This window comes from Papaver somniferum, chromosome 3, assembly GCF_003573695.1.
Source record: "Papaver somniferum cultivar HN1 chromosome 3, ASM357369v1, whole genome shotgun sequence".
In the NCBI taxonomy this organism is placed as follows: domain Eukaryota; kingdom Viridiplantae; phylum Streptophyta; class Magnoliopsida; order Ranunculales; family Papaveraceae; genus Papaver; species Papaver somniferum.
In genome coordinates, this window is record NC_039360.1 from 107,943,677 (window position 1) to 108,015,765 (window position 72,089).

The window sequence follows — 72,089 nt, forward strand, 5'->3', positions numbered from 1 at the left end:
TTTTTCAGTATTCTTCTATCTTATGTTCCCTTTGAGGTGAATATTTAGGGATTGCATGATCCTTTAAAAGGAGAACCACTGAATAATTTTAAAGGTTTAAATCATCAAATATCAAATTATATTCATTAAATGGATACTAAGAAAATATATTATCTTGGCTATCAAGGTTAGGAAATAAAACTACTATGTGAGAGATAATTTCTTGCAACACCATTATCGTGATGTTGTTTCTTGAAAACTTTGAATTGATTTATTTTGTCACAATAATCTTGAAAGTTAGAACAACATAACCAAAATAATAATGATCAAACTGGCACAGAAACTCGCGCAATGTTTGCAAGAGTTTTCTTCTTTGAATAAATCCGTATGTGCATGACACAAATCTAATCCAAAGGGATAACACTTACGGATACAGATCCACATGGAATATTACACAATCCATATTGCTTAATTCTAGTAAAATTTATATGTTTTTATGCTATGCAAATTCAATAGATTCTTGATATTTCTACCGGCGATGCAATTCTTTTAGCGACCTTTACTAATTTATGTTGTTTCTTAGTCCTAATCATTCTGGTTAAAGTCAAAAACATTTGTCTTAATTTTTAACCTACTACTGCAAGTTTGCTGCTTGGATCGTTTTTTTAAGACTTTCAGATGGGGTGGTTTGCTTTAAAGTTAGATATGTCAGAGCCTTTTGACGTATTAGATTTGAGTTTTCTTATCAAAGTTCTAAAGTGAATTGGTTTCTGTGATGAATTGCGTGAACTAATTTTCCAATGCATTAGTATTACTACTCTCTCAATTATGCTCAATGGTTTACCATGTGATGAATTTCATCCAGTAAGTGGCATAATACAAGGTGATCCCTTGTATCCTTATTTATTATCTTAGTTATATGGAATTTCTTTCAAGAGGACTCTCTCTATGGCTCAAGAAGATAAATACATCAAAGGTATTAAAGTAGCTGCCACTGCTCCAACCATTAACCATCTGGTCTTCGCAGATGCCTGCTTGATTTTCATTCAACCAACTCTGTTATCTGCCAACAATCTAGCTACTTGATCGTATGAGTGAGTCTAGTTTTCAGTCTGGTTAAGCAATCAATTTTGGTAAGCCATCTGCTTATTTCAGTAAGAAAACTAAGATTGGAGTTGCTGAAACTCTAACTCATAAAGTTAGAGTTCATACTATATTTTTTTTTTTTTAAAAATACCTTTGATCTCCTATTATTTTGTACATTACAAGATAGTTCAATCAAATAGAATTTTGAGAAAAATTATCAAGTTGTTCTTTTAAAGCTCTCACTCAAGCGGGTAGATCAATTATGATCAAGTATGTGTTGAATAATGTCCCAGTGTATCAAATGGGAAATCTTAAATTACCTAAACAACTTATAGATAAACTTACCTCAACATGAAGGAAATTTTTCTGGGTTATACTTCTAACAGAGTTGTTACTCTTCTTGGTTGGCATAAATTATGTAAGCCTCAGTCTTTAGGTGGACTTGCATTTAGAGATTCAGAAAAACTTAACTTGGCGATGCTAGCTAAGCTAGCTTGAAGAATCTGGTCTGATTCTAGTCAGTTGTGGGCTCAAGTTATCATATCAAAATACTTCAGTAATGGTGATCCTCTTTATCGAATGTATTCTGCAGCTAATGCTTCACATTTATGAAATGGTATTACTAAAAGTCTCGAAATTGTTGAACATAATATTGAGGTAAATAATTGGGAAACAACCAAGATTTGGTTGAATAGATAGATTTCAAGTCAGCATCCACCAAATTCAAACTATCCTAATTACAACTCTTTTTAGTTTATTGATGATTACTTCAATCAAATTTTAACGGTTAGAATATTAAACTATTATCAACAGTTTGATAATGCCACTGTCATCAGAATCCAAAATATTTTCATGGACTTTACTAAAGATGATATCATGGTCTGGATGCCTGCCAAAGATGGTAAATTCTCTTGAATAGCACTTTCAACATGTTAACCAATACTAAAAGTATCATCCAAGTAAATGGCAGAAATATGCAAACAAAGATTTGGAAAAATCTTTGGAGGAAGAAATGTTGCTCATAGGATAAATTTTTTCTAATTGGAAATGTATAAGAGAAACTGTTCCAACAAGATGTAGGCTTGCAATTTTCAACAATGGTATTGAAACTCAAAGCAGCTCTTGTCACAAAAGCAGTGAAACTATAGAACACTTATTTTCTAAGTGCAGACATGTTAGATTTGTTTGGAGAATAATTAACATCAATATTAATGCAGTAAAAATAACTTCAATAATGTGTCTGAATAGGTGACCTCTTGGTTTGATGATAATAATGCGAAAACGGATGAAATATGGTCTCATTCACTAATGATAGGTGTTTGATAGAATTCCAATGATCATGATAATATTTAACCCACATAACTTTGAGAACAATGTTTCTTATTTTCTTGATAGAATTCCAGTGATCATAATAATAATATGTTAACAGGAATAACGGATACGCTGGATCTGACTGAAAACCTCCTTAAGCAGGTGTTCATTTAATTTTTCTTTTGATTCAGATACTAACCAAAACGGTACTAGTCTTGTGTTGCGTGATCATTAAGGTCATTGTGGAGGCATCGAAGAAACGTATGCAGTAAGATCTCAAGCTTCGAGTAAGGAAAATATATGACAACTCGGGAGACACTAAGTTAGGCCAAGTCAATGCAACTTTCGAAAATTCAAATGGATGCAGAAGCAAAGTTAGTCATTCAATCAATAAGAAGGTTTTCCCATGACTCGTAGAGAAAACATAAATATTATCAAGGAAATCGAATATCTTATGTTAGAGTTTCATTTCTTCAATTTCCTTTTGTTGAGCGTGAAGACAATCAAGTAGTTGATTCCATCGCTAAAGATATTAGGGAAACTGCAAGTAATTTGGGATTTATGATTGCTACTCTTTTCTAGTTTGTAATATGTTAGGCCAAGCACTATGTTTGAGCATTTCGCTTCACTATAACTTAATTTTAGCTAATCCAAATGAGCATGAAGGTGCATCTCACTATGAGTGAGGGGCATTGCTTAGATGAGTATAGTGCAAAAATGGGTCAGATTGTTGACCTTGACTTTCCATTTCTTGAGTATAAACTCCCAGGAGAATCGCAAGGTTGGCACTTCTTCTTATTTACTCACTCTTTTCTTTCTCTCTCAACCCTCACATACTTTTCTTACCCCTTTTTGATTTTGATGATGATTTAGCTTGATTCATTATTTGAAATTAAAAGGGTTTGTTCAATACTTATATGTGGTTCTATGTATTCTTCAATTTCGAATTCCATCCACAAAATTATCAAAGTTAAATTTTATTTTGATTATCATGAAAGTTTTGATATTAAGTTGATTAGGTATATTGTATACAAGTCACATGCAACATTATGACATAGATGTAGTTGAAAAACTATGATTATTGCTTGTTTTATGACGTATCTCTTGACTTATGTTGAATAAAATATTTATAAACTACTATTACGTTGATGTTTAATGTTGATTGACTTATATTCCGTGTATGGTATAGATAAATTGAAATTATAATTGTTGTTTGCAAAGGTACAATATAATGCGTGCTTATGTGAGACTTACATACGGAACCCATCTGGGTACTTCAAGTGATGAAGAGGATCAAAAGCTCTGCTAATGTTTACATAATTGTGTTTGGAAAAACGTTTGCATATTATTCGGCAACTGCTGCCTAAGGAAGTGCAGACACATAGTGCACTTACCCGAGATTGAGTGTGGCATGATGAGAAAACGATGAATGATTATTTCATACCTGGGACTGGTTATACTTCAAGATAATTCAAACAACGTCTAGGCATGAAGGAATATTTATTCGAGAAAATGTTAAGAAAATTACTTGAAGTGGATGAAAATGGCATCAACGTCTGGATGCATCTAGTGTTATGTGGTATTAATTCTCCTCATATGAAATTAGTTGTCGTGATGAAATGTTTGTGCAAAAGAGTTGATAGTGCCGATGACTACACTCATATGGGTGCCACAATAACATACAATTATCTAAAAATATTTTGCCACATAATTTGCATGACTTTAGGAGAAAGATACTTGCGCCAACCTACTTCTGAAGATGTTCAGAGGTTTCCAGGTGAGAATATCGAACGAGGGTTTCTTGAAGTGCTAGGTAGTATTGATTATATGCAGTGAGCATGGAATAATTATTCGATAACTTGGCAAGGAACTTATCAGGGTAAAGAGAAACACAATTCTATTGTATTAGAGGCCGTAGAATCATATGATTGATGGTTTGAGCATGTTTTCTTTAGAATATCTAGGTCAAATAACGATTTGAGTATGTTGGCACACTCTTCCTTTTTTGACAACATGCTTAAAGGTGTAGCATCTCCATGAAATTATGTCATCAACCGGTCACCAATATAAGATGGATTATTTTATAGCTGATGGTATTTATCCAAAGTTGGCTGCAATTGTACAAGCTTTCAGTCATACATCAGATGTTCCAGATATGGTAAGATTCAACAAGTATCAAATTGCTAAAAGAAATAATGTACAACATGCTTCTGGAATGCTTCAGAAGAAATTTAGAATTATTAGATCACCATATAAGTATTTGGTAACAATATGACTTAAACCTAATTAACAATGAATGTTGTCTGATTTCATGCAAGATGGTTATTGAGCATGAACATCGGGATAGAGATTTGTTTACAATTGTTCCTTTTCCGATTCCAGAGCCTACAGATGATCGTAGTGTTTTTATGTTAAGTCTAGAAAACTTTGAAATGCACCTCCAACTAAGAATTGATCTTGTTTAGCTCGTAGAGGAGGCCAAGCACATTCATTAAAACTCGTCCAATTTTGAATACGCGGTACAAGCATCATCAAATGGAGAATATGATGATACATACTTAGACGAAGAAGTTGTTCCTGGAAAAAATGAAGATGGTGCATTTGATTACTATGAAGAATACAATGTCAGATTCCAGATGATTGGGAGTATGCAGGTGAACATGTTTTTGAAGATGCATACGTAAAGGAAGAATATGAAGATGATGAAGATAAAGATGAACATGTGGATGAAGATGAAGATGAGGAAGGAGATGGAGATGAACGATAGTTTTCATTATGGTCGTTACACTTTAAAACCTGTTCAATGCTACATCTACAAGTTTGAATGGGTTTTAGTTCCTTTTCAGTTTCTTTGGCTTTGACAGTGAATGTGTTTTAATTTGATGGATATATGGTTTATAATTATGATATTTCTGTTGCTTATTTCAGTCTAATTGTACAGTAGTTGCAGTTGTATGGTCACTTCTTGCAATCTCATTATACAGTAGTTGCAGTTGTATGGTCACTTCTCTCCAAGAATGGCGAAGATGGAAAGGATCATATTTACGTTGTGAAACCCATTTCAATATCATTAAGGTGATGTAAAGATTCAACTGATTCGCGCCGAGAAATATTCGACGATGTTATGATGTTAGCGCAAGGCATTATACTACTTAATGAAGGTGTTGTCGGAAAATAACCCATTCATAATTTTGATTAAGAAAAGTATTTTGAAAACACATAAGTACAATGTGCAGTTGTAATTTCAATTTTTAGTTAATAAAACTAATAACAGTACATTAAACCACGACATAAAAGTCTTAAACACTTTAATATAGGAAATATTGAAAAGTGCTCACGGCAGGGATTTCAGTTCCAAACATTTCATTTGCTTCCAAATGGATGAACGGATACCATACTAGTTGGATAAATTCACTCATCACTGCGTCTCCGCCATTATTGTGATTATCTAGTGAAAAGACGAGGGTACCCAAATACACCACAATCTTTTATTTATCAACCTATAAGTCCTCTACCGAATGTGGTCGTCTATGGACAGAGACGAGACAATAATAATTCAGTTCACACTTCGTTTGATTATCTATGGATACGAGATCGAAACAATACAACAACAAGATAATGTGTGTGATTGAATAATACAAGATCGAGACAATACTACAACAAAGTGTGTTACTTGATAATAGGTTCGGTAATAACCAAATTTATAGGATCACTATCAAGTAATGCGAAGTTAACGTATATGTGTATTTTACTTTATTATTATAAAAAATTATAATGCGGAAATCAAAGTAGAAGACACAAAAAGATTTTGTTAACGAGGAAACCGCAAATGCAGAAAAACCCCGGGACCTAGTCCAGTTTTGAATACTCTCATAATTAAGCCTCTATACAAAATCTAATACCAACTTCATATAGTTGAGACCAAGCAGATTACCCCTAGCTACTTAGTTCCCTCAGTATTGTTGCACCTTCGACTTCTAGAGTCACGCACGTGAATAACAAGTCCTTTGGATCGTATTCCAAACAACAAAGAAAGAATTTGTTTGATAACCACTCTAATCAATCATGATACAAAATTTATATGAGTCGTTGACAAAGGATCTTATGTTTAATCTAATAAACTCCTTTGTCTGATTAGATCAATCTAAATATAACTACCGAAATAGTCAAGTATAGATTCACACTCAATCAATACAAATCCCAAAGAGAAATATAGAGAATTCCGATCTCACGCAACTAATCAATCAAATCTATCAAAGATAAATTGATTCTAGTTGGATCCAGCCGATCAAGGTTTGCGCACATAATTCACAAGATACGAAAAAATCAATAAAAAATATTTTTCGTCTTCAAATCTTATTTTGTCTTCAATAACCTTCACAACACCACTTTAATCTCTTGTGATCAATCATGCACAGAAAGGAGTCTGTTAACAATAGATTATTGTTTGTACCCTATTAAAATAGTGTACCTGCAAACTGCACAAGCTATTTGATATCGGTAAAATGTGGGTTTATTGAGGAAACCCACATGGCTTATTGAGGAAGCCCAACCGGGGTTTATTAAGGAAACCCAGTGCTTTATTAAGGAAACCAAAAATGGCTTATCAAAGAAGCCCGACTGGGTTTATTAAGGAAACCCAGTGGTTTATTAAGGAAACCAAAAATGGCTTATTAAAGAAGCCGACTGGGTTTATCAAGGAATCCCAGTGGTTTATCAGGGAAACCAAAAATGGCTTATTAAAGAAGCCCGACTGGGCTTATCAAGGAAACCCATTGGTTTATTAAGGAAACCAAAAAATGGCTTATTAAAGAAGTCCGACTGGGTTTATTAAGGAAACCCAGTAGTTTATTAAGGAAACCAAAAATGGCTTATTACGGAGGCTCAATGGTTTATTATGGAAACCATTAAAGATAAATACAAAGCTCAAGAGATAAATATGGTTATATTGAGATAACTATGAATCTGGAGAAGATAGCTTAAAATCTCTCAAGATATATCTGGATCTATAAAAATAAACATAAATCTTCTTGGATAAATGCAAATCTTGACAAGATAGACATGGATCTTTCAAGATGTGCACAAATATGATGAAGATAAACATGAATCTTCCAGGATATGTATAAATATTGGGGAGATAAGTACAAATCTAAGTGGTTATTTAAGATAACTACAAATCTCATAAGATAAAGATAAATCTTGGTGGTTATTTGAGATAACTACAAATCAAAACAATAAGATTTGTTTTCTACCTATAAATAGAGGCTGAAATCCAACTCAAAAGGTAGACAACACAATTACTTTTCTCCTCTGAAAAAACTTGTCTAGAACTCTCTCTGACTTAAGCATCAGAGTGTCTTTGCAGGTACCCCCTCATCTTTCATCTACAATTTGGAGAGATAAAGCAAAGGTGGAGATTCGATCGAAGATTGTTGGGGTAATTAATTTTTCACCAACATCTTTTGGCGCCGACTAAGGGGACCCGAGCAAAAGATCGTGCTCCCCCTTTAAGAAATTTTTTGCTTTACAAGTGTTTTTGAAAATTAAGGTTTCAAAAACGTTTGGAAAAAAAGAGTTCACAACGTTTTCCGAAAAGTTGCAGAAAGATGCAGAAAAGTTTTGATCCAGAAGTTGCTGAAGTTTACAACATTCTCAGAAAAAGTTTCAGAAAGTCCAAAAGGTTGTTGGATTATGTTAACAGAGAACGTTGTGACCCAGAGTTATAGAAAGATTCAGAAACGTAGTGAATCATAGTTGCAGAAAGTTTTTAGAAACTTTATGATCCAGAGATGTAGAAAGTTGCAGAAACGTCTCGGAACAAAGCAAAAAAAAAAGTTAGGGTACAGTAAACTGTTACGAAACAGTTGAAGAAACCGTTGCGAGGATGAAAAACCGTTACAAGGATGAAGAAACTGTTGCGAAACTGTTGAAGAAACTGTTACGAACTGTTGAAGAAACCGTTACAAGGTAGAAGAAACTGTTGCGAAACAGTTGAAGAAATTGTTACGAACTGTTGAAGAAACCGTTACAAGGATGAAGCAACTGTTGCGCAAGCAGCAGCAGAAAGTGATTCAAAATCTCACAAAACTGTAACAAATATATGTGTTGCAGAAAGCGTCTTTCTGTACATGCACAGACGTCCAACCTCGCGTGCTGCTTCATATCCAACCAATCTGATCCGTCAGATTCAGCAGATCTGACCCATAGATCCGTCCAGCCACAGGTCCAGCTTCCGGTTCAACAGCAGATCCGGCTCAGCCAGTTCGGTTAGGTTCTGATCCAACGTCCAGTCAACAACCACATAAGCCGCTCTGTACTGTCATCACGCCCACGTCAGTGAGTTTGATCACACGTCAACATAACAGCGGTGCCACGTCATCAAAATCTTCCACGTCAGCAAATATTCAGTTAACGGAAGCTCGACTGTGATGGGTTACGTCACGTCAGCATCTGGTGTTCCCACGTCAGCACCGCCATCCTAGTCAGCAGTGCCACGTCAGTTTTCTATCCAGTTAGTACTGCCACATATGCAACATCACGCTCGCTTCTTTAATATCTTGTTTCGTCAATAACTTCTTCGTTTTAAGTCCGAATTGAGTGATTTTTGGCTCGTTAGAATCGTCTTTCGATTCACTATAGCATGGAAGCAAAAATTTCTGTGTCCGAGAAACTTTTATGTGCACTTGGAGCAACAACATGATCGAGTTCGAGGTTCGTGGATAACGACATAATCGAGTTCGAGGTTCGTGGATAGCGACATAATCGATTTCGAGGTTCGTGATCAGCGACATGATCGAGTGCAAGATGAGGATTTCCTAGACCCTTCAATATTTAGCCTTGCATCACATCGCAAGCACCTAAAGCCTCACCTTGCACGTGAGCACATAAGTCTTGCTCTTATCGCAAGCATAAAATCTCGCCTTGCACGCGAGTATGAAAGACTTGCACCTTGGAAATCATAAAGTCTCGTCTCAACCACGATCCCAATGCCATATATTGGTCCAAAGACTCGTACTCAACACAAGCAACAGCCAGCCTTCCCGAGCAGCGAGCGCTTCAGCCTTGTTACGTTGCGAGCAAAAATCCTTGCCCTAGCCGCAAGCACACACCACATTCCTTTGAAGACTCGACTAGATCTCGAGCATCAGAAGTCCACCACGTGGAAAAAAGTTTCGTCTAGCACGTGAGCAAATTTTATTGCAAGTTATTACAGTTGGGGGCGTCTTTGTAATGTCTCTACTCACGCTTGAGGGAGATTCCAAAAGGAAAAATCAGGATGGAACCAGAAATAATATGGCAACGTATAAGATACTTGATCATAAGCCCAGAGCCATCTAGAAAGTGTGGAACAGATATAAAATATCTAGTTACTGTTTCACATGGGGGCGTCTTTTCTATTTGGGAATATCTCTACAAATTTTGGGGGCGGCTAAAGTGACCCCGAGCATGCAATCAAAAGCAACTTGTTTAAAGAAGTCGAACGATAGAACACATCTTTTCCAGTATCATGGCAAGTAATGGGGCGGCTAAGGTTGAAGGAACGAACGCCTGGGGAGGTAAGTCCTCACCCATTGTTACATTATAAATCGAGTTTATAGTCACAATTTAGGGCACTTTCGCATGTATTTATTAAAGAAATACTTGCATTGTTTTTCTATTAAAGAGAAAAACAAAAACGAAGTGTATTGCTTGTCAAGGAAATAGTTGCAATGTTTTTCTAGAAAAGAGAAAAACAAAGACGAAGTGTTTTGACAGAAGTACTTCAAGAATAAGAGTAACATGTTTCAATAAAAGATGAAGCAAAAGGAAATATACGACAAAAAGCTATAGCCGTTCAACCTGTACACCGGAGATTATCGTACATTCGTTATTCGCTGCCACAAGAGGTTTGAGTCAGCAAATTCTACGCCAGTACGAGAGCATGTAGGCAATTATTGTTCCTAACAAGTTATGAGACCAGCCTGCATTCGGGTGAGTTCTGGCAATATATTACCAAAGAGATGGAGCAAAAGGTGCCAAAGCAAGACCGAAGTAGTTGGGCAATTAACGTGCCTGGTTAGCTACTGGTGGTACCTGCATTCGAACAAGTGAAAAACAGATAAATAAAATGCTATTCTATAAAAGAGAAACAACAAAGTGGCTGGTCACTAACTCCAGGTCAAAACAAGAAAGTGCTAAAAGAGAGCACATTTACACGTCAAGCCTCACATGTCGGTACGTGCGTAAATTTGTATAAGAAATTTTTTAGTACATTATTGGTACTTTGAACGTGTTTCCAGTGTGCTAGGTACCTGCAGTATGAGGGTGCATGGAAATTTTAAGTATAATTGCTATACTTAGAAATATTGACATAAACCCGGGCGCACTCCGAAAAGTTGGCAAAGCTAAATTCACGGCAAGATGATCATAAAAGTAACGGGGTCATCTTAGGCAAGCTGCGACGGACAGTAGGGATTATACTCTTCTTAATTCTTCAACAAGTTGAGAATTAAGAGGGGGCGATGTTTGTACCCTATTAAAATAGTGTACGTGTGAACCGCACAAACTATTTGATATCGGTAAAATGTGGGTTTATTGAGGAAACTCACATGGCTTATTGAGGAAGCCCAACCGGGTTTATTAAGGAAACCCAGTGGTTTATTAAGGAAACCAAAAATGGCTTATTAAAGAAGCCCGACGGGGTTTATTAAGGAAACCCAGTGGTTTATTAAGGAAACCAAAAATGGCTTATTAAAGAAGCCCGGCTGGGTTTATCAAGGAAACTCAGTGGTTTATTAAGGAAACCAAAAATGGCTTATTACAGAAGCCCAACTGGGTTTATCAAGGAAACCCAGTGGTTTATTAAGAAAACCAAAAACGGCTTATTAAAGAAGTCTGACTGGGTTTATCAAGGAAACCCAGTGGTTTATTAAGAAAACCAAAAATGGCTTATTAAAGAAGTCCGATTTGGTTTATCAAGGAAACCCAGTGGTTTATTAAGGAAACCAAAAATGGCTTATTAAAGAATCCCGACTGGGTTTATCGAGGAAACCCAGTGGTTTATTAAGGAATTCAAAAAATGGCTTATTAAAGAAGCCCGACTGGGTTCATCAATGAAACCCAGTGGTTTATTAAGGAAACCAACAATGGCTTATTATGGAGGCCCAACGGTTTATTATGGAAACCATTAAAGATAAATACAAATCTCAAGAGATAAATATGGTTATATTGAGATAACTATGAATCTGGAGAAGATTGCTTAGAATCTCTCAAGATATATCCGGATCTATAAATATAAACATAGATCTTCTTGGATAAATGCAAATCTTGACAAGATAGACATGGATCTTTCAAGATGTGCACAAATATGATGAAGATAAACATGAATCTTCCAGGATATGTACAAATATTGGGGAGATAAGTACAAATCTAAGTGGTTATTTAAGATAACTACAAATCTCATAAGATAAAGGTACATCTTTGTGGTTATTTGAGATAACTACAAATAATAACAATAAGAATTGTTTTCTGCCTATAAATAGAGGCTGAAATCCAACTCAAAAGGTAGACAATAACAATTCCTTTTCTCCCCTGAAAAACTTTGTCTAGAACTCTCTCTGACTTAAGCATCGGAGTGTATTTGCAGGTACCCCCTTATCTTTCATCTACAATCTGGAGAGATAAAGCAAAGGTGGAGATTCGATCAACATACACAAATCTCGAAGATTGTTGGGGTAATTAATTTTGCACCAACAATTATTACAAGATGTCTTTAGATCTAACAACAGTTCTAAAGATCCTGTCGATACTCTAATCTAGTTTGAGTGAATCATATATCATAAGAGAAGATTTTCAAGCATAAACAAACTAGGTGCAATCAATGTTTCAACAACCGTTAGTCAATCAAATCAAATTGAAAACTAGTAACATTTCAATTATCTAGTTTCCCACCAACGGTACTCGTAGAGCTTCTTGATCCCACAGAAGTCTTTAAACGAGCTTTCGTAAGATATTTCACCTAATTAAGATACTTTCCTCTCCGAATAGACGGCTCCACCAGAAACAACAAGAAATGAAGTTTTCCTGGCTCTTAGGATAGTTTGCTAGAAATGCAAACTTAGGTATTTATAGACCAAGGATGTTTTGACACTAAGGAATTTCAAAAACCGAAGATATTCTCAAGATATGCAATGAATGAAAAAATTCGGTTTTCCTAATTCCAATAAATGCTTGTCCAATATTTCCAAAATCTCTCAATAGAAAATATCCAATTAGTAAATGCACATTACTAATTTTTATTCTCTAGAGATATGCATTAATTGCTGGTAATTAAAGAATATAAAACCAAAAACCTCAATTAAAAGATTCTTAATTTATTTCGGCACAAGATCACCTTGAGTACTAAGGAATATCTTTGAACTATAAATGATAAGAGTTACTCTTCGTGTTCAAAGTATGTTGACATCTTTTCACTGCAAATCCTTATTTCATATTTACATGGATTTGCATTCTTGGAATCGGTTATACCACACTTCCAAACAAGTTTAGAATTGGTTCGCCTGTTTTCCAAGACTACTATGTGATTGATCAAATACAAAATCACATACATGGGTTCAATCGGTTCTACCAATCACTAGGATCGGTTATTGTAAGGACCCTCAAGCTCGTCAATGCTATTTGACCAGTCAAGAGACGATTTGGCCAATAATGACTCGATTAGTTTAATACGAACGTTAATTAATAGGAATTAATCTAACAACGATCTAGATATGAAAGTATTATCCTTGAATAGGTCTCGAAAATTTATGCGGAATAGACTACTCGAACGTGTCAATCGGATACCGGACTAAGAAGATAACATCTGAGTTGTACGAGGGGCAAAATGACTATCTAAACCGCCAGGATGCCCTTATCCGTTTCTCGGGTGCTTTTAGCATTTTGGTCGGCCTTATCACCAAAACGTGTCGAGAGAAACTCATTTCTTCTCTTCGTTTCTTCTTTCTTCTTTCTTTTCCTTCTTATTCCTTCTTTTCTGTTCTTCCTATTCTTTTCTCTGTTAAATTCAAATCCATAATTTATATTTGTTTGTATGAACGATTCATCAGAATCTTGGCTAATTATTGATTGAAGACGAAGGTGATGGTGCTGAAGTTGTTTAGCCACGGGAAGAAGCAGAGAAAGGGGTAAGCTATTTAGGGTTTATGTTTTGAGTGATTACTCAATGAAATTGGGTATGTTTGGTGTTTATTTTTCATGAGTTCGTTGTTAATTAGAGTTTAAAGGGTTGTTTGAAGTTTAATTCCCAGTTTCTCAATTAATCGAATTATAGTTAGGGTTTTTCAGAGGATTAAATTGGGGTTCGATTCGAGTGACGATTAAGATGAATATGATGGTGATTGAAGTTAAATTATTAATTCAGGGTTTTGCTGTGGTAATGGATATGTGTATGAAGTTAGGGTTTGAGTTTGAGATAATATAAATTGAGTATAGAAATGAATTTGATAGAGAAGTTGAAGCTGGGAGTGCAAGTGGTGTTTGGTTATTAAGTAAATGACTTGGTGGTGCTATTAGATATAATTGGTTCTGCAGTTGCAGAGTGGGGAACTTGTTTTATGGTGAATTTTGAATAACAGGGGATTGTTGGTGGAGACAATAAATATCTGAACTTGGTGGTGGTGATTGACTGGAACTTGAGCCATTGGATATAGTGGTGCCGGTATATGGAAAGAGTTATGTGCAGTTAGAACTACAATGGTGATTTCAGGGTGTCAGAGTTGTTTGTTTGTTTGTAGAACGAAGAAGCATAGGCAGTTGTGAAGAATATGCTGGTTGAACATGTAATTAGTGATGCATGGTTATTATAGATGGGGTTTGAGATGAACTGTGGATGAAATTGGGCTCTAGATGAATCTTAGGATATCAGAGATGTTTGAATTGCAAGAGGAACAATGTTGTTCTGGTGCTGTTGGGATACAAGGGATTTGAAGTTTAATTTTGAACTGAAGGTGATGGCTTGAGCAGTTATGTTATTTTCGGTGATGAGATGGAGATGATCCTGTGAAAGAAGTGAAGATGCAGTTGCTGGTGGTTGTTTGCAGTTCAGATCAATTGGACTGGGCCTTAGCTTATTGTGCATGTTTAGTGAACTTGGGCTTATAGCCAGTTTCCCTAATGAACATGTATTGGACCTTTGTGGTCTGAATTAGCCTTTAGTTCCTTCTACAAAGTTTTAGATACTCTTTAGACTTATCAAATGAACTATAGAACCAATCCAATTGAGTTAGTAAACCTTTAGATATGCTAAAGATAGATAATGAAAAAGGTGTAGAACCATAAATGGACTTAGAACCATTAGATAGTTCACTTAGACTATAATTAGAGAATTGTATAAGACTATGTTATGAATCTTGTATGAGACTTTTGGTTAATTTCTTAGAATGCTTGTGTGATTAACAGTTAGTCTATATTAACAACGATCGATCAAGGATGAACCAGTGGATCGTGGATCTCGAGGTAGGCATGGCCTGTCATCAAATCAGGTGGGAACTTTGTAACCTTTTTGTAATCATTAAGTTATTTTATCTTCGAGCATGATGAGTCCTTATTTTCTGTGAGCATGTTGTTTGTAATTGAATAGGTATGTTGTGTGATATGCGTTGGGTGGTTCTCCGCGAAGATTGTCTGTGATTCCCCATAGCTCTTTGCTAAGTTTAGTAGGGAAATGCTACGTTGTTTGAATATTACTTAGTAGCCCGACTTTACCCCAGATAAATATTATTACATTTTATTTTCTTAAGATAGTAGTCCGGCTTTATCCCGGTTAAATAGTATATATACTACATTTTATTTGGGGATATCACTCTGTGCATATCATACTTGATTGTCCAGTCTTGGTAGTATGAATGGGTTACTATGACCTTGACTTAGGAAGAAATTCTAGGTTCATGACTGGATATGGTTATTATTTGGAGACTTCGGTCTACGAATAATGATTGGGACTTTTGTGAACCTGTTGTGCGGGGTCAGATCATAGTAATCAAAACTTTATTATATTCTAGACTTAGATGGTGGCATTGGGATTTATGAGGTGTACGCATTCCACGTTAATATTTTACGGTACCTGGATTCATGCTATCATTTGAGACTGAAGTTATTCCTAGCATCTTCTCCTCCATTGAGTGAGACGAGGTTGGGATAACATATGTTTATGTTGTTTAATTCGTTTCTCGTAGATCCATCCGGAGGTGGATATTTCACACTATCGACGTAATATATGGGGATTCGAATTGAAGCAATCTTCTGCTTTATGTTGCGTGTAAAAGATGTTTATCGTTTCTCTTTAGTAGAATTATGATGCATGTTAGTGATTACTTGAATGTTATAATGATAACCACTGATCCCCCATTTGGGATGACGTGCTCACTTGTTCCCACTTCAGTTTCAGTTTTTCAGAAGATATCGCGTACATGAAGATATTCGTTTCGTAGTTTAAAACTTTAGAAGATTAAGAACGTTTATGGATCTTTTATATATATGTATTCTTGGTTTATCTGTAAAACAACACGTTAATATATTCATATCATATGAGAGTTTTCATCTATTAAGTATCAGAGTGTTTGGGATTTAGTTTTGTTTTACTTTATGCGATTATGTTCCTTAAGTTCGAAGATCTAGATTCTGTTATTACAGGTTTAGGCTGTATCATTATCAGCTAAGCAGGTTTAGTATTTGGGGCGTGACAAGTTGGTATCAGAGATCACTATTAGATCTTACAAGGGAAACAATAGATAATAGTTTAGTACTAGATGATGAACTAGATTAGATTAGAACCGAGATTGGGTTGTGAGATAAATCTTAATCACTAAAAGCTATCAATAACTAAAAGATTTGTTTGATTGATTGTTGCGTTTCTTTGTTGTTTATATGTATGATGAGGTAAGATTGTAGGTTAAACTAACTATATTATAGTTTAGAAGCTGACTGAAATTGTAGACTAATTAGTTTGGAAATTAAGAAGACATAGACAAATACAATACTAGAAAAATAGTAAAAATTAATATAGTTGATAGAACCCGAAAGTCATATAGAAACTTATTGAATACTTCGACTTATACATAGAGCCATCAATTTATTTATGTTGCAAATTAGTGTGAAGAACTTAGATTTATTTATCTGCTAGTGTTTAAATAAGTATAACTGATGATGATAATTTTGATTTTAGATTACCGATTCGTATAACAACTTTTTTATAGGGTATCTTCTAATCTATTTAGAACCAGTAATTTGTGGAAATGTAAATTAGTCTAGTGAACCTAGAGCCACAAATATTAAATCTTGGTTGTAGAAATCCATATAGAATGTTGTTTCATTTCATGTTGCTTAAAACTCATTTGAAATGAGTTAATGTTCGCGCGTTTGTAAGTATGAGCAGTGCTTGCATTTAGTCGAGAGATAGTTTTGTTCTTTAAGGTGGGGAGTTTTGAACGTTTAGAATAATGGTTCGATTTTCGAGGACGAAAATGAATAAGGTAGGGAGAATGTAAGGACCCTCAAGCTCGTCAATGCTATTTGACCAGTCAAGAGATGATCAAGAGACGATTTGGCCAATAATGACTCGATTAGTTTAACACGAACGTTAATAAATAGGAATTAATATAACAACGATCTAGATAAGAAACTAGTATCATTGAATAGGTCTCGAAAGTTATGCGGAATACACTACTCGAACGTGTCAATCGGATACCGGACGAAGAAGATAACATCAGAGTTGTACGAGGTGCAAAATGACTATCTAAACCGCCAGGCTGCCCTTATCCGTTTCTCGGGTGCTTTTAGTATTTTGGTCGGCCTTATCACCAAAACGTGTCGAGAGAAACTCATTTCTTCTCATCGTTTCTTCTTTTTTCTTTCTTTTCCTTCTTATTCTTTCTTCTATGTTCTTCCTATTCTTTTCTCTGTTAAATTCAAATCCAGGGTTTTATATTTGTTTGCGTGAACGATTCATCAGAAGCTTGGCTAATTATTGATTGAGGACGAAGGTGATGGTGCTGAAGTTATTTAGCAACGAGAAGAAGCAGAGAAAGGGGTAAGCTATTTAGGGTTTATGTTTTGAGTGATTACTTTATGAAATTGGGTATGTTTGGTGTTTATTTTTCATGGGTTCGTTGTTAATTAGAGTTTAAAGGGTTGTTTGAAGTTTGATTTCCAGTTCTCAGTTAATCGAATTATAGTTAGGGTTTTTCAGAGGATTGAATTGGGGTTCGATTCGAGTGAAGATTAAGATGAATATGATGGTGATTGAAGTTAAATTATTAATTTAGGGTTTTGCTGAGATGAAGGGATATGTGTATGAGGTTAGGGTTTGAGTTTGAGATAATAGAAATTGAGAATATAAATGAATTTGATAGAGAAGTTGAAGCTGGGAATGCAAGTGGTGTTTTTTTATTAAGTAAATGACTTGGTGGTGCTATTAGATAGAATTGGTTTTGCAGTTGCAGAGTGGGGAACTTGTTTTACTGGTGAATTTTGAATAACAGGGGATTATTGGTGGAGACAATGAAGATCTGAGCTTGGTAGTGGTGATTGACTGGAACTTGAGCCATTGGATATAGTGGTGCTAGTATATGGAAAGAGTTATGTGCAGTTAGAACTATAATGGTGATTGCAGGGTGTTGGAGTTGTTTGTTGCAGTATGAAGAAGCATAGGCAGTTGTGAAGAATATGCTGGTTGAACATGTAATTAGTGATGCATGGTTATTATAGATGGGGTTTGAGTTGCAATTTACGGTTTGAGATGAATTGTGGATGAAATTGGGCTCTAGATGAATCTTAGGATATCAGAGATGTTTGAATTGCAAGAGGAACAATGTTGTCCTGGTGCTGTTGGGATACAAGGGATGTGAAGTTTAATTTTGAACTGAAGGTGATGGCTTGAGCAGTTATGTTGTTGCTGGTGATGAGATGGAGATGATCCTGTGAAAGAAGTGAAGATGCAGTTGCTGGTGGTGGTTCTGTGTTGGAATGGCAGTGTGGTTGAAGTTCATGGTATATGAATGAATGAGTTTGTTTGTGTAGTTATATTGGTAGATGTTGTATGGTAGATTAGGCTTGTTTCTGAGCTTCAAGGTTTGAGTATTTGCTTTTGTATTTCATCTTTGATTGTGTAATAGAAGTTTGGCATGTGCGAAGGCATTTGCCTTGAGCCTTTCTGTTCAGTCAGATTATCTGACTGATTTTGTGTTTAGCTGACTCAGTTTATCTGATTGAGTCGAATCGTGTGGACTCACTGAGTTACCTGTCTTGACCTGAGTTGGACCGGTTGACCGTTGACTTGACCTGACCTTAGACGTTGACTTCCAGATACCCGTTGACTGTTAGGTTGACAGTTAGTGACCGTTAGTTGATCCGATTGGACTGGGCCTTAGCTTATTGTGCATGTTTAGTGAACTTGGGCTTATAGCCAGTTTCCCTAATGAACATGTATTGGCCCTTTTTGGTCTGAATTAGCCTTTAGTTCCTTCTACAAAGTTGTAGATACTCTTTAGACTTATGAAATGAACTATAGAACCAATCCAATTGAGTTAGTAAACCTTTAGATATGTTAAAGATATATAATGAAAAAGGTGTAAAACCATAAATGGACTTATAACCATTAGATAGTTCACTTAGACTATAATTAGATAATTGTATAAGACTATGTTATGAATTTTGTATGAGCCTTTTGGTTAATTTCTTAGAATGCTTGTGTGATTAACAGATAGTCTATATTAACAACGATCGATCAAGGATGAACCAGTGGATCGTGGATCTCGAGGTAGGCATGGCCTGTCATCAAATCAGGTGGGAACTTTGTAACATTTTTGTAATCATTAAGTTACTTTATCTTCGAGCATGATGAGTCCTTATTTTCTATGAGCATGTTGTTTGTAATTGAATATGTATGTTGTGTGATATGCGTTGGGTGGTTCTCCGCGAAGATTGTCTGTGATTCCCCATAGCTCTTTGCTAAGTTTAGTAGGGCAATGCTACGTTGTTGAATATTACTTAGTAGCCCGACTTTACCACGGATAAATATTATTACATTTTATTGGCTTAAGATAGTAGTCCGGCTTTACCCCGGTTAAATAGTATATATACTACATTTTATTTGGGGATATCACTCTGTGCATATCATACTTGATTGTCCAGTCTTGGTATTATGACTGGGTTACTATGACCTTGATTTAGGAAGAAATTCTAGGTTCATGACTAGATATGGTTATTATTTGGAGACTTCGGTCTACGAATAATGATTGGGACTTTTATGAACCAGTTGTGCGGGGTCAGATCATAATAATCAAAACTTTATTATATTCTAGACTTAGATGGTGGCATTGGGATTTATGAGGTGTACACATTCCACGTTAATATTTTACGGTACCTGGATTCATGCTATCATTTGAGACTGGAGTTATTCCTAGCATCTTCTCCTCCATTGAGTGAGACGAGGTTGGGATAACATATGTTTAGGTTGTTTAATTCTTTTCTCGTAGATCCATCCGGAGGTGGATATTTCATGTATATTGCCACTATCGACGTAATATATGGGGATTTGAATTGAAGCAATCTTCTGCTCTATGTTGCGTGTAAAATATGTGTATCGTTTCTCTTTAGTAGAACTGTGATGCATGCTAGTGATTACTTGAATGTTATATGGGGATTTGAATTGAAGCAACCACTGACTCCCATTTGGGATGATGTGCTCACTTGTTCCCACTTCAGTTTCAGTTTTTCAGAAGAGATGGCGCGCATGAAGATATTCGTTTCGTAGTTTGAAACTTTAGCAGATTAAGAACGTTTATGGATCTTTTATATATATGTATTCTTGGTTTATCTGTAAAACAACACGTTAATATATTCATATCATATGAGAGTTTTCATCTATTAAGTATCAGAGTGCTTGGGATTTAGTTTTGTTTTACTTTATGCGATTATGTTCCTTAAGTTCGAAGATCTAGATTCCGTTACTACATGTTTAGGCTGTATCATTATTAGCTAAGCAGGTTTAGTATTTGGGGCGTGACAGTTATATCTAAATATGAAAGCATTTGTGATCAGTCACACCAATCACTAGGATCGGTTACACCAGTTACAAGGATCGGTTCTATCTACACATGGTATTACTTGTGATCAGTCACACCAGTTACCAGGACCGGTTACACCAATTACAAGGATCGGTCACACAACACTTATGATAGGGTACACCAATTATCAAAACCAGTCATACCAAATCATAAATCTAGTCATTGTGATTAGTTATACCAAGATACATAACCTGAGTTAAGAGCGGTTATACTAACTCACACATATTGGTCATCCAAATATTTGCAATGAATAACCGGACCAATAATCCTATTGATTTCCCTTTCGATTCACGAAACAAGTTCATGAATGTACTTCCTTTAAACAAATGTAAAACATTGTTTCCTATGATGAAATCTTTAACATAACCCATTCACATAATCATAACAATATAGACAAGATTATGTCGATGTCATATCTACAAAGTTCAAAAGATAAGTGTTATACTTCATAGTCTAATTCCTTAATACTATGATCATAGCCAAGTATAAAAATCGCGTGATTGAAGAAAAGATCTCATAGCAGATTTCCACCACAGATAGTTTGTTCCGTCAAATCTTGGTGGTACGTGAACCGAAATCGATTCATGAGAACTCGAATTCATTTCTTATAGGTTGGATCGCACCAATCAAAAATTGTCAGATCTTTTTCGTATTTTCCTGCTCTGATACCAATTGAAAAGACGAGGGTACCCAAATACACCACAATCTTTTATTTATCAACTTATAAGTCCTCTTACCAAGTGTGATCGTCTATGGACAAAGTCGAGACAATACAATAACTTCGGTATTCACACTTTGTGTGATTGTCTATGGATACTAGATCGAGATAATACAACAACAAGATAACTTGTATAATTTACTATGGATACAAGATCAAGACAATACTTAGTGTGTTACTTGATAATAGTTTCGGTGAAAACCAAACTCTATAGGATCACTATCAAGTAATGCGGAGTTAATGTGTATGTGTATTTTACTTTATTGTAATAAACAATTATAATGCGGAAATCAAAGTAAAAGACACAAAAATATTTTGTTAACGAGGAAACCGCAAATGCAGAAAAACCTCGGGACCTAGTCCAGTTTTGAATACTATCAGAATTAAGCCGCTATACAAAATCTAATACCAACTTCGTATAGTTGATACCAAGCAGACTATCCCTATCTACTTAGTTACCTCAGTATCCCTGCGTCCTCGACTTCTAGAGTCACGCACGTGAATAGCAAGTCCTTTGAATCGTATTCCAAACAACAAAAGAAGAATATGTTTGGTAACCTCTCTAATCAATCTTGCTACAAGATTTAGATGAGTCGTTGAAAAAGGCTCTTATGTTTAATCTAATAAACTCCTTTGTCTGGTTAGATCAATCTAACTTTAACTACCGAAATAGTCAAGTACAGATCCACACTCAATTAATATAAATCTCAAAGAGAAATATAAACCGATTGGATTTACATTGAGTGATTTACTTTGCGCTCAATTTTGATTTAGATCAATCAAAATCAACATTCGCAACTAATCAATCAGATCTAACAAAGATAAACCGATTCTAGTTGGATCCCAGCCGATCAAGGTTTGTGCACACAATTCATAAGATACGAAAACTAATAAGGAATCTTCTTCGTCTTCAAATTTTCTCTTCAATAACCTGCACAACACCACTTGAATCTCTTATGATCAATCACGCACAGAACAGAGTCTGTTAACAATGGATTATCACAAGATGTGTTTAGATCTAACAACAGTTCTAAAGATCCCGTCGATACTCTGATCTAGTTTGAGTGAATCTTATATCAGAAGAGAAGATTCTCAAGCATAAACAAACTAGGTGCAATCAAAGTTTCAACAACCGTTAGTCAATCAAATCAATCAAAAACTAGTAACACTTCAATTATCTAGTTTCCCACCAATGGTACTCGTAGAGCTTCTTGATCCCACAAAAGTATTTAAACGAGTGGTCATAGGAGATTTCACCTAATTAGGATATTTTCCTCTCCGAATAGACGGCTCCACCAGAAACAACAAGAAATGAAGTTTTCCTGGCTCTTAGGATAGTTTGCTAGAAATGCAAACTTAGGTAATTATAGACCAAGGCTGTTTCGACACCAAGGAATTTCCAAAACCGAAAATATTCTCAAGATATGCAATTAATGGCAAAATTCGGTTTTCCTAATTCCAATAAATGCTTGTCCAATATTTCTGAAATCTCTCAATATAAAATCTCCAATTAGTAAATGCACATTATTAATGTTCATTCTCTAAAGATATGCATTAATTGCTGGTAATTAAAGCACATAAAACCAAAAACCTTAAATAAAAGATTTTTTAATTTATTTCGGCACAAGATCACCTTGAGTACTAAGGAATATCTTTTCAAAGTATGTTGACATCTTTTCACTGCAAATCCTTATTTCATATTTACATGGATTTGCATTCTTGGAATCGGTTATACCACACTTTCAAACAAGTTTTGAATTGGGTCGCCTGTTTTCCAAGACTACTATGTGATTGATCAAATACCAAATCACATACATGGGTTCAATCGGTTCTACCAATCACTAGGATCAGTTATACCTAAATATTGAAACATTTGTGATCGGTTACACCAGTCACTAGGATCAGTTACACCAGTTACAAGGATCGGTTCCATCTACACATGTTATTAATTTTGATCGGTCACACCAGTTACAAGGACCGGTTACACCTAATACACGGATCGGTCACACAACACTCATGATCGGTCACACCAATTACTAGGATCGGTCACACCAATTACAAGCATCGATCATACCATCACGTGGTGATTACTTAGGATCGGTTACACAAATTATCAAAACCAGTCATACCAAATCATAAGTCTAGGCATTGTGATTAGTTGTACCAAGATACATAACCTGAGTTAAGATCGGTTCTACTAACTCACACATATTGGCCATCCAAAGATTTGCAATGAATAGTCGAACCAATAATCCTATTGATTTCCCTTTTGATTCACAAAACAAGTTCATGAATGTACTTCCTTTAAATAAATGTAAAACATTATTTCTTAGGATGAAATTTTCACCATAACCCATTCACATAATCATAAAAATATATATAAGATTATGTCGATGTCATATCTACGAAGTTCAAAAGATAAGTGTTATACTTCGTAGTCTAACTCCTTAATACTATGATCATACTATTATGATCATGTCACATCACTAGAGTGTAATATACAATATATACAGCTTCGCAGTTATGTTTTCAATATAACACGACTTGAAAGATACGTTAGGAATGAAACAATTCAAGTCAATATTACTAGCCTCAAGTGGAAGGATGATGTCGTCGTTGTAGTTCGCTACTTCTTCACATTCTTCAGGTCTTCGGAGTAATACTTGTATGGATGAACATTCCTAGACTTTCTAGTCTAACCTAAACAAAGTTGACTCTATTAATAAATCAAGCGACTCTAGATTAGTTTTGATACTAAAATATGACAACCAAACTTGACATACCAACGCTTGGTGAGTTCAACCGAGCTACGCTCTAACATCTAGGCACCTTTTAAATGTCTGTTAATTGTTTCCGGTGGTGTATGCTCGTCCTCGTAGACTCGGATACATCCGTCTATTATCGCCACCGTTGAAATGCAACACGAAGATTCTCTAGAAATATGACCAAAAACGATTGCCGGTTTCCACTAAGGTTGTTTGACGAGTCCTCATAACTATGTAAAGACACATATCAAATCAGTATCTTCGTTAAGCGTATATGGTGGGCTCAAAGGATGCATGGTTAGATTTTGAAAATGAAGAAAGATATATAAGTAAGATTGGTTTTGTGTTTCGTTGATGAGGAATATATAATCTTTATATAGATAAACTGTTGCGGCTCGATTTTTTAAAATTAATAGCATAAAAAGCATGCGTTGGTGATAATTCAAAAAATCTAGTAGCCGATATTAATTCAAAATAATTTAGTTGTTGGTTACTCGAAAGTAAAACCTTTCATTAATGGGGGAATGTTATAAATACCCTCCATTTTTATTGACCTTGCACAAATACCCCCGAGGGGTAAAAAATATTTTTTTTGGAGTCAACTTGAGAAAGTTGCTTCCACTTTTTGGAAACAACTTGTATGAAGTTGCGTCCACTTATGGAAGCAACTTGTGCTAGTTGCGTCCACTTCTGAAAACAACTTGTGCTAGTTGCTTCCACTTTTCAGAAGGTAGGGGTATTTTTAAAAGTTGAATAAGGGTATATTTTAAGGAGCGAATTTTGAGGGATATTTAAATAATGTTTCCTTCATTAATTCAAACAAAAATTTAAAATGACACTTTAATGGAGATAACAATTATACAGAGTTGAAATAATAACAATATCTTAATTTAAAACTACACTGGAAATTAAAAACTTAACAATTAGAGTTGGACTACTTCATTATATTTTGAATCTTCAATGCTGATTATATCCATCCTCTTCAAAATATCCTTTTGCTTTCATCGATAAGATTTTCGATCGTAAGAGGCTAAGTTACTAAGATCCATAAACATTATTGCCATATCTTCTTTTATTGATAACTCTGTTGTTGGTTAGACAAATGAATCGTGCTGAGTTGGGCTTCCTGTTACAGCTTTCGTTGCTTCCTTCATTGATCGTGATTCCTTAACATATTCTAAATATTTGCACCATGTTGATAGATCTTTAATTCTTCTATCTGAATTGAAGCACTCCCCCCATCACCTGCCCTGGGCATACCTAGCTTGCTATCCTTCTTCAACCTAACTTCCTTTTTGGCTTTTAGTCCCTATGAATCTCACTTGATACTTGCAACTCCAATGAGTCTCTCAGTTAGGTAGTACTTTTATCCCATCTTGGACTGGTACAAAGTTATGATGGTTGTCAAACATGACATTATTTTGTGCGACAATGAGTTGATAATCAAATCCATGGACTTTATCTCTCAACATTTCATAACAAGCATCATACTTGAATGGTTGCCATGTTTGATTTTGAAATTTTTCTCGACCCTCTCGTGTCTGAAACAATGTTTTCAAAGTAATAAGTTAATTACTATTATCGTCGTAAAAACTTAACACAGTTGTAAAACTTACCAAATCTTCGTGTGAAGCACCGCTTTTAGTTTGTCGATATATGGCTAAGAACTGACACGAATTCTCTCAGCATCTTTTTTTGATTGCTTTCATTTTTCTTAAGGCACCATCATCCCTTGCATAAGCATTCCCGTTCCGATCGACGAAAACTTCATGAATACATTTACAAAAAAAAAGATGTCTTTTGTTAAGCACTAATAATTTTATCTCAACCCACGTAAATGTATGCAGCAGTAAGATCAATTTATTCTTGTTGAACAAAATTATAAATCATATTGAATCGAATTTAAATATGAGAATTTGATAAGAAATCAATTAAATTCAATTGATTGGGACAAGATGGTATTGAGAATTAGAGTTTCCTTACATATGGGAAAAATCTAGATTTTTTAGGAAAATATCCGTTGATATCCGACGGTGAAGAAAATAGAACCGTCGAGAGTGTTGAACGATTGCGATTGGGTGTAAGAGGAGTGTAACAAAATAAGGTCAAACAAATACCAATTACTAAATAGAAACTAAGTTTCCGTGTAATATATCACGATAAACTCAGTTTCCGTTTGGACAAAAGAACAGAAACTTTTCAAACAAAAACTGAGTTTCCCAAAAGCAACTTTTCAAACAGAAACAATTTAGCGAAGGGTGCATAAGGGTGCATAAGATATGATTCACTCTTTAGCGAAGTGAAGAGATATCGCCAGGATTCCGCCACAATTTTGTTATCTAAAATGAAATCCTAGTTAAATCTCATAGCGATTTACCGAGTCACGAGAAAACAACATAAAATGGAAAGGAGAGATGGATTGGATGTACGGTCCATGAGGCATTAGTCGACCCATATCACGTGCTTCGTCAACGTTAGTTATTAGTCGTTTTGATTTGTAAAGTGACATCAAAGATAAATTATTGAGCAGGAATCTACCTTTCTCTTCCCATTCAAATTAAGAACAAATTCCCCATTTTCTTATTTGTTCAGGTTTTTTTCACCTTAACTCCTCATTTCCGTTTCCCGCCCTTCTTCGCTTACTATTTTCTTCCTTCTGTTTTCTCACATGATTATCCCTTTACCTTCGCTAACAAAATTTTCATCAAAATATCTTCTCTGATCTCATAATCATCAGTTATGAAACTTGTTTGTTTTTCTGAGGTTTTACGTTTTTCAATGGATAAAATTCGTTTGAGCTGTTGTTGCAATAGAAAAGAAGGAAAGAGAACAATAAATTTAGCCATCTAGGGTTTTAGATTTGGAAAAGATAAGGTTTTAATTTAATGGCAGAATATGGTCGACATCATAATATTACTACTGGGGATGGTAATGGAAATAATAAATTATCATCTACCGAAGCTGGAATTCCATCTGGACTTAATCGAATCAAAACTACCCGTAAATCTACTGATCGATTATTAAATTTTATGAATAATAACCATAATAATAATGAAGGTGGTTCTCCTAGATCGAGTGGAATTGGATTTTTTCGACCTCCGCCCCCTCCTCCTCCACCCGTTGCTGTTGCCAAGCATAAAACTGGTCAATACGGAAATAAAGAAGGTTTGTTTTCTGAACTAATTTTTTTTTTTTCTAATCAGTGTTTAGGGCCAATAGAAGAGTTTAAAGAATGAAATTTGTTTGTCTATGAAATATATATGATGCAGAGAGCCTAGACGAGTTTTGCTTTTTAAGCAGTCACTAGGAATTATGCTGCCGAGTTTTGGGCACCGGTAGATGAATCAGGGGCTTTACCACTCTACCAAAAAAGCATCTACTCCTAGATGAGTTTAATATTTTTGAAGTATGGATTAGGTTTAGGAAGTTCATTGATTACTTGTGGATGGGTAATTTGGTATTATGATAATCATAAATGAATCGGGTTCAACGTTTCATAGACGGTACACCCTTTTGTTAGTAAACCATGTTACAGAAGTCTTCAGATGATTCTAACAATTTGGCATTAGGTTCCTCTCTCTCTCTTTCTCTTCCCCCTCATAAATGTTATTGAAGGCTACACATAGGTGTATAAATATAATTTCTTGTTGGTTGTCTGTTGTAAAAATTTACATGTTTTTTGATGAGACAAACATATGTACTTACACATAGGATTGCCCAAGGGGAAGTCAGGCGGGTGCATGAGACAAACATATGTACGTACACACATGTAGGCAGTAATATATTGCTGCATTTTTGTGAAAACAGAAACTTATATTCTCATAAGCTGTAGAAAGAATAGGTAATATGTTTGTATTCATGCACTTGCAGTTGATGAAACCTTATATTCCAAAAAAATTGCCCAGGACCCAGAAAACATTACGTCGGTATACATAAAAGGAGGTTAATAAATTCAGTGATATCAAATCAAAAGCAATTCTGACTTTTCCTATGTATTTTTGTAGGTCATCACAAAGGGAAGAACTTCGCTCGATGGTTCACATCGTATCTCTCTAAGGGTTATTATCAAGTACCTAATAATAATATTTCAGTCAAAACTGAGGTGATGTTTTTATTCACAATACTGGTCTAATGAGTTAAACCACTTCTATTGAAAAGCTTACGTTAATTTTTTCGTGTTTCAAAGTTGAATCAAATGCGTATTTCCTGTCTGACAGGTTGGAGAGTCGGAAATTAAAATGCTCAATAAGGAAGGTGCTGATGTAGCTAAACATCCAGCTGGAAAGGAATCATCAACAGAGCAGTTGGGCACAAGAAAAATCCCAATAGGTTTAAAAAGTTTTTCTCATGAATTAGGACCAAAGGGTGGTATACGACCTGTCCATCCACGTGCACACAGCTACAATGACTTAAAAGTACAGTTTTGTTTTTCAACTCTATATACTGTATTCAGGTGTTTTGACTGTAGTGGACTACTCTCCATGCATTAAGTCATTGCTGAAGTGTCGTTAACTTAACTGTTATTAGCTAATATTATTTGGAGCATGTTTTTTGTTCCAATCCTCATTAAGGCTTTTGTATTTTTATATATAGGAGCTTTTGGGTTCGCTTCATTCAAGGTTCGATGCCGCTAAAGTTGTGGTGGATACCGAGCTGACTAATTTTGCAGGCAGTGTTGAAGAGATTCTTACGAGGAAGGGATCCTCATCTCCGGATGGGCAAAAAGCGGCAGAGGACCTTTTGATTCTAGCCCAACAATGCATAGGAATGACCTCCACAGAGTTCCGTACGAAGTGTGAGAGAATTGTGCATGATCTGGCTGAGAAAAGGCAGCAGTGTCAAGGAGGTTTGCTGAAACAGTTGTTTACTCATATGCTCTTTATCTTGACTCGCTGCACCAGGCTGTTGCAATTTGAGAATATGGAGCCGATTAATGAAGATTCTCTTTTTAAATTTAGGCAATGCCTAGAAAGCATTCCTACTGTTGAAATGAACTGGGGACCTCCGAAGGATAATGCCAAACAGGGATTGAGTACAGCATATTCTCTCCCATGCAAGCCCGACCAAGTTAACAGAAAGGTTAAAACTCCGAGTAACGATTCCGTTTTCTCAACAGAGAAGCCATTGTCCCGTAGTTCTCAGGTTGAGAGCCGATTAGGTGAAACTTGTATCACAGAGTTTCATTCGCAAACTGGTAGCGCTACTACAACCAGGCATTTCTCCTCTTATAGGGAGGATATTGGAGGTTTACCTAAAAAGCTGCTTAAAAAATCCAGTGGTGATTCACTTAATGGAAAGGATAGGATTATTGATGGATCTGATTCAGTAATATGTAGGATATGTGAGGAAATTGTTCCAACGACGCACTTGGAATCTCACTCTTATATATGTGCTTATGCGGAGAAATGTAACTTAAACTCCTTGGATGTGAATGAGCGCCTAGCCAAACTTACAGAGATATTGGATCAGATTGTAGAGTCCTGCACCCTTGGTTTTAATGTATCCTATGAAAGCCCAGATACTTCAAAATTACGAACTGCAAACTCTATGACTGGGTCTGAAGTCCAGTCCCCTAGGATAACCGAGTGGCACCATAAAGGAGTAGAAGGTATGTTCGAAGATATTCATGAGATGGACACAGCTTGTATAGATGATTCACACCATGGAGGTTTGAGTAATTTGAAAAGCCATTTGGCTGTGAAGCTCAGTCAGTGTGGTGCAACCTCTTCTACCGGGAGCCAGACTTCGGCTTCGTCAACAAATACACCAAGAACAAGCCATTTTGAGTTGTTCTGGTTAGAGTATAATAACACATCTGAGCCAGAAGATTTACACCAGGTGAGGTGGCTATTTTACCTAACACTTCGAGTATAGCATTCCAGTGAGGACTGTCTTGTCTAATAACTTGAATTTACTTCTGCAGATGAGTGAGCTGGTTGACATTGCTAATTGCATAGCAAGCACAGATCTTATGAAAGAAGGGTCCCCTGACTATCTAGTTGAATGCATGCGCGACTTGCAGGATATTTTACTGGAGTGCAAGGTCAGAGCTCTGGTAATAGATACATTTGGAAGCCGTATAGAGAACCTCCTAAGGTACCTTTAGATTGTTGCGAAGTTTGTTTTTTAAGGCAGTCGCACATTCTTACCATTATATCCTGTAAAAACGTCTACAGGGAAAAATATGCTCTTGCTTGTGAGGTGATGGATGACAGAAGTCCTACAGATGTAAGCAAATTTAATGGCAGTGGATGCTTGGGGGATAGTACTTCACAAAGTAGTACAATGTCAACTCCTTCACATGGCACACATAAAGAGCGAACTAGCATTGATGACTTTGAAATGATCAAACCTATTAGCAGGGGCGCCTATGGGAAAGTCTTCCTTGCACGCAAGCGAACAACAGGAGATCTATTTGCGATAAAGGTCTGCACTCTTTCATTTTAGGGTGTTGGTTCTGTTGTTTCTCTTGAGCTCTGTAACATTGCCACGGATAGGTTTTGGCATCTCCCTATTGATACCAAACAACAGATCGACTTCCCAGACCTGGTATATGTAACATGTCAACTCAGTTTTTGAGTTTCTCTCCTCGAATTATTAGTAATATTAGTAATAAAATAATATATAATTAATAACAATAGTAGTAATAAATTATAAGTTAGCTGAAATTATGCTTCTCTTTCTCATTCCAGTGTCAGTAGCTTTGGGCTAGCGCTTTGTTTGTCGCATAACCTCTTTTTAGCTTTAAGATAGTGCTTTTGCAAAAATGTCTTGCATTTGAGATAACAAATTGATTCCTAATGCAGGTGCTCAAAAAATTGGATATGATAAGGAAAAATGATATTGAGCGTATACTAGCAGAGCGTAACATATTAATCACAGTCAGGAACCCATTTGTGGTATGATTATGTTCAGGTTTCGTTCCATTTCTCATGCACAATTTAATTGCTGAATATTACTATTTTGAAGCTAGTACTTGTGGTATAGAATCGTCCATTTACTCCTCAAATACAGAAGGAGTGGATGAGATGGAATTGCCAATCTATCTGTCTATCCTTTTGTTTTTCCTTTTATTCATCCTGTTCATGTTGACCTCCCATTTGTTTTATGTCTTTCGGTGTAAAGCACATTCAGTTGTATTTAAAAATCATTCTTGAAACAAATATTCATCTAGAATGATTGCTACTGTAGGTACGGTTCTTTTATTCATTCACATGCAGAGATAATCTCTATTTGGTTATGGAATATTTGAATGGAGGTGACCTGTACTCATTGCTTAGAAAAGTGGGTTGCTTGGAAGAAGATATAGCTCGAACATATATTGCTGAATTGGTGAGCTTGCAACATTTCCCATTTTTGAATAGTATCTTCTTTTTTTTTTTGCCATATCTTATGAAGGTTATATCTTGTTCTAGGTACTTGCTTTAGAATATCTTCACTCCATGGGAATAGTTCATCGTGATTTAAAACCAGACAACATATTAATCGCGCATGATGGACACACAAAGGTACGGAGTGACACTTGGACATTAAGGAAATGTCCGACATCTTGCAGAGCTACTTTATCCTACCTTTTCGTCATTGGTTGTAACAATGAATTTCACATACCAGCTTACAGATTTTGGACTGTCAAAAATTGGGCTTATAAATAGCACTGTTGACTTGTCTGGATCTGAGACAGATGAAACTTCCCCGATAGATACTGAAGACTTGCATACTTCTTTTGAGCATACTGCACAAACAGAGGAGATAACTAAACGATCAGCTGTTGGCACACCTGATTATTTGGCACCTGAGATTCTTCTTGGAACGCAGCATGGTTAGGGAAAAATCCACTTTCCTATATATATTGTATTTACTAATGTTTTGTAAATTTTTCTTTATGAAGGCTCTATTTCTTGTACACTATAATTAAGTTACCCCCATGGACATTATTGCAGGTTATGCAGCTGATTGGTGGTCGGTGGGAGTAATCCTTTTCGAGCTTATAACAGGAACACCACCTTTCAATGCTGAATGTCCTCAGGTATTCCTGAAGTTTCATTGGTGCTTGCTGACATTGATATTTCTACTCTCTATGGTCTATTGCGTACGGTATACATGCTGCTTTTGACGGATATTGCATGTTGAGGTACAATATTAGCTACATGCATGTGTTTGCATGTGGGTTACTTTGAAGGAATAGTATCCTGCATTTGGTGCACCAAGTAGGCACTTCCTCAGGCTGCAAACAAGCATGTTTAACCAATATCACGCTATGTTTGTTCATTTGATAAACTAATGGCTCATGTCTAAGTCTTTAGAAACAGTAACCAATGTATCTAGCAGATGTTGCTCTATTGCTCAAGATTAATTAGATAGTTATGGGCAGTCATATAAACAAGATTATTTATCGTATACTCCCTCCGTCCCTAAATAGATGACCTATTTGATTTTATATTTTGTCCCCGTGGTATAGTTTAAGATATAAATCATTTCTAAGTTTTACTAGTTATTATCCATAACCATAAGGGTATAACTGTAAAAAATACGTTAAAGTACTCCCCTCTCCTCTTTGCCTTAAGAATTGTGCAAACTTAAACTAGGTCATCTATTTAGGGATGGAGGGACTATCAATTAATATCACGTGTAGCATCAAAAGCTGTTACGCTATCTATTTATTTGGTCTATTGTCCTTTATATGTTTTGTAACATGGTTTTCCTTTAAATCCTCGTTTAGGTTTCCGTCAATATGCTACCCTTTCCTTAATCTCCCACAAAAAGGTTTTATTGAACTAGGCACTGGGCCATTTTCATTAACTATTACGTTATTTTATTATTTGCTCAGAGTATCTTCGCCAACATTCTGAATCAAAAAATACCATGGCCGGCCGTTCCTACTGATATGTCTTTTGAAGCCCGAGACTTGATTGAGAGGTTGGTACTTGTTTGCACTACTTTCTATTTCTGTTCTATCCTGCTTGGGAGTTGGGACTAAACTCATGAAGCCTAGTATCTCAGTTTAATTTTCTAATATATGCCGACTGAATATGCCCAACAATTTGGTCTGGTAATTTTAAAATGTTGGGCTGATCAGCTAATGTACTGGTGGTCCTTATTTTATTTTTATTTTTTATTTTTGGCAAGTAGGTGGCCGTTATTACTGCACACCTAATAGTGCCTTTTATCCTTGTAATTCGTGTAACCACTCTAACACAAGTCTTGCATTTCATACTCAGCATGGTCCTTGAAAGTTTTGAATAATGATCCAGTGTAGGACTCTCTGTCATGATTTTGACACCGTAGCTTAGGCTAGGATTAGAATTTGCAAAGTCAAATTGGTCTCTTACTCTTTTGTTGGTGGACATTTTTTGTCGACTGAGGGCATTTCATTGCATGTGGAAACTGCGGAATTTTGTTTATGATATTTTAAAGTAGGCTGATAGATGTCTGACCTTTGAGTATACTTGTGGTGTAGCTTTCTTATTCATGACCCGGATCAGCGCCTTGGAGCCAATGGAGCATCAGAGGTACTTACCCAAACAAGCTCTCTCATACTAGCTGTCAACAAATAGCTGCTGTTAATTTACTTTGGAACGCTGAGCAGGCTAGATTTAAGCAAGAAAATACAATTGTGAATTTATGAATGCTCTGTTCTTTTCTTTTTTTTTCTTTTTTTTTACAGGTAAAAGCACATTCCTTCTTCAAGGGAATCAACTGGGACACCCTTGCCTTACAAAAGGTAGGCATGACAGGGCTTTTCACGTATTGCATATACGTGGGATCCCTAGTTAGTTAAATATATTTTTCAGAGTGTTCGCATCTGTGCGTATGTATGTGGCTTCCTTACTAATATGCCCTTCCTCCAAATTTGGTTACATTCACTAACCACTTTTGTTGGTCGTAGGCTGCGTTTTTGCCAAGCCCTGATAGTGCAGATGATACAAGCTATTTCACATCAAGGTATTCTGAAATTTCACATGGAGTACCTGAAGATCAGCACTGTAGTGATACTGGCTCTGATTCAACTGGTTCTTGCTCAGACTGTGAACATGAGGTATCCACATACATACACATCAAACAACTAACCTGTAAATGCAACATTCTTGCTGCTCGCTTTGCTTTCCTACATTATTCTTGAATGAAAATTATATTTTACTTCATCTCATGTATTATATTTCCCCCGCATCTTATTGGATTGTCATGTTGCTCAGATCGGTGATTGTGGCGAACTGAACGACTTTGAATCTCCTCCTTTAGATCTTTCCATGATGAATTTTTCTTTCAAGGTATGGTTTTTTCTTCACTTGCTCGATAAGAATTCTAAGTACATCTGGAAGTCTCACGCATCTTCAACTTGATGCTGATTAAGAGGTTCTGCTTGTAACAGAATTTGTCGCAATTGGCATCCATTAATTACGATTTGCTCATACAAAGTGGGAGGACTCCTTCGAAGGGTTCATCCCCCACAAGAGATGGGGAATTTTAACTCATCGATAACTCAGCTTTTCTTTTCTATTCTGTTACACTTGGCATATGTTTTCGGTTTTATTCCTTTCAGGTGAGCTATCTATGTACTGTTGAGATCATTATGAATCAAGTAGTATTTTTGTCCACCTGATCCAGCAATTTCAGGTTTTTCCTTTCCACTATCGATGACTATTTTGATGTCGCATTGTGTGTGACACATTTACCTACCCTTATTATGCTATATATGTACCTTGAAATGATGAAGAAAAAAGAACCAAGTTCAAATCAATAGCACAAGTATCGTCCTTACAGACGTCTTCTTTCTCCTTTGTTTATGTTTTGCTTGTTTGATGTCGAACATTTTTCTTAGGGCCTATTTAGTCCGCTGTGGAAAATCGCATTTGCAAATAATCTGCTGTGGTCAGAAATCCTTTTTTTTTCTTTTTTCTTTTTTTGGACTTATACCAGCGGAAAGATTGGCGCCAGTTTAGAGTTCTTTAGAAACTAGCCAGACTGGTGGGTTAGACCATCATTCATAATACTGCAAACAGTTTATCCTGGAGAGCTTAGCTGAAGCGTCAGCTGGATGAAGAGAAAAAATTAAGAAGGGGGATTTAGATTTATCACACAGGAATTGACTCATTAAGACCACAATTGAAAGTTTAAATAATTGCTTTGACCTAAAGGTCCTATACCTTTTCCCCAAGCCGACTGAAAAAAGATTTGATTAGGGCTATTCTATGGAAATGCCAAATCTTTGATTTGCCAATTTTGCTCCCATGGATAAACAGACTGAAAAATGGATAGACAAATGGGTAAAGTTATTGGTTTGTCCATTGCCATTGCCATCGACCAAGAGCCGCACGCTTAACCTAAAGCCGTGTGACGCATTTTTGACCCCCCGACGGTTATAGTTGAATGGCTAAATATTTAGGGAAAAAATGCGGTTTAGTCCAAAATCCCATCCAAATATATTAGTTAGTCCACACACATTCAACTATGTACAATTTAGTCCAAAAATTATTTAAAACATGGAAAATACACATATAACCTTGCTGATTTACAATTAAGTCCAGATATTTACAGTTTAATCCAAAATAATTTATGATGATGTCAGCCATTTTAAATAATATAAAAATAATTAAAAACAATTTATCTTTTAAACCGTTCGTCCAAAATTCGCAAAACTTTATATATTCGTAATGCTCTTTCCAAGAGCTATAAAAAGTGTACCCATATGATTATACGATTCTCATATTTTTTTTAAAAAATCTTAGTTTATACTGGTGTACAAATATGTACACATTTACAAAAATCCAAAGACAGGACAAGGACCACAAGGTGCATCAGCTTGTATAGCACATACAACTAGAATCGTCCACCTAAGCACCACTAACGCTTTTTCTGAGACCTGCGAAAAGAGTACCCATATGACTATAATTTTTCATTTATAAAAAAATTATTTTCTTTATCCTATCTAATGTGTACAAAAAAGAAAACATACACAAAATTTGCATAAGCTTATGGAGTCATTTTTTCACATGCACTACTTTGTACACACCTACAAAAAAAAATATGCATGAAATCGATCATTCATAAACCTACATAAACCAATTTTTTGATGAGAATCATATTAGTGTATCAATATGTTCACCCATGCGAAACATGCCTAAAATCGTCCTACATAACCACACACAAACCTACTTTTATATATAAAGTACACTGGTGCACCAATGTGTACACCCCCTGCAAAACATGCATAAAACCGACCATTCATAACCACACACAAGCCTACTTTTTCATGAGAATTCTACTGGTGCACCAATATGTATACCCTTGTAAAACATGCAGCAAAAGGATCATTCTAGACTTAGTAAGTCTAGGTGATTAAAACTAAACATATCCATTTAGTTATACAAACAAGTAAAGCAGTGTTTACCCATAAAGATGTGGTGACACCTCCATTCATTTTCATGCAAAACTTTATCATTCCATTCTTGAGTAGGAGGTTGTCAACACATATCATGTTCACATACAAAAAAAACTACATTTAATACATCTCTTGGATTGGAGATTGCAATTTCCCACACCACCTAATGAATTATCTTAGACTTTGATGACATGCTAAGCACGACTACTTGATTCATCAAGGATGTGACAAAATCGTTTGCAGAGTATATATGTGTATTAGAAGTTGTACGAGAAATGTATGAAGACAGTGTTCTGCAATACAAAAAGTGTACAGGAAAAGAAGTGTGAAAGTGGTTCACATCATACTCTTAACTTTTATGGAAGCCCACTTGAGTGGCGAACAAAGAACTAGAACTGATTCGACTTGACAAAACTAGCAATTTCTAATGTCCAAAAATGGAAGTTTCTGATGTCGAATACGGTCAGATCAGTCATTCAATTACGTAAACATTAATAATCGACGTGTACAATTGCGTACACATTAAAACATCGACGTGTACAATTATGTACACATTAAGAATCGACATGTGTACAACCAAGCCGTTGAAAAAAATGAAAAAAATAAGGATATTTATTATTAGGTATGTAAGAAGTTAAATTGAACTAAATGCATCGTCTTACCTGAGCCAATCTCTCCTCCCTTCTGGCATATTTTTTTCTCTGCTTGTGTTGTTCTTAAATAATACCTGATGCCTGGTGGTTCGAATGGGTATTCCGGAGGAAACTTAATCTTCTTATGGTAGAATCCACCTTTGATAAATAAAAAAGAAAACTCAGGAACGATAGATGTGGGTAAAAAAAAAGAAAACTCAACAGTCATCCATATCAGATGAGCTAGTGACCAACAAGGATCCTTAAGTAGAGTTGAAATTTGATGTATCTTCTTATTAGACAGTAGGAAACGTTTAATATATCTGCAATGGTGTGCCTTCACTTCCTTCCAGAGCATAATCTGAAGTCCTAAAAAAATAAGAACAGGAAGAGAAAAAAGAAGAAAAGCAAATCCATACGGTCGGAAACTAGGAGTACATACACGTGAAAAATGACAGTCAACTTCATACAAGGTGTACTGCTGCCAAATAAGGTACACATGACATTTCTCAGGTTTTCATAGACTAACTAATTAACTCTACTCCATATCCAAAATGGTGTACAATTATGTACATATCTGCAAAAATCTAACATCCACTCTACATGTCATATATTGTTGATATATCACAATGGTGTACAACTATGCACACCCCTATAAACCTACGGATCCATTCATCACCAAGCATACTAGTGTATAAAAATGTACACATCTATAAAAACCTAGCAAAATCTAGCATTTATAATCCAAATGAAGATTATAATTTGCTTTCTCAATTCATCACTAAGTGAAATTGCGGTGTAGAATAATGTGCACATCTTATATGAATGAACAAGTCATTTTCTCTCATAAGTCATCACCATGAACAAGTGTACAATCAAGTACACCTTGCTGTGTCCTAACAACTTATTAGTCTTCTACCTCCTAAATTAACAAATTTTCAAATGCTTGTTCCCCGGCCAGTACATTACTAATACATGGTTACCTATTACATGATCATTCATTCATAATCTCAATTTCATAACGTAAAATATTGCTAATGAAATATTTATGAAACTATAAAAGAGACAGGGGGAAAATGCCAAAATGAAACTTACGTGCGACATATCATCTTGTCCTAGTTGTACTTTTAGCTAAGTCCTACTGTGTAGCTTCAAAACAAGATGTAAAGTCCATTCTTCATCCACAACACCCAAAAACTGGTTAGAATCAATACTTTCAAATAAACAAACGAAAATCCAAAATCAATAACAATATTTGTATGATAATTACCTTTCCGGATATTGTAATCAACTAATGTGCGCATCTTCAAGCAGTACCAACAAAAACCAATTTATATATGTTGGTATGGTGGAATAACTTCTTTGCCTTTGTTGATCACCATAAAATAAGTACAATACCTCCGAGTAAGCTTACACTCCTGGCGACTTGCTTTTATCCCTTTCGCAACTGCAATTCTTGACTGTACAATTTCATTGAGAACTCATCTTTCTTATCAAATTCTGCATGAAATTAGCTTACTTAAATTGATAGTTACAAAGTATATAAATGATTTGAGTATTCTGTTATCCGAAGGTAGGTCTAGGGATACAAATTTTAGAGTCAAACTTAGGCAAGCAACTGAGTTCAAATGTTGACATATGTATATAAGCAAATAAAAAAAAATGTGTTATAGGATATGAATAAGCCGTTTGAATGAAATCATTTAGTACCTACAAATGAGTTAAGATGAGAATCCTGTCTCTCATTTTTGGAGAGGATAATCATCAAACAGAATGAGAAGCGATACCATTACGACTACAACTACAGGATAAATTAGAAAAAATCACTGCATTTCACTAGATATCAAAATATCAAAGGAAGCACACTAGTTCATTAGTATAATAATCTTCTAAAATCTTGTTAAGTTCCATACTTCCATGGCCATATATTGTGATAAATATAAAAAACAAATACACAAATTTGAGGTTAACAGATTCATCCCATATACACTCTCATCCAAATCAAACATTGTATAGATTAGAGCCAGAAAACAACCACACCAAAGTCTAATCATCATAGTCGTTCTGCAACATAGAGAGCAATTACAGTAACAAAAGTAACGGATGCAGCATTAGCAGTAACTAACATAAGATTCTCAAAACGTGTGAGTGTTTGGAGTCAAATTTTCGGTTGTCAATGAGTTCATCCCATATTGAATCACCCTAATCTCCTAACGTCATCGTTATTAATCCAATCCCTGATACATTCACTGAAACTATACAACCTTCAAACCCTTCCAAATCAAAATAAACTTCAATTAATTGAGTCTGAACCATGAACGAAACCTACAAATCTTAACTAGGGTTCCAAAACTAATAGGTCGAGAAGAATTTTTGAGAAATTGAAACCTAATTAAATAAAAATTGAATTAAAATCAAAGTAAAAAAGAGTATGAGAATCAGAATCACCACCACTTTGCAAATAATATGCTTAAGAACATTGAACACATTTCGTATTTTAAAGACTAAAACAATCAAATCAACAGATTCAAAACAGACAAATAAAGAGAAGAAGAAAAGAGAAGAAATCAATGAAATTAACATACTCGAATATCAAAAAAGCATACCTGGAACGAGAAATCCCGAAGAACGAAACCTCAAATCGTCTTTATCTCACGCCAAAAATCTGAAACCTCAAATCGTGTCAATCTCACGCCAAAAATATGAAATATAGAGGTTCTAAGCTCTCTCTCTCTTTTAGTGTATATACGAAAATGTAAATAGGGTATATAGGGAATAATGGAAAAATATGATTCTCCAGATCGGGAGAGGTTTGGACTAACTCGTTTAGATTTTGGACTAAACGGTCTATATGGGAGAATTTTGGACTAACCAGTACCAGGCTTAAGCGGACAGGACTAGATCGTCCAAAGCCCAGTAACAATGGGACTATACGTAAACTTCTACAAATATTTATGGGTTATTTAACGTTTGGTACCCAACAAATGTCCAACACCTAGCTTTGGTACCTAATATTTAAAATATTAAGGGTTGGTACCTAAACGTGCCGCTGACCGTTAACCAATCTTTGTTTTGTTTTATTACTAGGACTTAACCCGTGCCGTAACGACACGGAAATAGTTTTTATTTGGAACCTTCAGGAATTTGTATGTACTAAACTAGATAAGTATTATGCACGGGATAAGCATTCGTATACAGGTGACACATCAACCTTGTGTGTGTCTTGGTATTGTGATTTTGTGCGGGTCCCATAAGGGACGTGGAAACCGGTGGGTCATCCACTTGGCACAGACTTTATCTAACACTCTCCCTTGGATGATCTACCATTCGAGATATTGCTTCGTTAAAATTTTGTCGGGAACCGCGTGGTAAGAAAAACTTGAACGTTGGGATCTCAAAATGCTAATGTTGACTTCATTCGTTAAATCAGGAAAAAACCGTGTGCGGTAAAACCTGAACCAGACTGTGCCGGTGATTGCAATCTGATAGCTACATCTCAGGAAACTATGGATATACATATTTTTAGATGATGATCATCGTTCTAAGTTGTTATCTCATTAAAAACCTCGTCAGGAAAATCCAGAGGGACAAAACCTGAACGTAGGAAAACATGAGTACTTAAAACAATGATAAACCCGCAGATGTTGCCTCGTTAAAACCTTTCCCGAAAAAACCCAGGGGGATAAAAACCAGGACGAAGGAAAAAGAGTACAACACGTCGAACTGCGGATAGCAGTGGACTCGCATGCCTCATTAAAACCTTGACAAGGAAAACCCAGTGGGATAAAACCTTGAATAAGGAAAAAGAGTACACGGCGTAATGTCCAATATGCCCATATCCATAGTCTTCCATGGCTTTACTCCCCCTGATGAGAAGCCTTCTCGGTTAGTCATTATGCCTGGCAGTACTGCGTAGAGATCTGAACCACCCTTTAAAGTCTTCGGCAGCTCCAGCTTCCTTTAGTTGGGAAAATCAGTCAGACTTTCCTCAGTTCAATTTCTTAATGATCATCTGGTTGTGCCAGCCTTTTATATATTCTCTACTAGCTTTGTCTGAACAACCATAATCTATCGAAGGATAAACAAGTTCCTCTTTTACAAGACTATTAGCTAGGAAAATATTTAGCTTCTCAACGACCCTGCCAAAAATTAAAACTTAAACAGTCTGATTAGTTTTTCTCTGTAGGAGACGTCCAACGATCTTTTATGCAAAAGATCAAGTTTAATGGTACCACGAAGGTGAGGTATGACTTTCCTCGGACCGATGTCTCAACATTGGTACTGGGCAAAGCCAGACTTACATGTTTACTACAAACCCAATATCAGGTATATATAGCATATTTCAGCTAATATACCATTTACATATCTTTTGTGTAATGCAAACCACAAAGTGATACGTACATCTCCCATATTGAGATGTAAACCGATCAATCTTAAAAGTAAGAGATCGAATGACTGTAATCGTGCTAGCTTGTCCATTTAAGCATTTCTAAACCTTTAATGGTTGACGAAAATAATGGACTTCCATTTGGAACGCACAACCAACAGATTGAGACTTTGTTTTACCGAGAATTTTATCTCGAACTCCTGTTTTAAGCATTTTTTGTGCTTAAGAGACCTCTTTAGGAGTTCCAATCAAGTATATGTTGCATAAAAGAATCTAGTAGATGCACAGTTATGAGCATATAAGATGGTTCACATATCCCTGGATAATATAAGCATTCACCTAGACGATTGACCACTCTCGTCTTTATTGAGCAAACGCATATGACATGGTAATTCTACTGATAGGTGGAAACCTTCAGGAATTTGTATGTATTTATCTATACTTCATACAGATTCGCAATAACCACATGCTTTAGATGCACGTCGAGTCCTTAAAAGACTGCCAGACAAATACCAAAAAGGTAGTTGCATCCATAATAGGGAATATGTTACAAAGCAATCCATCTCAGGTTCCTGTAAAAGACTTTGTGCCATTAGTTAACTTTACTTTTCTCACTATGCACAAACATCCACATGTAACCACTAGGGGTTACATTATCAGATGTCGGAACTGCAAACACCCACATGTGGCTAAGAGTGGCTCACATTATCGAGTGTTCGGGTTGCAGTACCAATGTTATGCATTTTACAAGAAAGCCGTTATTCTTCTTCGATCTCTTCTAGTTTAACCAATCATACCTTTGATGACATTCCCGTAGAGAGTGGTTGAAAACCAACAGCACTTACGGCAGTATCGGTCGATACTTTGACTATGTCATCAACAATCATTGAATTACGATCGCAAATTTCTCTATTGCATGCATTCCTTATGGAAATCCTCTCATTTTGAGGTTTCATAGCCTTTGCAGAGATATTCTCTTATTAGGAGAACTATACTCAGAGAAATTAGATCTTCCTTTGATAGTCTCTTTTGATAGCACTATATTTCAATGATTGCGACTGGTTTCTCCTTTTAGGAGGAGCAGAATTTCGAATCAACTAGTTATCCACACTGTGGAGTATTTTAAATGACGCACTAGCTACTATATTTACAGCTTTTGATTTGCAATTTCTGAAGATATCAAATATTCTGCATGTCTTCATTGCTGAAAACATCAAGATGAGATACATCCTTATTTATCTTTGTACAAACCAGGATACTTCACGCCGTTTTTCAGGCGATAGCCTTTCCTCCTCCCTAACGGTGGGAAGATTTTCTCATCAAATTTTGCAAATCTTGTAATAGTAGAATAAGCAGTGGAACATAGCACATATTGAACATAAAACATGACAATGGTTACATGAGTAACTAAGTTCAAAATGCTTTATGAATAAATTAACTAAACCATTCAATGAATGCACAAGAGCAATTAAAATATACTCACCATCAATGCCCAAAGCATCACTAGGATGATACAACATCAACGACTGACAAGCGAGAGTTTCAATTAAAATGCATATTAAAATAGATACACAATTACCACCAAGGTGATATGTCGAGTCATTTATGACTACCAGACCATACTTCCATCAACCTGGTTAGTGTCTGCGGAAACTCATTGTCAAGGGGTGGCGCTGCATAACAAGCAACCTCAATTAGTTTTCTCATATTACGCTTTCATATATAAGCATCATATTTTCAATAGATGCTAAGACTAAGGTCCCAAAAGCGTATACAAGGGAGAAAACACCCCAATATGAAATAAGGTTCATATTTGCCAATCATATAAACTTTGTCGATAATTCCTTTGCAAAGGGTGATATCTATCCACAACAATTTCAGTAGCTACTCTGAACATTATCAACAACCAGTTCATAATCAGTTAGTTAACGATCTTACATCATTCTCAAGAGCATGAGGATACTTTAATCCATTGGTGCCAGATTTCAGTATGCGGATATTCTTCACCACGAGATATCAATGCAGCGTTTATGGATGTGCTCCCGTCAGGAGATATATGAACTCATCACTCAAAGAGAATGTGGACGTTATCTGATTAGATTGGCATACCTCAAACTCGAGGTTTTCGTCTATTCATCAGCACACTTTCAGACGAAACAATCGCTGCGATTCCATGGCATGCCTCGCAAGGACTTTAGTTTACGCCGAATCAAGAAAGCGCACTCTTGCTAAATCTAGCAACATAGTAATCTCCGACACCTCAGGAATTTCTCGGTGTGAGAATTTAGATGTGACTCAACTGGATTTAACCTATGTCGTCGACGATTCTCCCCTGATCCTCAGGAGGGAATGTCTCATCAACAGAACATCCAGTTCCGCATTACTCTACCTATCAAGGGAGCAACTGGGTGCACAAAGCAACATAACACACAACCCATGAGAGATAACTGATCAGGTTTTCTCTCTCGTTTACTATCCAGCAGGAAGAATTTAAAGAATTTACATTGTCATGTAAAATCAACAGTAAACTGTAAACGAATTTTGTTACCTTAGACACTATCTCAATATCGGTATCAGTCCTGCCAAGACGACAGATAGAGATCAACAACACTGAACGACACTTCAGGTGCACGTACTGCGTCTTTTATGTCACAACGATAGCAGAGCTCTACCAGGCTCAAAGATGTCTTATTTACCCAATCATTATGATATCATCCCGTATTTCTCCACTTCTAGTGGTACAGTGCTCATCAGGTCCTTAAACCCGAGAACTATTGTGGTTCCCATATTCAAATATGCCTACCACAATTGTATTTTCCTCCTTTGCCAAAGATAGACTTATTTGCATAGCTACTACTGCTAATTTAATTCACTAAATTCAGGATTTTAGGTAATAGCTCAGGCGACGAGAAGACATGATATTAACTCTAAATATCATTTACAAAAATGCAACACTCATTATCGCTCGACGTTTGTACATCTACGAGGCGCAATTAACATTTGCATCACTCGGTGTTGTTGACACAACATATACAAAGTGCAAATTAAGCACTAGCTCCTTAAAGCTCGTCGATGAATATAATTAGCGCATATAATGCACGCCGTAAAGCTAGCGTGAACACATAAGGGCGCAAAATATGCCGCTCTCCTTATTGCTTACCACAACATTTTATACGGTGCATATATCTTCTCCAGAAAATTAAGCCGAACTATTTACCACAAAAATCAATGGTGAAAACAAGGAAGAAAACATTCAAAATGTAATATATACGGTTCTAACGTAATACCGGAAAATCTCCAACTTCGTCTATTAGAATCGACGAATTAATTTATCAAAGTTGAAATATGAACACATTCTTTATATCTTAAAAGAAATTGTCTCGATATTAACCATAGGTCATTTCAAGGACCGTTGATAGAGACTGGTTAACCGTGTTAACCCGGTGTCCATTTTTCATCGCATTCCGACCTTAGGTGGAACTACTTTGAGTTCTGGAGATTATTATAGCAAAGGAATATTATAATTTTTCTATCCCCCAGGATGAAACAATTCCTCGCTCTGCCGATATTAAAACCGCTAACACCACAAAAATCATTGGTGCACCAACAAAGATAATTTTATTTTCGACGCTATCCAAAAGGACACGAAAAACCTTTCGTTGGTTGGCTAAAGAGGAAAATAGCAAAACGCTACAAAACTCAAATATTTGGCTAAATTCGATAATCGAATAATACCGCAAGTATGATGTTGTTGCTATACGTACCTATTTTGAATATCTCTTCATATACCGTATAATTTTTTGTACTCCAAATAGCACATACAAGACACGGTAAGATGTCTAACTTTCTCTTTAATAAGTCCTAATCAAAATAGGAAACGAAGTTAGACGCAACGAAAACTTATGCATAAAACTATCCAAAAATAGTTAAATAAAATATGCAAGAGTTGAAAAGAATTATCCTTTTCCGTATTGTCCGCACCCATGCCGATTGCCAGAGAGCAATTCGTGCTGATAACCTGTTGTGATTTGCATGACTTATCTGGGTCAAGGCACTTTAAAACGTTAAGTTCCTAGTAACTTAGGTACAATAACTTGGTGTAGACGTAGGTTAACTAATTAGTCAATGCCCACACAATTGTTATTAACTTAAAGCAAAGGAGAAGAAAGTGGAATGAGAAGAGAACGCGGGAATTCATTTCCCTTTTCATTTCTTATTCCTTCACTACAAGAGACAGATGAGTATAAATGGGGTACTAAACTGGATAAGTATTATGCACGGGATAAGCATTCGCACAAGGGACGTGGAAACCGACGGGTCATCCATTTGGCACAGATTTAATTTATCTAACAATTTATGAAATGAATGATAAAATTCAACAGTCGGCATTGCTTTGGTTATGAACCCAATACCGACAACCAATATAGATAAGGGGTGTTCCAATTACTTGATAATATTTTTTTATTTTTTTATTCTAAGTATCTCCTAATTTGTGGTGGTATCCTCTAATTGTGGGTTCTTTATTTGGTTATGCATTTTCTTACGCATGGATATTAAATATAATATTTATTAATTATCAAGTTTGCCTTCTTATCATGATAAAGGTAAAGGAAAAACGGATAAATATTTTTATTTTCTAGTCCGCAAATATTTTCTTATATATGTACTCATATATGATTCATTTCTAACATTTTCCGCCTTGAAGTTCTCCCAAACTATGCCCCTCCTTTCCCGAGTTGTATCCTCAATCCATCCATAGAATTATATCGGAACTAATTTTCCATATTTTTTACAAAAAAAAAAAATCATTATTTGATATGTTTTTTATTTAAAAAAAATATCTTATCAATTATTTGAAATGGTATTGCCCTTCTGCGTATCTCTTATTAAGCTATGTAGGCTGTAACAAAATTACAACACCTGAACTCATACGTCTCGAGAGCAATTATGTAGATATTAACAATATTCGGATCCTTGTTGATTTTGTCCCCTTTAAGAATAGTATGAAAAGAATAAAACTCAGAATTGACTCAACGATACATATCACATTGTATGTTCTTACTATTTCAATAACATAAGGAAAAGCTAATGCATTCACTTAAGCTAATATATTTTAAAACGTTAAGCCATTTCCGATGGAAATCATTCTACTCATATAGGATGTAGTTCTAGTTCTTCAAAATACCTAGATAGTCTATGTACATAATCCAATTCGACGGTATGGTTCACCGAACAGAATATAGGTAATGGTTTGTCATTTCCTAACATTGAGGCGTTTTCAGCATAGTTGGATCGAGAGTAGGCAAAAGGCTCTATATTTATGCATTTTCGGGCAAGAACAATCCATGGATGGGTTACTTCCCCGGAAACTGTTGATGGATGACCGCATCAGTGTCAGTTGAAAACTCCACACCGTCAGATAACCGCAGCGGCTAAGTGGGGACAGTATTGGCGGAGGATCAGGTCATTACAAATGGTATCAGAGCCGACCATGGGTTACTTGTCGAGGGTGAAAGAGTATGTTGGACGGGAACGTTGTTTCAGGTAAGGGTCTCATGAGTGACAAAGAACGCCATAGTCTAGGATTGAACATATCCCGGAGACCATGACGGCTCCAATTAAGGTGGTGGTATTATAGTACTCCGACTCGGCATGTAGGATTCTTCGAATAGAATATAGGTAATGGTTTTTTCTATCCTAACACCGAGACCGTTTCAGCATATTTGACTTCAGAGTTGGCAAAAAGTTCTATAGTTAAGCATGCTCGGGAGAAAGTAATCCTGTGATGGGTGACCTCCTGGGAAGCTGCCTCTGGATGACCGCAAATGCAACCATGAAAAACCCACACCGTCAGATAACCACAATGACCAAAGGACAAAGGGTCAGGCCATTGCATTCTACGACATTAACCTTCCAAACGTGAGGTTATTCGTTGCATAAAAATAATGAAACCATGATAATAGTTGATAAATCAAATGGTTAACTACTTAACCTAATAACAATGTATTCTAATTATAATAAACAATATTATCCATCATCATTGAATAAAAATAACGTTAAATCATTCATTACGAAATTCGTGAGACGATGCGAAATTACTCACTGCGCACTAACATTTGCCACCATCTCTACGGTCCACTAATATAATTGTTAGCCAGTTTGACTGAGTTTGGTACTGCTTTTTTCTTTCAAGAAAAGTACTTTAAAAACATATTTATAGCAATACTTTTTCATCCGAGTATTTGGTAAAAATATTGTAAAGTGCTTTTTATGCAAAACACTTCTAAACTCTATCAATTTTTAAAATTTGGGCAGAAGGAGCTTGCAAAAGATATAGTCCAACCCTAATTTCAAATTTGTTTTTCTTTCCATCCCAATTCTTTTCTGTAACTGACAAAAATTATCCCTAAATCTATATATTACTAATTTTTATTCGTTATATATTTCTGTAAATATAATTATTTTTCATTTTCAAACTATATTTTATATTATACAATTTCAATGAAAGATTCTTTAAGTTATCAACAATAAATATTAAATAACTATTGATTTTTAAAAAGTGGTTAAGAAAAATACTACCTTCTAATAATAATACTAATTAGTAAATTTAATGTTACATATATGTCTAATAGTAAAAAATTACTTATTTTTAAACACGGTAAAATAAAATAAAATAAAATAATTTTCAGAGATATGTCTGTTTTTGTCATTTGCTACAACGATAGTTGAACCTGATATTTTCTCAAACACAATTTGATGGATTTTTAAATCAGTTTTAGCTTTAGTTTATATTTTGCAAACATTCAATTACTTTTTTACATAGCTCAGCATAGTAACGCACATCGGAAAAAGCACTTTCGTAAAACTCACGGTAATACCAAACTGATCCTAAGTATTAGTTAAGAAAAATATATTTATTACCATTATTAACAGAATAATTTATTTATTATCATTTTTAATTTGACATTTATCATGGAAAATTAATAAATATTTATTATGAAGAGTTAATGGAACATTAGTGACATGGTAAATTTTATCCATTAGATGGCATTTCTAATTCCAATCACAACCATCAGTTATGACAAATGACATCCATAGATTTATCTTTGCCAAGGACAGATCCTGTCCACTCTTTACATAGGCAAAGTTATCCAAACTATGCCATGTATTTTAGATTTATTTTTTTTCTAAAATTAATATATTATTTAATTTTACGTATTTACCCTGAAGAAAATAATTTTCTTTTCCCATATCTTTCTCAATTTGCAACATCCGTCTAGGGATGGTCATGGGGCGAGTATGGGGCTGGTAGTGTCAATCCCAGTCACTGCCCCGTTCATAAAAAAAATACCCATCCCCTCCCCGTTACCCATATGAATTGGGGCGGGGCAGGTATGTGGAATACTCATATGGGGCGGATTTCCCATGGGTTACCCATAACACTGAGTTAGTACATAAATTTGATTATAATCAAAACTTAAATATGATTCAAACAAAAATAATAACGTAAGAACGACGCATTCTGGAATCTTAAATTCAGTAATTTATCTTAAAGTGAACAAAAGAATTTGTTAATGACTTATTAGTTTTTCTGTTTTTTCCTGTCCTGTTCTATCTTCGTCCACGTTAACCATTTCATTATCTGCTTCATTTTCTCTATTTTAACTTTTAGAAAATGTGTTTGATCACAAAAAAAGAACGAAAGTGATGCATGTACAAGAACGATCGAGAATATGATAAACGAAAGAAAGCTCGACTAAGTGGTGGAAGTATAAAAATTATACACATTGTTGCATAAAAGTCTAAACCCCTAACTTGTGAAAGATACGGGGCGGGTATGGGGCGGGGACCTTGAATCCCATCCCATCCCATCCCCGTAGCTTAGTTTTCGGGTATTACCCATACCCGATCCCATCTCCATTTGTGCGGGTAAAACCCTACCGAACGGGGCGGGTACCCACGGGGATGTGTTTGGGTGAGACAAATGGCCATCCCTACATCCGTCATTATCTCCCATCTGTGACCTTCGTATCTGATTTCTCATGGTAATTTGATGAATGCGTCTTCAAGGTATTGTGTCATTTCTCTCTCTGACCTTTATCATCTTGTATTCAATACCAGATCTTCACAAAACCTTGATGCTGGATCACTAATTCCTTACACAATGATGAACTAGCTATGATTTTTTTGTTACTTTACGATTAAGTAATTTTCTCGCAGTGGATCTGTTATGAGTTGATAAAGCTGATGATTGCCTAGATGAATCCAATGTTTGGGTTGTAATTTGATCTGTTGGTAAATGTGATGTTGGAGAAATCAAACCCTTATATCTCTTAGTGTTTCAAAACCCTTCATACGCTTCTTGTTCATTATCAAGGTCTACTAATTGAGGTTAAGATCCGGCTTTTCTATAAATGGTTAGATTAAATTTTAATGGGTCGACTTGATTCGACTAGAAATTTTTTTTGAGGAATATTATCAGAAACGTTAATTAAAATGTGATACAGTGGCTTTAGTGCTTCTGTCCAAACCCCATGTCTTACTAACGAAGAACAATGTTCTGATTTTGGAAAATAAGATCGATTGTTGTTAATCTTTATTTTATGCTAATTCATATTAATCATTTTTTCTTGTGTAAAATTAAGTTCTTCATCTCAACAATCATCAATATATTACCTTCAACGACGGCCATAAAAGAACATTTATAAGACATAAGGGTTTCCATAATAGTCTGGTTTGAGCAATTAGTTGCTATGAGAACTGTTGGACATACTCAAGCAAATTGTCACGTGTTTTCTTAAACATTGTTCATCGGATGAAGATTCACCAAAACTACTACTAATTGTTACCAATGGCGGTTTGTGAGGGACTCAGAGAGATGGAAGAAAGAGTTCATTAGGGATAAACTGGTAATTTTGAATATCTTTTTGATAAAATTTTGAAAATATAAAATAGAAATAGGTCAAACTAAGTCTCTAACAGTCAAAGGCAAGTTTAGGTACCAACCCTTAATATTTCAAATATTGGGTACCAAAACTAGGTGTTGGACATTTGCTGGGTACCAAATGTTAAATAGCTCAATATTTATCTATCCAACGACTTATTTTTCCCCTGTAATTTTAACTCTTCTTATTTTAAAATTTACGCCTTATACGCCTCTAATCTCACTCAAAAGTCATCTAAAAATACCTCCCAGAGTTCATGGTGTTAAGTTTACTCTAGAAGAGGATTTAACCATTTGAAGAGTTTATGTTTTTCAAACAAGAGAAAATGTCAATAGTGCTCAAGCCATGTCGATTGTCTGTTTTTGGGATAGAATTTTTGCAGCGTTTGCCGCTGGAACGGGGAACCCATTTATGCGTGACGCTCCAAGATTGTTACATCGTTTTCAAATAAGTAATCAACAAAATTCCTAGGTCAACTAGTGAACAACAACCGCAATTGATTGAACAGTGAACCGACTTATGAAGTGGACCAAAGAACACTAGCGATATGGAAAGTATCTAGCGGTAGATCTTTCGTTTTTGAAGCTTGTTTCCAATTCTTAGAGAGATCTACAGATTCAGCCCCTTCTGGTTCCTAGATGCTCCACCACTTGGCCCTTGAATAAGGACGTTAATTAACGAGTTTTTATAATTTAACGACTATGTAATATGCTTTGTCTAATGTAGTATATTTCAATATAATGTAGTTGCTTTCATATAATGTATTTGCTTTTAAAATGAGAAAGTTTCAAATTAATTATGACAGGAAACAGATGTTGCAAATACAAAAAAAAAATCATTGATGATTAAATAAACAAAATATAGCACCAAATTAAAACTTAAAACGACAGTGAATCAGTTCATACACTTAATCAATCCATTCTACTGTAACACACGTAGGAAAATGATAAGTGCATAATTCACATGATTTTAATGTTGATTCCATGATTGTTTTAGTTAGATTCTTGCATATTATCCTTATATTACTCTTGTTTTCTATTTCATTTGTTTCTTTAGGTGAAGCATTCAAAGTCGATGGAAATGGTTGCAAAAGAGCTATAAAGTGAAGTTCTCCATAGATTTAAGTGTATAGATTCAAAAAAAGTGGAAGAATTGCGACGAAAACGAGCAAAGAACGTCGAAAACATAAGAAGGACTAGAAGAACAAGTTCAACTCATCCAAACTAAGCTTGAAGAGAATTCAAATACGAAGTGAACGGCAAAAGAATGATGTCATTCCGAGTTTGGATGAAAAAGTTACGGGCAAAACATCCGAAATAAAAGAAGTAAACACATAACATAATAATCGGAAGATAACTGAGAAAATTAACTACCGATTACGGGAAGTTTCAGTATCAGTGAAAGTCCGTTTTTGGGGTTTAACAATCGGTAGATAATAGGAGTATCGAGTCTACCGAATATAGAAAGTTTTGGGCTCTCATAATCGGGATATAAGGAGGGTGTCGTGACTACCTATTATGGACGTTTTTGGCATCAGGAGACTCATGTTTTTGGACCCCAACAATCGGTAGAAAGCGGAGTAATAAGACTACCAATTGTAGCTCGACAGGGGGCCATTTCCAAGACAAGTTTTTGACTTCTAAGTCAAGGTAACATAGTTCCAAAAGGATTCTAAGACCTAGATCTCATGAGTACTATATGAGAAGACTTCTACAACATTAAGAGGGGATCTTTAACACAATTTTGCAAGTCTTGGAGAGGAGGAGCATCATAACGGAGCAAAATCTATGGTTTCGAAGCGGTTTCATCAATCGTAACGATTTCTTCTCTAGTTTATCAATTGTATAACATGGATGTTATTATATCTATGAGTAGCTAAACCTAATATTGATTGAGGATGAATTCTAAGTTCTAAATATGATTTGATTTAGTATATGAATCCGTCTTGGTTTCTTCATATGATTATCGTTTGTGTTTACTATTAAGAACGATTAAGATTGATTAATAGATTATTTAGGTGGCCAACTGAACTAATTTTTTGATTTAATCTAATGCTAGTAAGGGTTAGGATATCCGTGATTTTTGAATAACTCCTTACACAAGTAGAGAACGTGAGACCTTGCAGAGGGATTTTGTAAAGCAATCGCGTGTAAACACAACACTAGCAAGTAGACCGAGCGTACTGAGTCTAACTACTAGGATTAAACCTAAATTCACAGACCATAAAGCACTCGACTGAATTACATCTTGCAAGCGTACCTCAAGATGGTTCAAACGGATAGAATCTGGGGACTAAGCGTACTTCCTATTTTTATCTCTGTATTCCCTATTTTGGTCTATCTACATTCCAGGAAATTCGTACGCTCCATCGACGGGGCCAAAAGTGGAGTCTTGGTCAGAGCAAGCCGTCCTATATAATCTATTATGTTTTCCAGTGACTCAAGGAATTTTGGAGATATCTAAGCGTACCTGTTATCTTACGGTTGGTAGTAATCTATGGTTAATGATGAATGGATGAATATACTACTTTGATGAATATTTAGTTACTAAGAAGGATTCCTCGATCATATCTCTATTGCTTACTAAAAACGCCGGGATACCAAAATACACCACCAACTTTTTCTTAATTAGGCAATCTGTATGGACAAACTCAACACAACTCCGAGAGTAAAATCTCAATCGAGTAAAGTGCCTAGAGTTATATCTCTCCCTCTCTCTCTCGTTGTTAGAACGTTTACAGAATTGGATCTATGAATCTAACTACAAAGAGAGTTCTTGGACGGTACCAAAAACCAATGTCCAAGGATCAATCAAGTCTTATCCAACTAACAAGGTTGGACCTAGATACTGTGGATGATCAATGCACAACTTGTGATATTTCAATTATAAAGATAAACAATATAATGCAGAAAAAGAAATAACACAAACACCATAAATTTTGTTATTGAGGAAACCGCAAATGCAGAAAAATCCTGAGACCTAGTCCAGGTTGAACACTAAATTGTATTAAGCCGCTACAGACACTAGCCTACTACCAATTGACTACTGTCTGGAATGTAGTTGAGCCCAAACTCAGTCTCCCACTGATTCATGTATAGTCGCACTCCTTACACCTCTTGAATCCCAGCGCAGGACTCCACGCAATTGATTCCCTTAGACGGTCTCACACCAACTAAGAGTTGCTTTAACTCAATTGAAGACTTTAAACCAAATATGCCTCCCACAGATTAAGCCTATTATTGATTTCCTGATTTACGATCTAAAGAGATGATCTGATCAAACGATAGATCCAGGTGATGGAAATCGATAGCAACTTAGATAAAAGTTTGGCTATCCTCAAAATCCGGACTTATACATCCCGAAGTGCATCCAAGATTATTATTCACCTTAGAAGTATAAAACTTGCGGAATCAACAAAGTATGAGACGAAGAGACTTTGTTGATTACTATCTATCTTGATTGATGGAGAAAGGCTCTACAAACAATCAAGATCATGATACTCAATTTATCAAGATAAAAGATAACTGGACCTGGCTTCACGAATCCCAATGAAGTCTTTGTAGTCGTTAAACCCTAAAAGGGTTTCTGGAGAGGACGACTCTAGATACAATTAGGACACACCAAAAAGTAGTGTCAGGATTCAAAGATCCTAGTTGCCAAGAGTTTCCCTTATATAGACTTAAAATCCTAAGTTGCTTTAGGTTTAAGCTAAGATAGCTTTGGATCCAAGCAGACAATATTCACCGTTAGATGAAATCTTTGAATTTTATTCACATATACAAGATATACACTATGGTTAGATAAACCATAACCAAACCGTGCATAAAGAATATGTTCAACATGGTTAGCCGAAACTAGCGAATTTGAAATTAAAAGCTTAACACTCATTTTCATGTTCACTAAGACAATAATATTGAGTTACAGTTATGAGATCAAATGATTCTAGTGTTAATTAGAGAATTGACCAAATGCAAATTACTTCGTAGAAATAATTTAATCGCAATTGAATCATAATCGACATAGTTTGCAAATATACAAAGTACAAGTACTCGAATAGTTCGTGAATCGGCTGAGTCACAGTACGCGGACCGGTTTGCAAACTTATATGCAACAACCGAGTTCTGGAGTTTACAGAACTTCTCAGTTCATAAACCGGTTTGAAAACTTTTTCAATTACCGAGTTCCGGACTCTACAACTTTTCAGTTCACGTATTGGTTTGCAATTTTTGAACCAACTTAAAGTTCCGGAGTCTACATAAATTTTTATTTCACGTACCGGTTTGCAAACTCAAGACCTTTGCCGGTTCCGTAGTTCACAGAACATTCATCTTGTGTACCGGTTTGGGTACTAAACTGGTTCTAGAATATATAACTGTTTTGGCTCGCATACCGGTTTAATTATTTTAACCCGGTTCCCTTACCACAATTCCACAATGGTTTGTATACGAATATACATACCTATCCGGATCATGAAAAAAACATATTTTTCCGTGATGTCCATACGAGTATGCATACACACAAATATGAAATTCGATATATAGCTACTCCACTACGTGTACGAATACATGTAATGCGGCTTCAGACATATAACAGTTTCCTCAGTTTGTAAGACTGATAACACTGTCTTGTGTTCCGAATATAGTAGTTCTATATTTCTCTAAATCGATTCGAAACATTCCTGAATAATATCAATGACACATATCACTGTTCCAGGCTATTTTCTAATGATAAACTGAATCATGATTTGGTTCCGAACAATAAATGTTCTCCACCGAATTTGATCAAGTATGAACAAATGTTCATTAAGCTTAGTCATTATATTTCGAGAAATTCATAAACTAAATAAGTAGTTCTCGACTCGAAACTCTTGTCTATGCAAGCTAGTCTAATTAGTTATGCGACAATCTTCTCAAAGATAGAAAAGTGAATATAACTTGAGAAATAGGTGGTTCAGTCTTTACTTACCTTTGTTGATGAAGTTCTCCAAAAGCTTCGGCTGATCTTCGCTTTCAAACGGTACAACGCAAATGATGACTGGTTCGTTTGTCAACTCCACTATCCTCGACCGAGACTTAACTAATTGTAGAGTAGAAATCAGGATATAGTTGTGAGTTCGACCGAGCAATGCTCTAACAATCTCCCCCTTTGTCAATTTTAGTGACAAAACTATTTAATACATATGGATAACAAAAATAAAGTTTTGAAAAAAAACTCCTCGATCCACCATGTCTTCTTGATTTCCTTGGTTTCTCCAACTCTCCTTGAACTCTTCGTTATTTCAAGTTGCAATGATTCTGAACGTGTTCAACTCAACATCGTTGTTGTTAAAGAACCGATTCCATAGCGATAACAACTTTTTGAAAACAAATATTCTCAATCGTTATTATACTGAAACATAGTATTATTATCTTTTATCTCCAAATTTCAATTGTATCTCAACTCTGAAGTAATACCATGGTGATATATTTCTCCCCCTTAATCAATACTTACATCTTTTGTTTAATAAGTAAACCTATTTCTTAAATGATGCGCTCCTCCTTACATAATGATCCGTAAACCATATGTATATAGTATGAAATTACTAAATAATTCTCCCCATTTTTTTCAATAAAATTAACAAAGGTACGAAAATCACGGGATCATAATGAATACAACCAAAAGATATCTCAAGTTTTATGGAAGATGTAGATACTACATCATAATATAGTGAAAATGCAACTCCTCATATTAACTTATTTAGATGATATCACTTAGTAATAAATACTTAGTGCTCATCCTAGGAGATCAAAAAGATACAAGCATCCCCTTTATAATTCCACAATCACACTCCCCATAAAGATATATCAATTAAGCACAAGTTCATTTAAGAACTCTCCCCTATAAAATGTCATTCCCGAGAGAACAACATGAGTGACCTTACTTCCGTGAAAAAGAATAATTTTGGACATTAACAAATCACAAGGATTTGTATCCATAGTATCGACATAAATTAATCTCAAGGCCAGTTACGAACAACGAGACAATTTTAATCGATTTTACTCAACATAAGAGAATCTTACGGAGTGTGTCAAGCAGCAAAACACAAGAGTGTGACCAAAAATATATCAATAGTGTGAGAAAATTCTCAAAGAATTTGTTCTATTTTCCGTTTATAAAAAACGTACTAATAGATTTAACCTCTCAGCATATATGAAATATTAGCTGATTCACGAAAACGTAAAGGCACACATATTTTATAAGACTTTTACAATAAATAAACCACATATGCTATGAAGGTTGTGATTTAATTACCATTATGATGCATGAATAACCTTCCTACGGACACTGAGAATACATCCAAAACGGCATTTCATCAAAATGTGGTTATTCATGAAACATAATAGGCAAACCTCTTTTGCTTCCACACATAAATTTTTTTTCTAATATGGTGAATGTTTTTGGTTGATAATTATTTTTGTAGGTTGTGTTTAAAATCTCACTTGTGTGCTTTTTTATAAGAACAAATATATTTGTTACAATATAGCGTTGATAATTTTAAAATATAGCCATCTATAAATGTTGTTGTTATATACCCGTTAATTTCAAAATCAGGCCACTATCCAACAACTATTTTTAATTCTCTATAAAATACTTTATATTTAATTCATTTCAATCACATACCTCCTATAGTACTCCATATTTCATTTCATCCATAATTCCTCTACACTGAAATGGTTCTCGCTCACTTCATTCATGAAGAAGATATTGCTCTTATCCGATGTTGGATAGATGTTGCAAGTGATGGAGCTAGAAATCTAACAAATGAGTATCTTTAGAAAAGTGTGTTTCTGTTAGAGCATAGCTCGGTTAAACTCACCAAGCGTTGGTATGTCAAGTTTGGTTGTCATATTTTAGTGTGTCAAAACTCATCTAAAGTCGCTTGATTATATACTAGAGTGAACTTCGTTTAGGTTAGACTAGAAAGTATAGGAATGTTGAGACATACAAGTATTACTCGGAAGACCTGAAGAAAGTGAAGAAGTAGCAAACTACAACGACGACACCATCCTTTCACTTGAGGTTAGTAATATTGACTTGAACTATTTCATTCCTAACGTATCTTTCAAGTCGTGCTATATTGAAAACATAACTGCGAAGCTGTATATACTGTACATATTTTATAATACTTTAGTGATGTGACATGGTCATAATTATATGATCATAATATTAGGGAATTAGACTACGAAGTATAATGCTTATCTTTTGAACTTCGTAAATATGACATCGACATAAGCTTGTATATATTGTTATGATTATGTGAATAGGTTATGGTGAAGATTTCATCCTAGGAAACAATGTTTCACATTCGTTTAAAGGAAGTACATTCATGAACTCGTTTAGTGAATCGAAAGGGAAATCATTAGGCTTATTGGTCTTGCTATTCATTGCAAATCTTTGTGAAAAAGCGGGGGTATAACAACCACACCCAAGAATTCGTTCGGAAATCTGTATGGACTAACTCCAATATAGTTTCGAGAGCACCAGCTTATAAAGCGAGATCAATCAATAAATATACTAAAGAGTTATATCTCAATTTCTAAATACAATCTACAATCGAACTGATAAAAATCTGTGAGCCCGATTGATATGAGAAATAACTTGGACGGTACCAAAGACCAATGCCCAAGTATCAATCAATTTATATCAACAACCAAAGGTTGGATTTACCAATTGATTGATCTACGCACAACCTATGATATTTCAATTATATAAACAAATATAATGCGAAAAATAAATAACACAGACACCAGAAGTTTTGTTAACGAGTTAACCGCAAATGCATAAAAAACTTGAGACCTAGTCCAGATTTTAACGCCACACTGTATTAAGCCGCTACAGACATTAGCCTACTAAAAGTTAACTTCAGACTGGAATGTAGTTGAGCCATAACCAAGTATCACACCGATTAAGGTAAATTTGCATTCCTTACGCCTCTGAATCCAGCAGAACTCTACGCACTCGATTCCCTTAGCTAATCTCACCCACAACTAAGAGTTTCTACGATCCAAAGTCGAAGACGTATAAACAATTCTGTCTCCCACAGATAAGTCTATTCTGATAGATAATTATGTCTCCCATAGAAGTACCTATGAAGTTTTTGTTTCGTCTTTTGATAAATCAAGGTGAACAGGAACCAATTGATAATCCGGTCTTATATTCCCGAAGAACAACCTAGAAATATCACCTCACAATAACTTAACTATATGGTAGTAGAAGAAGTTATTGTGGAATCACAAAGAATGAGACGAAGAGCTTTGTGATTACTTTTTATATCTTGTCTATCAAAGATACATCTCGAGTTAATCTTAGAGAAGATAGTACTCAAGACGATAGAACAAGTAAGATTAGATCACGCAACCACAGAGAAAATAGTTGGGTCTGGCTTCACGAATCCCAAATGAAGTCTTCAAGTCGTCAACCTATAATGGTTTTGGAAAAACCTAGGTTAAAAGAGAATCGACTCTAGTCGCAACTAGGACACATGAAAGTGTCGGGATTAGGTTTTCCAGTTGCTAGAGTTCTCCCTTATATAGTCTTTAAAATCAGGGTTTGCTTTCAATCAAAGCTAAGATAGCTTAGTAACAAAACATTCAATATTCACCGTTAGATGAAAACCTGATTTAAGATTCAAGCTAAGTCTGCTTAAAACCAAAGCAATATCTCTCCACCGTTAGATGGTCTTAGCTTGTTACATACAAATGAAATATACTTTCATTTAGATATGGGTAACCGTACCTAAACGTGTATATTGAGTTGGATCAATAGTAGTTAACCGAAGTTAGCCATATGAACACTTTTGTCTTAACTACATTCATCTAACACTTCTAGATCAATTATGATGATTGTTGAGGGGTGAATTTCATTTTGGTTCTACGAGTCCTAGCCTCTACACATCCAATTCCCAAGCGAGAGAGAGAGAGAGAGAGAGAGAGAAGACCCCATTTTATTGTACTATATGCCTCTCTATATAGACTTTTCAAAAGCCCCTCTTTATATGATATTATGCCACATGTCATAAACCACCTTAATTTACTACTAATGGCATTACTTCTCTAATACAACCTCATTCTTTCTTATTAATTCCTCCCTTGTCCTTTCCATCTTATGGATACTTTTTTAGTGGACTTGGGCTTTTAGTCCTCATGTTCCATGTTGGGTTTGCCTCCCTTGTAGGTGCACACTAGCCCGGCTAAGGGGTAATATTTTTCATGCATCAACATTAGTCCCCTGACTATTGGGTTAATTATCAAATAACCCGATAGTCATATTACATTCCATTCTAGCGCCCATTGTACTGTCTTCTTGAGTCGAGTCCCCGGTCCGCAAGTTTGAGGAATTTATGAAATGAGATAGTATTTTGCAATAAATTTTCATCATGCACTCGGGTGTTTGGGTAGGCATATTCCAAGAATTTTCCATGAAATAACTGGAGATTTCCTTAGACATTTGGATTGTATTACCGACACGATTTGAGGGTCTCAGTGTGAGTGTGTGATAAACACATTTTTGTGTCTAATATGATCTCAATTGTATATATTTTTAGTGCTCGATTTTGTACTTATTTTGGTTATTTTATGTCTTTATAGGTATCTTGGAGAAATAAGCTTTTGCGGCGAAATTGGCTCGAAAAGCGGTTTTTGTGCTCGTGGGAGAAAATTACTATACAGACTCTCACTTTGGATAAGGGGTAACCCATTTCGGGCATGTGCTAAAGGGTCACCAGAACTGGATAGGGGGAGGTCATCTTCTTCAAAATTCAAATGCAAAAAATGGCGGGAAAAAGTTACAACAGTTCTGGTAGATTTAGGGTTGGATTATTGGACGTGTTTTAATGAGATTCAATGGCCTATTTTCATGGGATGGACGTGATATGGATATACAATGCTAATATGGGTGATTTCATGGGCTGAATTTGGCTAGAATAGCTGGAAAAAGGAAATCAAGGTTAAGTTACACACGGGTCCCTGTTTGGAGTTATTTTTGGAATTCTAGGGAGATTAAAGTGCTACAAAACTTCCCAAAGATTGGTATCTATCTAAGGAAGAGTTTGAGATAAGTTTGGAATCCTAGAAACGCGTGAAACAATTTTTAGAAGAGATTATTGCCGTGACTGTCAAGAAACAAAAAAAGGAATTTAATTCAATTCGGGAGGTTTCTGAGTGATATAAAAGGATGGGTCGAGTCCCATAAATCAGAATCGAGGTCTGTCGAGAGTTTTGGGTCGAGAGGAGATCTCAGGAGGAGAGAATCGGAGATTACAGGAAGCCTGTCTCTGTTGCTGCTGCTGCTGAAGAACAAGCGTTGCAACGAAGAACAACGTCTCAAATTCGCAACAGTGCTACAGTATTCTCTCTGTAACAGCTGAACAGCCACATTTATCTTCAGTTAGCCACACCTCCTGTAACAGTGAACTCTGTAACGCCAGTACGTCGTTGCATATTCACTGAATCATATCATCTCTTCAATAAAAACAACTTTTGAGCCATGATTTATTCTTTTGAGCCTGTTTTTGATATGAGAAGCTAAACCCAAACACTGGGATGACGGAGGAAGCCCTATTTCACGCATGTGTTAATTCTAATAATTCTTTTATGACTATTTGCATTGATTTTTAATCGATTTATGATTTTTATTGAATGGGTGTGATTTCATTTGATGGTGTATGCTTGGTCTATGTATTTTTGATACATCATGCTTTTGATTTACAGTCATTGCTTTTCAAAAATCTATTTTTGGCAAAGAACAAGAGTCCATATTTTTATTATTTGAACTATAATTGATTGGAATTATTATTTGAGTCGCATGAATGGAATTTGGTGGAATCCTGAGTCTCAGTCTCTCTCGACATTGTGACAAACCTTTTGTATATATATTTTCTATTTTTATTTTAAGTCTAGAACCCAATCTTATCGAGTCCGAGTTGAACGAACTTTACTACCACTTTCAAAACTACATCAATTTTTGGCGCCGCTGCCGGGGATTTGCTTTTAGGCTTTTTAGACTTAGTTTTCTTTTATTTTTATTTTATTTTTAGGTTTTTATTATTTTTGTTCTTTTTTACGTTTTGGGGTATTTATCTTTTGTCTACAGGTGTTGGATCATAAAGCGAATTGAGCCAAGGAGTTTGGTGATTTCGTAAGGACTGGAACTTAAAGCATAAAGACTTGGAGCGAAAGATTAAAGCGAAAAGAACGAAGAAGAAGACAATTTTTTTTTAGATATTTTTTTTTATTTTTTTTTAAGGTTTGTTTATTGCAAACCCTAATACAGTTTTTTCTCTAAAATAACAAACCCTAATACAGTTCTCTCTCTCTTTTTTTTTTCTCTAAAATAGCAAACCCTAAAAGAAAAGAAAAAATTACAAAAATAGCAAACCCTAATACAGTTCTCTCTCTCTCTTTTTTTTAATAAAGAAAAATAAACAAATCTAAAAATAAATTGTCTTCTTCTTCGTTCTTTTCGCTCCAAGTCTTTATGCTTTAAGTTCCAGTCCTTACGAAATCACCAAACTCCTTGGCTCAATTCGCTTTATGATCCAAAACCTGTAGACAAAAGATAAATACCCCAAAACGTAAAAAAGAACAAAAATAATAAAAATAAAAAAATAAAATAAAATAAAAAATAAAAAATAAAAGAAAAGAAAACTAAGTCTAAAAACCCTAAAAGCGAATCCCCGGCAGCGGCGCCAAAAATTGATGTAGTTTTGAAAGTGGTAGTAAAGTTCGTTCAACTCGGACTCGATAAGATTGGGTTCTAGACTTAAAATAAAAATAGAAAATATATATACAAAAGGTTTGTCACAATGTCGAGAGAGACTGAGACTCAGGATTCCACCAAATTCCATTCATGCGACTCAAATAATAATTCCAATCAATTATAGTTCAAATAATAAAAATACAGACTCTTGTTCTTTGCCAAAAATAGATTTTTGAAAAGCAATGACTGTAAATCAAAAGCATGATGTATCAAAAATACATAAACCAAGCATACACCATCAAACGAAATCACACCCATTCAATAAAAATCATAAATCGATTAAAATCAATGCAAATAGTCATAAAAGAATTATTAGAATTACCACATGCGTGAAATAGGGCTTCCTCCGTCATCCCAGTGTTTGGGTTTAGCTTCTCATATCAAAAACAGGCTCTAAAGAATAAATCATGGCTCAAAAGTTGTTTTTATTGAAGAGATGATATGATTCAGTGAATATGCAACGACGTACTGGCGTTACAGAGTTCACTGTTACAGGAGGTGTGGCTAACTGAAGATAAATGTGGCTGTTCAGCTATTACAGAGAGAATACTGTAGCACTGTTGCGAATTTGAGACGCTGTTCTTCGTTGCAACGCTTGTTCTTCAGCAGCAGCAACAACAGAGACATGCTTCCTGTAATCTCCGATTCTCTCCTCCTGAGCTCTCCTCTCGACCCCAAACTCTCGACAGACCTCGATTCTGATTTATGGGACTCGACCCATCCTTTTATATCACTCAGAAACCTCCCAAATTGAATTAAATTCCTTTTTTTTGTTTCTTGGCAGTCACGGCAATAATCTCTTCTAAAATTTGTTTCACGCGTTTCTGGGATTCCAAACTTATCTCAAACTCTTCCTTAGATAGATACCAATCTTTGGGAAGTTTTGTAGCACTTTAATCTCCCTAGAATTCCAAAAATAGCTCCAAACAGGGACCCGTGTGTAACTTAACCTTGATTTCCTTTTTCCGGCTATTCTAGCCAAATTCAGCCCATGAAATCACCCATATTAGCATTGTATATCCATATCACGTCCATCCCATGAAAATAGGCCATTGAATCTCATTAAAACACGTCCAAAAAATCTAACCCTAAATCTGCCAGAACTGTTGTAACTTTTTCCCGCCATTTTTTGCATTTGAATTTTGAAGAAGATGACCTCCCCCTATCCAGTTCTGGTGTCCCTTTAGCACATGCCTGAAATGGGTTACCCCTTATCCAAAGTGAGAGTCCGTATAGTAATTTTCTCCCACGAGCACAAAAACCGCTTTTCGAGCCAATTTCGCCGACAAAAGCTTATTTCTCCAAAATACCTATAAAGACATAAAATAACCAAAATAAGTACAAAATCGAGCACTAAAAATATATACAATTGAGATCATATTAGACACAAAAATGTGTTTATCAGTGTGATGAAGACATAACGTAGACTTTACTTAGCCCCACTCTTTTCTTTTCTCTAGTTGTTCCGCGTGGTTGGGGATGTCTTTAGCTTGTATCCCCGTCTTACCTTCAGGACGAACTGGCACGCCCATTGGTGTTGAGTATGCTATGAACTCTCAGACTGATTCGTCAAAACAAAGCGCGTTAGGAATATGATGAATATGAAGACACTCTTTCATTCACGCATGGGACACAAGCTAAATACAATTATACAAGTTATCCACAAGTTGGTATCGCGTATCATGCCTCGATGAGGGGGATGGGGCGTGTGGTTAAACGCGCCTGTTTTTTTTTTGTAGAGGATAGGCTAGGGTGTGCATATTCCCCCTTCTTCTTTTTAGGAATTACCTATAGATCCTATTATAGTTTTCTTAGTTAGTAGCAGGTCCAACCACTAAAGCCCAGTGACCGGAGGTCCATAATAAAAAGAAAACAGAAAAATGGACCCAATTTTTTAAGCCCTGGTCCTGCACACGTGTGGAACATATGAGGACGTATTTTTAAATACCGAAAACACCCTCAAGTATATAAAAGCAGTAACCAAATCCATTTCTTCTTCATTTTCTCGATTTATTATTCTTCTTCTTCTTCTTCATTTTCTCATCTATGGTTTGGTGAAGAGCTCCGGCTATGAAGATCTTCTGAGGTGTTGATCAATTCGCGAATTCAAACTAAGATTAATCGATAGGTTCACTTCCTTACTGTTGGTATAGTTTAGGTTTTCATTTTTCCTTTCTTCTTCAAAAGCTTATTTTAATTTAGGTTTTTTTTCTCGGATTAGAGAAATTTTCATGTTTATAGCAAAATCTAATGTTTAGGTATTAGATCTGATGTTGATAGTAAACTGGAAGAGTCTACTTTTGTCGATTTGGTATGATCTCTGAGTGTATTTATGTTGCACCGCTTTTTTTAATTGATTTTTGGGTTCGATCCATGAGTACGTATATGTAATACTGAAATATCTTCTTTGATTCGGTTATATTCAGAGTTTTGTCATTGTTTTTGGGTTCGATCCATGAGTATGTATGTGTAATACTGAAATATCTGCTTTGATTCGGTTATATTCAGAGTTTTGTCATTGTTTTTGGATTCGATCCATGAGTGTATTTGTGTTGCACCACGTTTTTTTAATTGATTTTTGGGTTCGATCCGTGAGTACGTATATGTAATACTGAAATATCTGCTTTGGTTCGGTTATATTCAGAGTTTTGTCATTGTCTTTGGGTTCGATCCATGAGTACGTATGTGTAATAATGAAATATCTTCTTTGATTCGGTTATATTCAGAGTTTTGTCATTTTTTTTGGATTCGATCCATGAGTACGTATGTGTAATACTTAAATATGTGCTTTGATTCAGTTATATTCAGAGTTTTGCCACTATTTTTGGGTTCGATCCATGAGTACGTATGTATAATACTGAAATATGTGCTTTGATTCAGTTATCTTCATGGATTCATCACTTATTCTTTACATGTGGTTTGATTTTTTAGTTCATGAATACGCAGTACGTATATGACGTACTGATAGAAACTTCTTCTGATTTTGTTTTATTCATAGTTTTGCCATTGTTTTTGTGTTCGATCCATGAGCACGTATGTGTAATACTGAAATATGTGCTTTGATTATGTTATATTCATGAATTCATGAATTCTTATTTACATGCAGTTGATTTTTAGTTCATGAATACGTAGTACGTATATGGTGTACTGATAGAAATTTCTTCTGATTCTGTTTTATTCAGTTTTGCCACTTTTTTATTTCTTTGATCCATGAGTACGGATGTGAAATACTGAAATATGTGCTAATTTTGTATAGCTTTTTCTGTGTTTACAGTGCATATAAAGGTTTTCCTTTATTTTTCATATGATTTAATATTGTATTAAAGAAATATTAGAGATTAATTCGTATGACCCTACAATATATGTGATGTAAAACATTTTCTAATTCATTTATCATTGATTCTAATAAACATGTACTTTTCCTGTAAGCAGTACAGCAGATAGATACTCGAATTTGTAAGCAGCCGATATATACTCGAATTTGTAAGCAGCCGATATATACTCGAATTTGTAAGCAGCGCGACAGATATGTACTCAGATTTATAAGTAGTGTAGCAGATATGTGCTAGAATTAATAAGCAATGTAGCAGATATGCACTCGAAGTTATAATCAATGTCATAGATATGTACTCGATATAATGAACGCGTAAACGCACACGTTTGGTAACAATGGGTATTATGGTCATTTCCATGTTTTAATTAATTTTGGACCTCAAGATAAAAAAAAATCTGGTTGGACCCTACTATAAATAACCTTATGGGCTTAGGACCAAACAAGAAAATTTCCTCTTCTTTTTTGTGGAGGATAGGCTAGGGTGTGCTTTTTGTAGAGGATAGGCTAGGGCGTGCCTATTCCCCCTTGCTTTTTGTAGAGGATGGGCTAGGGCGTGTATTCCCCCCCCCCCCCCCCCCCCCCCCCCCCCCCCCCCCCCCCCCCCCCCCCCCCCCCCCCCCCCCCCCCCCCCCCCCCCCCCCCCCCCTTTTTTTTTGTAGAGAATGGGCTAGGGCGTGCCTATTCCCCCCTTGTTTTTTTGTAGAGGATAGGCTAAGGTGTGCCTATTCCCCCCCTTTTTTTTGGAGGATGGGCTAGGATGTGCCTATACCCACTATGTTTTTCTTGTAGAGGATGGGCTAGGGCGTGCCTATTCCCCCCTTGTTTTTTGTAGAGGATAGGCTAGGGTGTGCCTATTCCCACCTTCTTCTTTTTTGTGGAGGATGGACCAGGGTGTGCTTATTCCCCCATTCTCTCTTTTTTGGGTAGAGGATGAGCTAGGGTGTGCTTATTCCCGCCTTTTTATTTTTTGGGTGGAGGATGAGCTAGGGTGTGCCTATTCCCACCTTCTTTCTCTCTTTGTTTTTTTGGTGGAGGATGGGCTAGGGTGTGTCTATGTCCACCTCATCCTCCCTTTTGTATTCATCATCCGGCCAGGTGCCTTTGGCACTCCCGTAACCTTTTATATAATCGTCGGCCAACCGGGCGCCTTTTGGTATTCCTGTAGCCTTTTGTATGTCAGCCGTAATTCGTAAACAACCCACGGCCTTTTCTATAATCGTCAGCCAACTTGGCGTCTTTGGCATTCCCATAGCCTTTTGTATAATCGTCAGCCGACCGGGCTGTTTTGGCATTCCCGTAGCCTTTTGTATGTCAGCCGGAAACAACCCACTGCCTTTTGTATAATCGTCAGCCGACCGGACGCCTTTGGCATTCCCGTAGCCTTTTGTATGTTAGCCGGAATCAACCCACATCCTTTTGTATAATCGTCAGTCATCGGACGCCTTTGGTATTCCCGTAGCCTTTTGTAAATTTTCAGCCGACCAGACGCCTTTGACATTTCCGTACCTACCCATGTGACTAGATGAAAAATGTATATTTCATAAATGGCAAATATTAATATTCGGGTACACTTTAGCTTTAGTCATTTCATGCTTTCAATTTGCTAAATACATGAGATAGGACGCGTAAACTAACAGTGAACACACAAGAGGTAAAGACAAAAAATATTTTACAGCAACATGCAAGGTCCATGGCGCAAAAGGTATTTACCACTTGCTCAAAGCAAACTATATTAACGTAAACAAAGAAATGTATCCGTCATGTATTGCATAGCTAATTTGTCATTTGTCGACGTATAGGTAGGCTTATTAATTTTAAACTACAAAATCAGCAGACACACGCTTTCATACTTCAAAATATTATCATAACAGAAAATCCAAAATAGCATTTTAATGCGCGTGTAAGGTTCTCACGAGCTTCCAAACATGCATTTTAACCAATCCAACATACAAGGGCAGGGCCAACACGAATGAAGCATAGTTTCTGGGGGCAACGGTTAGATGAGCGGCATAATTATTTAAGTGATGCTAAGTGGAAATGAAGTCTTCATGAAAGACATTCATAGTACAGTAGTAAAGCCAGGCACCATTTCATGCTGATGGATCAAACAGTAACAACCATAATTCAAGAAACAAAAATTAGCGATATGTGGTTATTCTTCATGGTGGAATCGTAATCATCGATCAGGCGGCTCACAAAAGAAAACGATAAAGTTCATTAAAGAGAAAAGCGGGAAGTAATCATGTAATGGAGCAAATGACAAATGTCGAGTGACATAGATATGTGATCCGTTGTACTTGGAAATGTTACTCAAGAGAAAAACAAAGATCATAAAATTGAAATCATGCTAGCCCGCCATCATTTACTGGATACGACTAAATTCAAGTAGAGGAATAGAAATTGCACCGTTTTTACCGTATTCAAAGAGCCGAACTTCCGGTATGTACCGTCCTTGTGCTCTTCCCAACTCTACCTTCTGGTGCGAGCGGAGACCAGCTGGGCACGCAGGGAATGATAACACAACCCTCTCAGGCCTCGGTTCATTGAGGATCTAAGTTATCATGCCGCGTGTGATGTAACACCTTCAAAAACTTCTATCTATGATAGTCCTTTCTCTCATTGTCAAGCAGCAGCTTTGGCTTTGCATCATATGTTGCAGATTCGTAAAGACAAGCGGCGCTGATGCAGTTAAATGATAGAAGGAGCGGGCAAGAGTATGCTTTGAGGTTGTGCTGGTTCCTTTATTTACGACTCCAACCCTTGCAGCAACTTGATTCCAATACAAAACAGTATGAACCCTTGCATTTGTCATAAAATTATCAGGGGATTAATACCTCGTCACTCATTTATAAAGATTAGTGCACTCCGTCGATTGATGTTAGTGATTGGTAGCATAAAAGTGTGAATGCATAGTGTTGAGGCTGACAGCAGATGAGACTGGTGCTAGAAGGTTGTGGAGTTCAGACGAGCTCTTTTGCGAATTTCCTCAGACACTAGGCAAGCGTCAAAATGGTAATTAAGAGATAGGTCACTGGTATCTTTCCGACCTCTCATATACATCCCTTTCCGGCAAATCTCTCTCTCATCCATCCATCCCTGTTTCCCGCGGCAGTACACCGTTTCTCCCTTAAATCTACTTGGCAAAGCAATTTTGTACAAATCCTTTATCATTTGAAATTGATGATGCCTTCTTGTCCAAATCCGGTCGTACCAACGATCACTACAGCTACCGACTTAGTGAGGTTTTATTCAAGAGACCTTCCTTAACTACTCTGGAGACAGGGAGCCAAATTTTCTTAATTAGTCCTTAAAATTCATCGTCGAATATCTTACTACTTCCACTATGTTTGTTTACTCCTGACGCATCTGAGTCGTCTGGATCTGAGTTATCTGGATCTGAGTGAAATCACCTGACTCATCTGGATCTGACTCAATATGTTTGTTTTGAGTCAGATCTGACTCATCTGACTCAAAAAACGTGAGTCAGTGGTTTGGTCTCGTGAGTCAGGGGTATTTTGTTACCTGACTCAAATGGGTCCGAGTCAGGGGTTATGTCTGAGTCATAGGTCGAGTCAGATCTGACTCAAAATGCAAAACAAACGGTCTGACTGCTGACTCGTCTCGAGTCAGAGGTTGACTCAGATCCAGACGCCGAGTCAGCTGCAAACAAACAAGATGTTCGTCTCAGCGAAGGACTCAAAACAATTTCGAATTAAAACCATTAAAAGCATTCAAACATAGATGCATGTGTACATCAGATGAAGGGTTTATTTATAAATCGAAGCTATAGACAGGTTAGGGGATAGAGATAAACTTATCTTTGTTGTATCAGGTTAACTGATCGGGCATGGTGCCTCGGAAGTTGATGACAGTCAGTTTCCTATCTGGATTTGGTCTGCTCGGTGCTCTATTTAGCTATGCGGCCGTGTGTGAGAGAAGAAGAGAGACGAAGATGATGTAGCTCAATATACTCAGAGGTAGATGACGCGGTTGCTAGTGTGACTCGCCGTAAGTAAGTGGAAAGGGTTGCGCTGGTGTGGTGAAGGCGCTGATTGTGGGGTCAAGAGGCGTTGATGCAGAGACGCAACTGTTGTTGAGAATGGCGGTTGCTAGTTGAAGGATGAGGATGGAGCGTCGTTGGCGTTGTCTGGTGTTGTTGGGAAAGAAAAAGACGCGGAACTGATGTAAGACGCGGAAGGAGGAGATGATGAGAAGAGGCTCTTGTATTACTTGGTCTTGGTGTAGTCGGAGACGAGAAGAAGAGGCGCTTGTATACATCGGCAGTAGTAATCATCAACGCACAGGTGATTTTGGGCGAAAAGCTAGAAAATCAACTTGTCTATGGCTAAGTTTCTGGGCAGAGCCGCTGAAGAGAGAATGTTGGGTTCCGAGCTCATGTGAGCACGGGAGTGGGATGCAATGATTAGAAAGGAGAAAGGCGTTGCAAGGGAAGGAAGCACGGGATGTTGTGGGAATTGGATGGCTGGGCTAGGCACAAGCCTCCGGGTGTGGTCGTCAAATGTTTTGGGGTAAATTTCAGAGAGAGAGACCCTTCTATTGTACTATATGCCTCTCTATATATACTTTTCAAAAGCCATGTTTTTATGATATCATGCCACATGTCCTAAACCACCTTAATTACTACTAATGGCATTCCTTATCTAATGGATATTTTTATCTTATGGATATTTTTTAGTGGACTTGGGCTTTAGTCCCCATGTTCCATGTTGAGTTTGCCTCCCTTCTGGGTGCACACTAGCCCGGCTAAGGGGTAATATTTTTCATGTATCAACAATGATCAATCAAACATGAAAGATAACCAAATGAATCTAATTGTGTTTCAAATAGAGTTTTTCAGTTGTTCACTATTTCACAGAAATATATATGAACCAGTTGAATCAAAATCGGATTGATTCATGAGAATTAATTCATGAACATTAAGCCACGATTTGTAAAGATTGCATTCCTTAATTCATAAATGTATTTTTTCATGAGTATGAAAACATATTTAACCTATTTTAGAACTTTAACCACTAAGTTTGCAAACGGGTACGCAAACTATAGCTTCCGGACTTTGGTCTTGTCCAGCAGTTCGGTATGCATACTGTTGTCCCGGACCTTAACTCAGGTAGAACCATTGGTACGCAAACTTGGTTCCCAGGATTTAACAGTTAAAATTGTTCGCATACTGGTATGCAAACAAGGTTTTCGGAGCTGAATCATGCCACAACAGTTTGCATACTGGTATGCATACTGTGTTGTATCCAGACAAAGGTTAATTTGTTCCAAACTCGCATTTCAATCATTGAAATATCCTTAGGAGACGAAAATAGCTGTCTCACACAAACTATTAGCTTATAAGTAATTTTCAAGTGATCGAATGATCAATACGAAACTTTCCGAGTCGACATCAAATGATTGTCTCACACAAATAATGTAAGATGTTTCAAAGCGATTTTCACATGATCATCTTTTGACTTATTATTTAGTTTCCAACAAATAAATTTTTTCCAACTAAACTCGTCAAGAATACGATGAACGTAGCTAAAGAAAAAAGCTTCCAACACATATTTCGAGAAATAGATAAACGAGTTAAACTTAGCTCGAAATATGAAATGTGTATAATATAAAAGTCTATATAGTTATACAACTTAGTCTCATTAGGAGATATAATAGAATAAACTTCTGAGTGATAAATTAGTTTTAGTCTCCACATACCTTTTGTTGATGAAGTTCCTCCAAGATCTCCTCATGAGATCTTTGTCTTCAATCGATGAACGTCGTGAAGTCTAAAGCTCAACTACACATTCTCTCCTAATCCGAGACGTAGATATAAGTAGGCTAGAAATCAAGACTTATAGTTTTGATCAACTAAACTTGAAAAACAAGCTTGAGATAGCATCACTTGCGAGTTCGACCGAGCAATGCTCTAACAATCTCCCCCTTTGTCAATTTTAGTGACAAAACTATCAATACATATGGATTACAAAATAAATAAACTTTGTAGCTTCTCATCCATCATGCTTGATTTCCTTGGTTCTTCAACATTCCTTGAATTCTTCGCCGCTCCAAGTACTCCAGTGATTCTGAACGTGGTCAACTCAGCATCATTGTTGTTGAATATCCGTATCCATAACAATAAGAAAACATAAGTTCGCAATCATTGTTATACTGTGTCATAGTATCAGCATCAAAGACCAATTGTATCACAACTTTGACAATAATACTACGGTGATATGTATCACTCCCCCTTGGTCAATACTTCCATCTCACAATGAAAACCACTCCCCCGTACATAATGATCCATAAACCATATGTATGTAGTGTGAACTACCAAATAATTCTCCCCCTTTTTGTGAATATAAATTGGCAAAGGTACAAAAAGTGCGGGATCATAATGAAATTCTCAAAGAGATAATTCATGACTAAAAGAGAACATATCAACTTTGTTTTGATGATTTCACATAGTCGAAACTTGGTGTATTCATCAAGGAGTTTATAAAGATACCAGATAACTCCTATAACATTCCACAACTGCACTCCCCACAAAGATTTGCAATTAAGCACAAGTTCAATTAAGAACCCTCCCCCATAAAATGCCATTCCCGAAAGAATAACAAGAGCGACCTTATTTTTAACAAGAAAAGAAGGATTTC

The 72,089-nt window shown here is 36.0% G+C and overlaps 1 protein-coding gene and 2 long non-coding RNA genes across 4 annotated transcripts; 2 read left to right on the forward strand and 1 right to left on the reverse strand.

The window, feature by feature from the left end:
• The first annotated feature begins 17,253 nt into the window (after positions 1-17,253).
• On the forward strand, positions 17,254-20,277 carry LOC113357044. 2 transcript variants are annotated; one of them, XR_003363379.1, is made up of 3 exons: positions 17,254-17,440; positions 19,112-19,194; positions 20,116-20,277. It is a non-coding gene; the product is annotated as an uncharacterized LOC113357044 (long non-coding RNA). The 2 variants fall into 2 exon arrangements; XR_003363378.1 differs by having other exon boundaries at positions 19,112-20,277.
• A 6,209-nt stretch (positions 20,278-26,486) lies between these two features.
• Positions 26,487-34,718, forward strand: LOC113357045 (probable serine/threonine protein kinase IRE4). The gene is made up of 17 exons (XM_026600306.1): positions 26,487-27,125; positions 27,965-28,062; positions 28,178-28,375; positions 28,554-29,798; positions 29,884-30,056; positions 30,137-30,386; positions 30,767-30,859; positions 31,152-31,292; positions 31,376-31,468; positions 31,572-31,779; positions 31,901-31,986; positions 32,788-32,876; positions 33,418-33,469; positions 33,625-33,681; positions 33,847-33,996; positions 34,154-34,228; positions 34,330-34,718. Exons 1-17 carry the CDS (start codon positions 26,846-26,848, stop codon positions 34,426-34,428), a joined length of 3,387 nt encoding a protein of 1,128 aa, XP_026456091.1. The 5' UTR covers positions 26,487-26,845; the 3' UTR covers positions 34,429-34,718.
• An 869-nt stretch (positions 34,719-35,587) lies between these two features.
• LOC113361541 lies at positions 35,588-39,687 on the reverse strand. The gene is made up of 5 exons (XR_003365174.1): positions 39,578-39,687; positions 38,242-38,471; positions 38,067-38,146; positions 37,002-37,130; positions 35,588-35,820 (listed from the first exon to the last, which is right to left on the reverse strand). It is a non-coding gene; the product is annotated as an uncharacterized LOC113361541 (long non-coding RNA).
• Positions 39,688-72,089: the final 32,402 nt, after the last annotated feature.

What these genes read in the sequence shown, in the direction of transcription:
- LOC113357045 (XM_026600306.1), top strand. Translation starts at nt 26,846, where the DNA reads ATGGCAGAATATGGTCGACATCATAATATTACTACTGGGGATGGTAAT. An exon ending in GAACATATATTGCTGAATTG is followed by an intron (nt 31,293 to 31,375) that starts GTGAGCTTGCAA and finishes ATCTTGTTCTAG; the next exon opens with GTACTTGCTTTAGAATATCT. An exon ending in GCCCGAGACTTGATTGAGAG is followed by an intron (nt 32,877 to 33,417) that starts GTTGGTACTTGT and finishes CTTGTGGTGTAG; the next exon opens with CTTTCTTATTCATGACCCGG.